Source organism: Takifugu rubripes, chromosome 1, assembly GCF_901000725.2.
Source record: "Takifugu rubripes chromosome 1, fTakRub1.2, whole genome shotgun sequence".
Classification (NCBI taxonomy): domain Eukaryota; kingdom Metazoa; phylum Chordata; class Actinopteri; order Tetraodontiformes; family Tetraodontidae; genus Takifugu; species Takifugu rubripes.
Window position 1 is genome coordinate 15260863 of NC_042285.1, and position 70110 is coordinate 15330972.

Sequence of the window (70110 nt, forward strand, 5' to 3'; positions counted from 1 at the left end):
TGTTTAACCCAGAAAGTGTAAATGAAGAACGGCGCTCATTAACGGCAGCAGATATCCAGGCCAAATCTACAGCGCCTCCATTACGGCATTAAGGAAGACACGCGTGAGCATCAAATCAGGCGGCCGTTCTTATCCAGGTGGAACGTGTGCAGGGTTGCTATTAAGCCTTTGACCTCATACACCCTGCAGACATAATGCAGCCTCAGCACAAAAACAGAGTTTCCAGGAGGCTGCTGTTAAAGCTAAATGTTAAATGTTGCGTTACGTACGACATCCATAAGCATCCGTCCCTCTGTTGAGGTAAAGGAGGAGGACGGCACCTGTAATCCAGATGAGTCTTGAAGCTTCTCGCATCAGTAACAGGACGATGACACGTGTACGATTTTGCCTCCGGTCGACATAATAAAAATAAAACTTCTGTTTTCTGAGGAACCTTTTTTCAAACCCTAACCAAATATTTCCGTGTTGAAGATCAAACAAGCGCGATGCTGTTGCAAGGGGAAATTGACTTTTTCAAATATTAAAGTTTCGTCTTTTCTTTGGAATCTATTGTGGCGTTTATGATTTTGTTTTTGTTAACGACCTTTGGCTATTATTTCCTAAGACGTGGACAGACAGAGGGAGACACAGACAAAACAAGACATGCTGCCACATCAAAAGCAGATGGGAGAGAAGACAGAATTAATTTGACAGTGAATTACTGACAGCCCAACCTGTCTGTTAATGCTCTGCTTTCTTCTCCTCTCTTGCACCATCCCGGCTCACGCTTCGCTCTAATTGCACGGTGGACATCTCTGAGCACTTTGGGGAATTTTACCCGTGATCTGGCACAGATTAACAGTCCCACTCTGCTTTGTTGCTGCTTATTTGCATGATAATTAGTTGGTGGCGGGGTGTGTTCTAATTAATTTATTATTTCACAAATATAGGTACACAGGGAGAGGGAACCAAAGCGAGGGAAAGGAAAATAGAACAACGTGCATTCATTAAAGTGATTAAAGGATTGACTGAACTTTGCCTTGATGTGTTTATTCAATTAATGAGCAAAATGGCAGATGACTGTTTGACTTTTATAACCATTAATTGTTCCATTTTAACTAATTTACACTCATTCATCTCACACTCGGCCTCCTAAGCCATCACATCAATCTTTACCCGTGTTGTAGAGAATCTTCTAATCATTCATTATTATCAATAAACCAACATTTTTATTTGATATCACTGTGTGCCACTCAAGGATCTGAAACAGCAGTTGTTGTTTTTTATTTTTTTAAGATAATTGAGAGTCTTGGAAGAGGATGCATTCGACACCATGGGTCCCCCATTAAACCGCCTATCCTGGGGTTTATCAGCACCACACGGCCCTGCTCCGTCCCCCTGTCTCCTCTTCACCGCTCTTATAGGGACCTCTGAGGACGTCTGGCAACATGCAGTGATGAGTGATAGGAAAACCAACCGTCCTTTCATGCGTAGTCTTTGTTGCTAAAACATCCTCGCTGTATTGTGCAGGAGAACAACTGAAAATATCATTTTCTTCTGAGAAGAGCCAACAGTTGGCAAAAAATAAGTTTCATTTTCATGTTGATGGTGCTATGTTTGCCTAGAGAAAGCCTCAGGATGAGTGCTGATCACACTGGCAATAGAATTGGGCTGTCAGCTGGCATCTAGCGATAATTGCTTCCCATGGCAGGACCCTGTTGGCTGAGAGGAGAGGAGAGCAATGCAGGGAATCAACACAGGGATCCATTTTCTCCACAGCCCAGTCATAATTGTTCCGCGTGCATGTAGGTACTTGTTGCCAATCGGCATGAGGGCCAAGCTCTGATTGACACCCATTGACTGGTGAGGCCAGGGGGTGCAGTGGGGAAGGGGTGGGGGGGGGGGGGGGGGGGGGGGATTGGAAGGCCTTGAGTATCACTGTGATTGTCACTCAAAGTGGAAGAGTGAAACAGGCTGATCGGAAAATGACAGGGTGTACGAGGACAGACGGAGATGAAGGAAAAGCCCAAAATAATGGTAAAGTGCCGTTAGTGTTTAACTCTCCTGTTATGGCGAGTTTCCACATTCATCATTTATCCTCTTAAATGATGAAAAGCCCAACCCTCTCCCTGGTGAATGATTATTTACACGAGTCAATAGACCACTAACCCTGAAAACAAGCTCCACACTCGAATGTAATGATTTTTCTCATCGCTGCAGCAAATGTATATTTCATCCCCTCTAAGCTGCGGGAAACCTATTGATTGATAATTGATAGGATTATCTTTTTAAATCGCATGTCTTTCGGCTTCACCGTGAAGAGCTTTAATGATGATAGCTATTACCACGTAACTCAATTTGGTTTTCGCTTTGTTTCAGTAACCTTGGCCAGCTGCACGGGGCGACTCGGGTGTGTTTGCCGAAAACACCCAGGGAACTTATCACTCACCTGTCCGGAGCTAATCCTGCCTGGTGTCAGGCATGAAATTGGATTTAGGGAGAGGGGAGGTCTACCCGCTGTCAGCCGCTCTTGAATGTCACTTCAATGCTGCATGAACACGCTAGGTTCAGGCTGAAGCCTCATCGGAGTCTATCTGAGAGCAGATCCCTGAATCCATCTGGTCCCAGTACAGAACATCGGTCCAGATCATTAAAATCTCAAAAAAAACAACCCAGAAATGTATAAAATAATAAAGCCAATAGAGACGTCCCCAAAGTGATCTTTTGTCAGTGTTTAAAATGTTAAAACATCCACCGTCATTTAAAGCACGTGATAGACCTTTAAAACTGCTCACTTGGAGAAAAGCAATGACATCTACCACAATCTGTCCCTCATTTAACCAGCTTCTGAAAGACACCCCCATGTGAAGAACTTTTGATGCAGGTATTTGCAAAAGGCTCTTGTCACATCTAGACTTGCAATATCCAAAACTTTGTGTTAATCGTGTGTATATTAGGGATGCAGCTTATAGCGGAAGGAAACTTTGTTTTCAACAGTTTGAACACATTTAGTGGTAGTGGTTTGACAATTTGCCACATGTATTAGTTAAGCAGATGCATTTGAGCAAACCTTTTTTACACAAATGTGGTTATTTAACTCTTGTATTGCACACTCTTATCAGTGAGAGGTTCCTTGTTTATAATGGCCATTTAAAGAAGACGCATTTACGTTGCTCGTATTTGAAGAGACGCTCGTGCATGCTCACAGCAACACCAGCCTGGTGTTTGTCGAGCCTTACGAAACCAGTGATTACATCTGCATAATGAGCAATTCCTTTGACAACAGTGTTGTTTAGAGACGGGTCAGGGTCAAGGGTAAGAAATTACCCTGAAATCTTTTCTCTGAGATGAAATGGCCGCCTCAGTTGTCAGCTGTGATAGTGTTGCTGCTTAGCCTTGAGGCATTCAAATTGGCAGGCCTCATTATGAGTGAACTCCCGATATTCCCTGCTGGATTCCATAACCTGTCAGTCTCCACCTGCCTGTCCATCTCGCCGCTGTAATACCTCCGCACCCATTCAGTGACACCCGCTATTGTCTCTTAGACTGGATGAGAGAGAGAGAGAGAGTGTGAGAGTTCTGTTGGATGGTGTGTGGGTGTAGATGACGGCAGGCTGTGTTTGCCTGGCAATCTGCTGACAATCTGACAGGAGTCCTCTTGTAAACAAACTGCACCAACCAGCGTGATCTGACCTATAGCATTGTACTGCAAATTACAAGAGGGCTCCCAACTTGCATGCACAGGAGATCCTCCAGCACGCCTAGGTGTACACACATTGACACACACAGCTATACATGCACACGTGTAACACACAAGCATGATCATACCTAAGTGGAATCTTAAGTACCTTATGCAAACTGTATGTTTGTTGTGGAGGCACAGGCAGCGCACTGATGAGTGGCTCATTATGGCAACACCAGCGCTACACACTGGGTATCGCATAATCAAAGCCTGGGGGTACGTATTAATTATCCTTTTGAATAGTGATGAAATTTTAAAAAGCTTCTCCTTAAGGCTCCCATCACGGATAGATGAAACAAAGCACAGCACAGCTTGCGCGGCCAGGCTCACATGTGTTTTTACATCTGTTCAGGATATTTCAATTTGATGCTCAACAAGCGGAGACCGAGATTAAAGGATAATAATGTGTCATCCTCCGCACAAGCGTCTCCTCCAGAGTGAGTAATAGCACATCAGCAGGCAGGCAGGCGGGTGTGCGGGTGTGCGGGCGGCTCCGCTTCTGCAGGAAAAGCCTGAGCAGCCGTCACAGGCAACGTCGATCCAGTCAGTCTGGCATTCGTCTCCAGTCAGGCTCCCTGATGCTCCATCACTCTGCTTCCCCTCACCAGTACCAGCTGACTGGGAAAAGAGAATCTAGGTGTCAAACACAGAGGGGAGGGGGAGTTGTGTTGGAGATTTGTTTAGAAGAAATATTTATGAGCTTTTATGTGTTGTCTTTAATGAATGTGTTTAAAGATCGTTTCACCATCTATAATTTATATGACGGGTCTTCATGAGGGAATAGGGCTAGTTTCAGCATGTAGCCTACATACAGTACCGATCCCTGATTGTGTGGGTAAAGAGCCTGATGAACATCTGCTCCGCTGGAGAGGGAGAGTGTTTGACACCACCGTGGCTTGTGGGGAGGGGGGTCTCGCGAGAAAAAGAGACAATGAGGATGGGGCGTTGGAAATATGGAAACACAAAATTGTGGTAGGTGTCACATTGTTTGAGCAGCGGCAGGCTGGCCTGTTTTTAGGAGAGCTTGGAATGCCAGTGGAAGGAACACGGACTCTGCTGTGATGGGAAGACGTGTTCCCTGGATCATGTTTGAACGCAGGATGGTTGTGATGGATGGATTGGTCCCGTTTTAACCTTGGTGGCCCAGATGAAATGAACAAGAACTCGCAGTTTTGTGCTGAAGGTGAACCTGAATGGAACCCACCCGTCTTATTCAGCATAGCAGGACAGTTATCCCACTCTGTGCGTGCGTGCGTGTGTGTGTGTGTGTGTGTGTGTGTGTGTGAGTGTGTGTGTGTGTGTGTGTGTGTTTGTGTATGATTAGTTGTTGACAGCAGGAGAGGGTGTGCGAGTCCTCAAGTCCATGTTTTGGGCCTTGGACGATAGAAAACTGGAAAATAGCTCCTAAATCCTGAATGAATCCCAAACATCATTTATTCAGATCATGCAGAGACATCATGCCACATTGATTCAGTGTTTATGAAGTTGGAAGTGCAAAAAAATATACATAAGGGAGAAACCCCCCAAAAACACGCTTACATTCTATCACTGAAGAATTGAATGGCAGAAAAAGGTCAATAAAGACAGTAATTAAGGAACAATTAGAGCTCAAACTCAGTCTGTGGTTTAGAGACTCTGAATGGTGAAGCTGAAGGTTCTGCAGCGAATATAATGAAGAGATGCAATAAAACAGAGCTAATGTGTAATTAAGCGAGCCATAAAATGCAAGTCATCACCCGCTGCTGAGGTTACGCCCTCAGTGGGGGAGCGAGCGAGGGCGTCCCAGACCGGACGGGGATGAGCCGGGGCACCAGCAACAGCATACAAACACGAGAAACAAACAAACCCTAACCTTATTATTTCTAAAGGTGATGCGTGTCATTCTCTAATGGAGGTTTGCCTTCAGATTGTAGACAGGAGGGAAGATTATCACCGTCAGAATAAAGAAAAGAGAAGAAACATACCAAATGATACTGCAGCTGTCAAAATTTCATCCCGTCTTGAGATTCTTACTTACATGTGCATCAGTATATGTAAACACAAACCGCCCACACACACACACATACACACACACACACACACAGCCGTAAATACACCACTGGAAAAAGTACGCATCTGCGCTCACACACAGCACAATCCCTCCAATCAAAGATGTCAGAAAAGCTGTCAGGCTTCCACAAAGCGAAACAAGTTTATTTATTTATTTACGGGAGTTCAGAGTAATTACAGGCATTACTGCGGCGCTCGGCTGTGACGTCTCTTTAGAAAGTCAGGTTCACGGTGCGCCAAGCGGAGACATGCCAGGGAGGAAATGTGACTCTTTTCCTCCTCTAATCTCTAATCAAATTAAATAGGTGAACACTTTTTTCCCTGGCTCTACACCCCCACTCCACTCCACCCACCCCCCCATCATCCAGGAAGAAAGGGAGGATGAGCTTTGCCTGAAACTGCCAAGCATACACAGATACCATGAAAAATCCTGCTTGTCAGCACTATCATTTTTGGTCCTGGGGATTTTTTTTTCTTCTCTTTTTCGGTTGAGCTGCATAAGTAGAGTCAGTTCAGGCAAAACACCAGAGCCAAGAATCCAATTGAAGGTATTTGTTTCCATTTCCGGCTATTTGGCAAAGATGAGACTAGATAAATATGTTATTCATTCATGCGTTGGCTTCTGTGGAAAGATGTTACTCTCGCCTCTTTTCTTTGACTCTAAATAATTGAACAGAGAGTGAGGAAGGCCTCTGCAGGGTTCATATTGAGCTTTTGCTGACTTTTCCCACATCTGTTTTTACTGGTTGTCTTCTTTTAAGCAGGCAGATACACACACATACACACATACACACACCCTGTACAATCCACGCTCACAGCTGCATGAATATCACGGCTTTGAGCTTTTGACAAAATACGCAAGATGAAGAAAAGTGCAGGTACAATATGGTCAGACTCTATTGGCTTTGCCAATTCTTTACGCTCCCCTTCCAGCACGAGCAACACCAAGCGCCTCGGGGCCCTGACAAAAATGATATGACACATTTAAAAAAAAAAAAAAAAACACCAAAAGGAGGAAGGAGAGGAGGGGGCGGAAATTTCCCCCCATGAAGGGGAGAATGTCTGGTGTTTTACATCTCTCTCACACACACAGCGACAGCTTCAGGGACAGTTTATGTGTCGGAGACAAAGATTCTTTAACACTGTCAACTTCTGTCACAGCACTTGCTGGCGAGGAGCTGGTGCAGCGGAACGGCCTGCTCCTCCGTGAGTGTGTGTGTGTGTGTGTGTGTGTGTGTGCACGCGTGTATGTGTGTATGTGCTCCTGAACATGCTATATACCGAGTACCACTAGTTAACTGAGGACGTTTTTGGGAAGTAGGGACATTTTTCCAGGTTATTGTTTGAGGGGATACTTCATTTCAAAGTTGAGATTAGAACTGGGTTTAGGTTTAGGTCGGGGTCGGGGTCATCGGTTTGAGCAAGAGGCTGTGGTATTCATTCTATCAATGAAGTCCTCACAAAGATATAACTACAAATGTGTGTGTGTGTGTGTGTGTGTGTGTGTGATAGTCAGAGAGTGAGAGAGAGTGTTCTGGTTCTTTTGTGTGACTTGATGTCTAGAGGCCTTTATGATAATGAATTCTAGGTCTTCCCCCACTAAAACATATCAATAAATAAAACATAGGAGCTTCTCCATTGTGGTTGATTCACACACACACACACACACACACACACACACACACACACACACACACACACACACACACACACACACACACACAGATGAGGTACAGGCCCCATTTAGCTCACTGCCATTTTAAAGAAGCGTGGCTGAGCTGTGGTACAAATACACCATCATAAACACTTAAGATGAACAATTCACCTGAGACTAGAAAAGCAGCCCTTTTATCTGTGGCAGTGGCAAACCATACATAATTAAGAGAGGAAAAGTGTAAAGATATAATTAGTACGTTGTTGATAATCTTGATTACCATTATTAAATAGTTTTTAAAGATACATGACTCTGAGCCATATTTAGAGGGCTTAACTTATTCATCAGCCAGCTGTTTGCTGGAGCTCTTCAGAGAAATCCAGAGGAAGAGGTACAGTAATAATTCCATGCATGTGTGCGTGCGCACGCCCAGATGCAGCAAATAGTTATTTTACATGAAATGTATAACAATTATGTTAGCGATTGTTTTAAAACCAATTTGCATGTAATTAGCCATAAGACATAATATTTCCTTAAGATAAACAGAGTTGATAAACAGTCGACCCCTCCCAATCCAAAGAGACTAAATGAGTGTAGACAATAAGGACCAGACAGGTCCCCCTTTGTGTTGCAGTAATCGCCCCAAAAACATCTTTGTTTCTTTATGTTTCCGAGGCCGGGTTATGGGTCGTACCCCTGCAGGTTTGTGGTTTGCTGTGCACCATCCAGGCTGAACTCGACTCATGTCCCCGGGCTCCAGCGGTGCTCTTCAAACACTGTCTGAGGGAAACGTGTTTTTCAAAAAATGTAATAAATGCTCTTAAATTCAACAATAGAGGTCAAATTATCCAACAGCGGTTGGCAGTGGTGTGTGGAACTTAAACCAATGTAACAAAAGACAATCAAGAATGATAAATGAGCACCGAAATGTATTTTACTGTAATAATACCAACATGTTTGGCTTTTCTCTCCATCTCTTCAGTTATTATTTTAGAGCAGCACAATCAGTGCTCACACTGAATGGCAGAAATAAAATGCAAATGAGACAGTTTACATACTTTGTACATCATTTACCTAAAGCGCGTTTAAAGCTACTCACACGCTTCTCTCCTCGCTGATACATAGTCATACTGCCCCCCGCTGGTCAAAACGTGCATCACAGCTAGAGGGAATCACCTCCTGGTGAGCCAGGTGACAGGTGGAATCATGGGGTGGCTGACAATGAGCAGAATATCAAGTAAATGATGCAGAGGATGTTCTGAAAGCTCAGATGTTCCGACCGGCCTGGTTGGTCATGGCTGGTCAGGAGGTCTGTGCCAGTTTCTGTCTGATTCCTGCTCTCTTTGCACAATTAATAAGAAATGTAACAGAATGTAAATCACACTGTAAAAAAAAAAGGTGGGGGGAAAATTAAAAAGCCAGGGACCTATGAATGGACACTTCATAACTGTGCAGCCTATTCTTTTTTTTGTAAATAATTATTTATTGTAACTTTTACCTACCACATAGCAGCGACCTACAGAGTGTGATCAGTGAAAATGTGGACACTTTCTGTTTGATTATCTGTTATTAATATGATGGAATCAAGCAATTTTGGCACTTCCTGTCAAATCATTTCTTTTCACCTTTATCATTGTCCTGAATATGGACCAAAGGGCTATTTATTGTTGTTCAAACTGCTTTATTCTGCCTGTCTGACCACTCACTGAATAGAATACATCCCAGATTAAAAAAGAAACTGCAATGCTTTCTGGCTGTGCTTAAGACTGCTGCATTTTCCCATTTTTGCTTCCAATCAGTGTCTCAGAGGTTGCTCGGATTCAGGACGCCCTGGCGGCAGAGGAGCAGCTGCCTGGCGACATCACTCGCAGGATCCTGCTGAGGCATCTTTGATACACATGGTCGAACGTCCTCAGAGAGCGACCGTACACACTCCCCTTAGCTTTGAGGCACCAGTCCGGACCACTGGTACCCTGGTACCCTTCCACGGTTTGGACTGCGACAGGTTGAGTGAGTTGAGATCATTGTGGCGTGCTGGTGCCCCACACCCTCCTGAGCGGAGGCCTCATTAGTGAGCATAATTGAAAACACCTTCCCAAGGTTGAACCGATCCTCGCCACAGAATAACAAGCGTCTAACAAGCAGAGGCATTTTTATTGATTGTCAATGGTGGTAAATATGTGGCTCTGCATGAATGCATGTGTTTCAATAGCATTAAAGTGGACTCCATACAGTAAAGCCGTGTGGAGCGTCTGGGTTCTAATTGCCAGAATTAACCCCCGGGGCTCCTTACAGCCCTTAAAGATGTTTAGAAATGTGGTGCTGATTTCATAGAGCATCTGGCACCGAGCACAGAGGGGAAGTCTGACAGACTGGGGCTGCACAGTTTCATCACAAAAAACCCCAAACAAACAAAGAAATTGGGATCAGTGTGACATTTATTGGGATTATGATATGATCTGTGATGCCTGGATATTATCGCCGGGGCATCCCGATTCCTATATTCACCCTTGGCAAGAGCTGATTTATCCCCTCCATCAGCCAAACGCACACGTCCGCAGCTCAGCAGGAGATATCACAACGCCGACGGTTCATCTCGGCTTCACGGCCTGAACCCTGCAAACTAAAAGCAGAAAACGAGCCTTTTCTAATTGACTGAGACATCCAGCACCATTAGCTGGCCGACATTGTGCTCTGGCATTGCTGAAATTCTCACAGGTTTTCTGCAGGACGATGGTACCAGCACACCAAAGTATTCATCCCAGCTGTGACAAGCTTTGTCCTGACGGCAATAAATGGCCTTGAATCCATTATGAAGCACATGATCACAGGAAACAGCCATTGGGAGGCACCGATGCACCGAATACCCGAGGAATACTCGACTTGTGTCCAGGCTCCACTGGTAGGAACGGCTCAACCTCATGTAGCTGTTGGAGAGACCTGACCAGAATAATGAGGGCCTAATGTCTGGGAGGCAAGCTGGGGGAAACCGATTCAAGAAACTAGTCATGTTTAGGATATTGCCGTGATGGAAACCAGATGCCAGTGAGAAAACACACACACTTTTCATCTTGCATTACAGTGAAAGTCCTTTAGATATTATGTCCCACCCATTTGAAGACAGCCTGTGATGAATTTCAAAATGGAATCTTGAAGAAAACCTGGCAACTCGTTTGCAGCTCCGTCAACAAATTAAGCCGTGATGAAAAATGCAGCACGAGTCAGGCCAAAGTTTGTTCTTCTCAGTCATTGAATCAAAGGCTTGGACGTGCAGAACGACCTACTGGTGGAACTTGTCTGGAATAATAAAGGCAAGTAGCCCTCCGTGCACCTAGGAAACGTGCACGCTTGTGCACAGCTGCAGTCCCCCAGGGCCAGGAAGATGGTTTGGTAGGGGATCACGGGGTCAACGCGGGGAGGCTGGAGAGTTGGAGTCGGCGGAAGAGTCATAAGGAATCCAGAGAAGCCTTTGAATCCAGCGGAATTCCTCTCCTCCTCCGCGGCTCCTCTGGGAGGCGTCAGGAGCCTGTGGAGAGAGCGAGGTAAGACGGGGACTGTCAGGAACAAAGCTCCAAATTCACATGATATGTTTAGCTAAAAGGGTGAAAGAGAAATGAATCAAAGCTTGGCAGGATCAAAGAAACAACAATAAAGTCAAGGCGGTTGCCATGGGACCAGCAGGAGATGCATATCATTTATAAGTTCTTCCTCGGCTCTGTCAGATGTGGAGGGAATTGATTGTTATTGTTTGGAGGAAGCGCTGCTGCTGGAGGGGGTTAAGAGCAAAGGTTAGCATCGCACAGTAAGAGGAATATGTCTCCTCCCTTGTTTTAAAGAGCAGCCGCTGTGATGTGTGTCGGAGGCCACGGCAGCAGCACCTTCCACTCGTGATGACAGACGACGAGACAGACACAAAGACAACTTTGTCGACCCCATAAATATCTTACCGGCACCAACCAGCGATAGGCTAAACATCCCTGTCGCATCTTAAAGCGACACAGGTTACAGTCTTCGTCGCCAATCAAATAGACTAAAACTGTTACCTGCAGACGTTCACTTTCATTCCCACTGTGTCACTTTCAAACACACCAATGCAGCAGACACATTTTCATGACTCATTTTTATAAGGAACAGATCACTTGAGAAAGCAAAATACATCCGTCCGTGAAGAGTTGAATAGTTAATGACACTATTGTCACCTCCATCAAATATCTATTTACAATTAACAATAAATATTAAAAATAAATATGAACTTTTTTCTCATGTTTCTTCTCTCTTTTTTTAAATTTCTCTGTGTGTGTTCTTGTACTTGCTCAACATTAGTATCAAAATATGCATTCTACTCGAAAAGCGAGGACATTTTGGGGATTTTGGGGTCCTCACAACTTCAAAGGAACTCATATCTGTGAAAAGAAATAGTTTTAAGGTTTGGGTTGGAATTCTGTGTGTGTGTGTGTGTGTTTGTGTGTGTGTGTGTGTGTGTGTGTGTGTGTGTGTGTGTGTGTGTGTGTGTGTGTGTGTGTGTGACAGAGATTCAACAATGTTATAATTGCTGCAGTCCTTTCATCCCAAGAGATGTAATTTGTTTCAAAGACAAACGTTATAAAACAATTCCTCCATATGAAATATTCCACCTGCCTTAATTACTGAGAGTTAATTGATTTGCTCGTTGCTCCGGGACCTCCAAAGAGCCAGTTTGACTGACATGGCAGTTGTAACGTTACATTTTACATTTTTTAACAGAGTTTGCAAGTACTCACGTACTTTTGCGCACCCATGTGTGTGTGTGTGTGTGTGTGTGTGTGTGTGTGTGTGTGTGTGTGTGTGTGTGTGTGTGTGTGTGTGCCATGCAGAGATGAGACCCGTCTGTCTGCTGCTCTCTCAGATTGCACCCATGAGAGATCCCAAAATAACAACAAAGAGCCCTGGTTGGGTCGGATGAAAGTCCTGTCAGCAGCCATTTCTGCAGAGTCTCCTCCCCTACTGTATCTCTGAGTGACGACTCACACATCACAGAGACACGGGGAGGAGAGACACACTCTCATATTTGACCACAACAAATTTCCTGCATGTTAATGAGACTCCTACTAGATAAGAGCCTGCTGATTGTGAGCCTAATCATCATTTGCCATTCCACCATTTGTGCTCACAGAGTTTGGATTTTATAAAAGTATTAAAGAGGGATAATGTTTCATTTTGTTATCTTTAGGTCTGCTGGAGCCAAAACAGGGAGGCCAGAGGTTTGTGTTTATCTGAAACCCTGCAGAGAGTCGGGTGAACTGTTGTTTCCAGGCTTTATTCTCAGCAAGCAGACCGTTTTCTACCAGCCATGAAAGTGAGCATTGCCCCAACTTAAAAGGAAAAACGAAATAAAAGCCAACAAGCAGATTCAGAGGGGAAAAAAAAGAATTTCCATAAATCCAAAAGGCTCTGTGAGACTGAGCAGTACAAATAAAACATGCTCTTTTTGAACAGTTGGAGAAACATTGCTTGGATTTTTCTCACGACCGCACAAACGTTTTTGCCTTGACACGTCCTGCAACTCACCTGATTCCTCCCAATCAACAAGAGCCATAAATGAATCTGTAGATGAGTGGATTATCTCCTGATAACCAACCGATAGAAGGCACCATCTCTATCGAAAGGCCGCCCACTCTTTCCACACAGCTGTGGTAAAAATCTTTACCACTGAAGTCTGGCCAAGAAAGTACAAACAGCAGAAGAGGACTCTATTGTTATTTCTAACTGGTAAAAGCCCCGAGGTTATTTTTCCTCTGCCATGAAACAAATCAATGAAGCAGAGCTCACTTTGAACAATTGCACATTTGCTGAAATCAGATGCAGGTCGTGGAGGCAGCCATCACCGTGCTGATTCTGTTTGTTGACAGAGGATGCCTTTGATTAAAAAAAAAGAAAAAAGGTTGTTCTTTGAAACAGGTGTCCATGTACAAGTTCAGTTTGGAGATGTAATTCACAAAACTGACTCATGTGAGAGGCTGTTTGTTTGTTCGAGCAGTCTCTTGGATGCTAAACACGTCCCAAAGTCAAAGGGATGCATGAGGCCATAAACAACGAGGCCATTTATGCAAGAATAAGTTTGATATTTGATTTACAAATGTGTGACTGTCTCCGTTTTGAACTCGGATCCTCTCTTCTAACATTTGTGAACAATGAAACGGCGCGCAGCTGCATTTGTCCAATGTTGCCCCCTAGTGGTGACACCCGGGGACAGAAACCTGAAGGAACTATCATTCCATTCAGTTATTTGGTTGCTAAACACACTCGAACATGCCATTCTTTTTAAATGTGCACTTTGATTTCCCAGCTTAAACTATGAAGTCACCACCGAAACAGCATCATGTTTCCAGAGCGTGCACCACTGAACACAGCGCACAGTCCGCCCAGTTCCCAAGCACAGCTTATCCTCACTATCAACATATGGAAGTGCTTTTGAATCCCTATCTACGGGCAGCAAAATGCTCTTAAATCAGTCGTTTTAATATCAAAGCACTTAACACTAGAATGATGATTACTTGCAGGTGAATATGCTGCTTGTCAAGGCTGCATTTGAAGAAAATGACTGAGTTCTTATCCAACACGTACAGTATGGCCTGTGTTCCACGGGCAAGATCACATTACACAAGATTACTTTGGAGCTTCAGCAATTTTCCCAAATTACGCTGGCCTTTGCTTTCTGGTAAGCTTGATTGACTTGAATGGTTTTCATTATGAAAGCTTTGTTGTTGATGCTCACACACAAAAGCCGAAGGGTACGAGGGGCTGCACACGAACCCAAAGCAGCACAGTGGACATGCAAATCTTTTCAAATCCCTTCACAAGGGTTCGGATTTGTGACACTCATCATCAGTCATGTTTTCCCCACTCTGATTCTCAGCTATTACACCTTAAATAGGATCACTGTTGCGAGTAAAGTTTTGAATTTATTGAATGGGTGTAGCTTTTGACAGTCTCCAGCTGTAAAGTGTGGCCATATAGGGGATGTTGATGCCTTCAGCATGTTCGCAGAAGAAGACAGTCTGTGTGATTTACACTCACTGTCAGGCTTGAACCCGGGGCCACCTTCTCCCTGTCTCCCCCTGTCCAAAATACAAAATCTGGGTTGTGAAAATCACTTAGTTGTCAGAGGAAACCCGAGCCTGGACTGACAGGAAAATGGCCTTGAATAACACGACCACCCTCATTACTCCTGGAGGAAAATACTTAAGTGTGGAATCCAAAAAGAAGAGTAATCCAAATGTGCTTAAAGTGTCACGGACAATAAGAGAATCACCCGGGGCAGATACATTTACGTTGGAACTTGGACAAAAGTTACCCAAGCGCCCTTCATTTCTGACCCAAACATCAAAATAACGGTTTTCCAAAAGGTTCGAACTGCTTTTGTTCCCTAATTTCAGATTTTATTTTCTATGTTTAGTGGACCTTCATTTTTAGATTTTTTTAGCAATAGGATATTGAAGTACATTTTACTTTCTACTTATATAATTATGTTACGGCTCCAATTTTACTTTAAGTGCTATTCATATAAAAATGAGATCTCAACAGTATAACGAGGCATATTTGGTTTTTTTTCCCTCCCCCCCTCATATTAGACACAAAATCCCACTTGTAAGATGATATATAAATTAAAATGATCTGATTTTGATTTTTTTTTTGGGTGTTTTTGAAATGTCTAAATTAATGGAACCTTCGCTTCCATTTAATAAAGTGATCGAGTTATTCTAATCGCTTTGGTCACATTTATGAACACATGTTTTCCCTTCATATTAGGGCATCCTTTTTATTTCAAAATTGAAATGTAAGAGTGGTCAGGAAGTTTTATTGTTGCAACAGTCAGCCCTTTGGATAGAAAGCATAAATCATTTCAAGAAATTCAGAAAATTCAAATCATAAGTCTGAAGCATGAGCTAAACTCGTTCCCCGGAGCAGAGTTGCACATAAAGTTGCCAGAGATAAATGAAATCCACCAGCCAGAAACTGCCTCCCTGGTGCAACATAGAAATCTGATGGTCAGTGGCGCCATCTTTAGGCCATTTACCGTAACGACAAATGAAATTAGCCTGCGCCGACTGAATGTTCACTTTGCTTAAGAACTAAAACAGTTTTAGTACATAAGATTTATATAGACAGGGGAAATGTTCAGGAGTAGGTGGAAAACGTGTGAGACCAGCTAGTTCAGTTGGAAATAGACTAAACCGAGTATCTACACGGCCTGTGAACAGTGGTACTGACATTACATTTTTAACCATTTGGCATAGAGATTATTTATTTAAGTCAATTGGAAATATTAATATCTATATCTAAATAGCAAGTTTTATTATCTACAGTAGACATCAGGTATGACTTATCCCTGTCATAAATGACCATACAAATTTCATCATTTCAGCAGTATGTCATAATATACAATTATCTTTCAATCAATATTTTTACAAATCAAATAAAAAAATGTAAAAAAAAATAATTGTGCTACATTTTAAAAGCAATTAAGGCATCCAAGAAGTTCCTAGTATGAACAACCTGCACGTCCCCAAATCCATGTTGACACAATAAGTCCGCAAACTGTCTCTCCCTCCTCTCCATCCCCTCCGTCTGGACAAGCATGTTCAGAGACTGCAGGGCAGAGTGGGGCTTCCATCCATCCAGCATGGTCTCAGCGATGAGCACAGCACTTCCTGGAGGTGATACATCAAACACGTCATTGGTGCCTATAGAAGGGAATCCTCTGGACACTGGTCATGGTCACAGGACTTGATCTTGAAAGCAATTTGCAAATCTCAAACAGTTAAGACTTTCCATGTTATGCTGCTGATCTCCATCAGGCTTTAAAGCAGAGCATAGCATCCAGCAGGTTGTCTGTATGATTAACATGCGCTGGTACGAAGCCGTGGCTCTCCAGTAGTCGGCTGTATTCTGCGGCACTCCTCTGTTGCCCCGCGCTCATGCTAAGGGCCTGGAGCAGCCCACGAGTTGGACCTCTCAGGTCTTCATCAAGGAAGATCTCGCTGAGGAGGAGTCCACAGCCTGGGACAACAGTGTAAGCACACTGCGTACATATATTGCATGTGTGCACATTTTACCTGATGTCAAAAATAGTAATGTAGTGTTCTCATTAGAGCATCGTACTCAAATATATAGCTGTGGGGTAATGTTTGAGTGCAGTCAAACAGTACTAACAGAAACCAGGCGGAAATCTATAGATATATTTATGACCCTTTTAGATTAACAGTGACTAAAGTGCTGAGTCCAGAAACCACGACACAATGTTCATATGCAATACAGAATTTAAAAAAAAAACTCAAATCAGTGAAAATGTATTTAATTAGAGATGCCAAAATTTGTGAGGGTATTTACCTGAAGTACAGCTATCTGCAATTCTCCTCAACAGAACATGGACTTTCTCATCAGGCCAGTCGTGAAGGATTCTTGCAAGGATGTACAAGTCCGCTTTGGGTAATTCATCTTCAAAGAAGTCACCTGTGACAGGGGCAGGATGAAAACTCCTGTACATCTACATGCATCAGGTTTAACATCTACAGGGATTGAGGTCGAGTTTCCCAAACTTGCCTGCCAGAAACGACACCCTGTTCTCCGAGTGCTGAGGACTGAATCGTCCGCTCATCTCGACCACAGTTGGCAGGTCGAACACTGTGACGCGCATCTCTGGGTGGGCTTTAGTGAGCTCGTGGGCCAAGGCGCCAGTACACCCTGTTGAGACAAACAGTATGGAAAAGAACTGTTCAGTACACGAGAACATTAGTCGATACTAAGGCAAAGTCGCTCCTCACCTCCAAGGTCGCAGGCTGTTTTGAAGCGAGAGAGATCGAAGGCTGTTGCCACAGCCCTTCCTGTGACCTTTGCAATACTATGCATGGCACTCATGAATCTAAGCTTGATGTCTTGATTGTTGTAGAGAGTGTCCTTAGAAACACCCCAAACTGCATTAAAAGACTTGCAAAAGCACTTTTCTTTCATTCTCTCTGGCAATTTGTGTTACCTGAAACAGGTCGTTGGCTTTCTTGCCAAAAGCCTTCTCGTGCTGGTGGGTTCCGTCCCTCACGGCACACTCCAGGTGTGTGAAGAGAGGCCACACGGTTTGGTCACAGTGCTGGATGTAACCCCCCAGAGAGTGAGGAGCATCAGACAGCAGGAAGCCTTGGGCTAAAGCTGCGTTCATGTAAACCCGTTTTTGGCACGCTAGGAGAGGACAATAAAAAAGCCACATCTGTCAGGCACATCCAGTGGCAGTCGCACAAAGATCATCAGAGACGAGGGCTGACTGACAACTCTCTCTGCTCCTCAACAGTCCCAGGGACACACAGGCGTCCAGCAGGCACTGGGTTCCCTTCACAGAAGCTTTTATCTCCTGAGCCACCTGTGCAGCATCCAACTCTGGTCTGCTTTGTAGCAGGTCAAACACACCCAACCTGGAGGCAGTAAAGAGTGCCTGGAACATTTTTGGAAAGAAGAATAAGGTATGAATATGTAGTTGCTATTTGTTTAGGTTACAGCCTATTTTTCTCTCCTGTACACACATTTCTTTCTGGTTTTAATAGACACTATGGGTGAATGATAATCTACTGACTGAATTTTTAGCAAGAAAGTAACATTTTGTAATCATTTTGATTAAATATATACAAGCTTATAGCTTCTTCCAGTTTCCAGCCTGATAAGCTGGTGGCAAATACGCAGTCAGCCATCAAAGAGAAGAACAGACGCATGTATCTGTATCTGAGGAGAGAGGTTTACACCAGGAGAGAGATGAGAAGCTCATTAAAACTGTGCTGAAGCGGGAAAAGTTGCTGGCTGCTGTTTTTATGATGCATGCAATTTGGAGTACAAAGAAAATGAAAGAGACACATTTTAACATTACACAAATGTCATGAATGTTTCTGATTCACCTTTGAAGCTTTAAATCCGTCCATCAGTTCAATGATGCGCTGCAAATCATCCTTTTGTGGCCCATTATCCTCACGTTCTGTCCCTATGACCTCTGTCAGCTGCTCTCTGCTGCTCAGTGAGGGTGCAGCTGTATTCTCTGCAGCTGGATTTGTAGAGCAGCTGTTGCCCAGCGGCCAAGTGTGTTCATCTTCTTTACTATTATCGCCATTCTTTTTCACCTGCCAAGAGTCCAGCACTTACAACAATGGCAGAGTTTTACAGCACTCAAAGGGATAAAGAACCAACCTTATGGACGGGACTAGCAGATGGGCTGGTCTGGCTGCCATGTGTTTGATGGAAACATGAGGCCTTTGACAGATCGCTTTTGGCTGAAGTGTCTGGACTTGTCATAGCTGCCGGGTTTGGCTGTTGGATTCTCGAGGAGGTGTGAGTGCTGACGTTTGTCTCAGAGTGAGCTAAAATTTCCTGGCTCAACAATAAACCAGAAGTGTTGAATACTACGTCTAGTTGTTTGCAGAAGTGGTTAAGAGGGAAACCCACAACATTGAGAAAGTCACCATGGACACGTTCCACAAGCATGCCACCAAGAGCCTGGATGCCGTAGCCACCAGCCTTGTCCCTGACAAACACACACACACACACACACACCAGGCTTTTGACTTAATATAAACATTGTTAAAACAAGAAGACATCAGATATCATCAAATCAATATCCATACAACTCTCAAAGGCTCATACTCACATGGGTTCACCACTATCGATGTACTCCCACAGCATACTTTCTGAAAGGTCAGCAAACTTCACCTTTGTTTCTTCATAGAAGTCTATCAATCTGTAATCCACCGATTTATCTGGCAGGGCGAAAAGCATTTGGGGAACTGGTATAAAGGAGCATGTTTACTTTTTCGGTTTCAGATGGACTGTGGAAACTATGGAAAGGAATTGATTTACTTCATCTTACTTTCATTTTCATGGCAGAGGACTATCACTACACCAGTGTAGACACTGTGCTCTTTACCACTCAAGCTGAAGGGGAACAATCCAGAAGACAGCGCAACTGTAAGCAGGAGCTAGTCCTATTTTATTCTCATAACAATTCATTGGCTTTGAAACTTAGACTGACCGTGACAGCATTCTGTATGCATCATTTTTATCCACCGGCTTCTCCAGAATGGTGCCATCAACAGCCTGTCAATTGAACAATAACCAATTAAAAACACCTCACCTTATATAATACTAGACATTACATGCATAGACACCATGAATTATTCTCCTTACCACAATGGTGTCTGCTCCAATGACAACGTCTGGAGTCTTCAGGTGGTTCTATAGCAGATGGAAGCACAATAATAAGGAAAATATACGTTCTTTGAAAGGGTCTGGACGTACTGCATCATGGCGCGGTACAATGGGCACCACAACAAGGAGCAGAAGACACTGCAGAGGGTCATCAAGGCAGGCCAGAGGATCATCAGTTCTAACCCACCAGCCCTCAGCCACATCTTTGAGACCCGATGTCAGAGCAGGACCAGAACCATCACTTAATACCCAACCCACCCTGCCCCCACGGCCATAACAAAAGACTCAGAGTGAAGTTTCCATCCGAGTTTCTGAATCTGCGTTTCCATCTCAGAAGTGTTAAACAGATAAAAGTTCACTAACACCCACATAACCCCATCATAAAACTGTAACTGGGAAATTGAGCATCTAGAGTGCTTCTTTGATTGCTGTACGTTGGTATTTTTAAAAAATATTTATAGTATTGTATTTTTTGGTACTTAACTGTGGTGAATTATTTTTTTTTTTTAACACTCGGATCCAGGAGTGAATCTAATTTTGCTGTAGGGCTGGCAACAGTTGAACAATAAAATTTGATCTGTTTAATCATACAGAATCAAGTTTAACTCACTAATGGCATCCTCTTGGCCACCTCCAAGGCCTTGTGCTTTGCTGTCTCGACAGCATATTCATAAGGTGCTTTGAATTTTTCCTTATCAAGAGTTTCTTTGAACCAGGATGGTACCACTTCAAATCGCAAGCCCTGTTAGAAGAGAGGGGAAAAAGAAAATACAGATATGATTATCTGTTACATTTGTAAATTCCACAAAACACACATAAGCATACATAAAAGATGATGTTTTATGACCAACTATGACCAAGCAAATCCACATAGTAGATTATATTACTTAAGTGGCTGAAAATATTTAGAAAAAAATCTATAGTGAAAAAAGGTGACAATTAAAAGTATTTCTCATCACACAAGGACAGATTTTTTCATAAATGTGTTTATTTAGGCCAAAGGTTAACTGCTACAACTTTTGGTGAGTTTGTTTATTCAGTTTATCATGAAAGCTATGCAGGAGTCAGTAGTTTTGGGAAAAGCACAATGATGCAGAAGTGGCATGTAGGTTTAGAATGTGACATGTAAATTGATTGATTGATCAAAATATAAAATCAGAAAATAGATAAACCACAGTAAGAAAAATGCTGGTTTTACTAATGTGGTCCAAATATATAGTTGCATACTGTATTGCGGAGAATCTCCATTCGCCTGGGAGAAGCACTTGCCAGCACAACCAGTTTCCCGGCCAGTTTGGAGATGACAGGGTTCAGCACCATGTTGACCTTAACTGGGCCTAGTGTGAAGAACAGCTTTATATATGACACCTGCAGCCTACTTTTATATAAATATGTAATAAGAACTGCCTTTAAACGTATGAATAAATGAATAAATAACTAAATAATGGTCTGGGGGAATATTCATTTATTTCCTTACGGACACATTGCTAAGAGGAATGTTTAAATTGTGCACAATTATTAAGGATAGATGATGATAAAACAAATTAATAACCAAATATGTTTCTACATTTGTTTTATTATAAATATGTTGGCCAAACTGCAGGCCACAAGAGTTACTATTACGTAATTTGTTCTCATTTGAATAATTGATTACACAAAATCTTTATTTCAAACGTAACACTGTCTATATCATACATGCGTTATATTTGCAAAATTTTACGTCACTGATGCTGTCTCATAAAGCAATTTGATATATTTATACGAACATTCATTATATAACAATTATTGTATTAGAAATAGCTTTAGGACTTTTGTACTTGGATCGTGTTAAAAGTAAGGTTTATTGTTAAATCAGTTGTTTAATTAGTTGTGTACAAAATCTTCATAAACATTCGAACTTACCCGACAGATCAGCAGAATCCACTGTCGCGTAGAGCTACTCTGCACATGCGCAAAGATGGACCCATCCGTGAGATTTCCCTAAATATGCCCGCTCAAAATTCCTGATTTTTAAAATAATCTATCCAGGCATCCATTTTTACCACTTTATCCCTGGGATAACGGGGTCCGGGGATCTATAGAATACCGGCTTACATATACTGTAGTGGAAAAAACAAAAACTACAAATGTTCACATTCATTATAACAACAACAACAATAATAATACTAATATTAATATTATTATTATTGTTGTTGGTGACGAGTTGCCTATTTTGATTTCAAATGTAGTAATATGCAACATATGTTTACAGAATTGGTCAAAAAACCAGAGACGTTGAAAACTGTCAATATAAGAGTTAAGGAAAAATATGCTGATATGTACTGCTGCCATTCCTAGCAGAATAAAAAAGAAAAAAACAATAAATATTTATCAGGAAAAAAAATATGTCTATATTATCAATATTGTTTTGCAGTCTATACAAAAGATACAAAAATATTCAAATGCATAATGTGAAATCCCATTGTGGACGCTACATAATTCTTCCAGTTAACAGATATAATAATAATAAAACAGACAAAAGATTACTTAAAATAAATACAAGGAAATGCAGGAAAATGAAAATCTGCTATGCCCGTTCTCTGCTAATGTGACAAACATTACAAAATATCTCTTTGGAAGGCAAACAGTACAGGCCATCAAACATGAACTCTTCTTCTACCTTTTTTCATATTCCATCAAGATACCTCGCTTTGTTCTCTGTCTTGAGCCTCAGCACAATGAGTAGAGAACATGCTCTCCTTATGCTCCATCTTCATTGAGTCCCCACTAACCACACTCTGCAGATTCATTAGTTGCCTTAACTTTTGTCTGAAATCCCTGGAGGCAAGGTAATAAATGAATGGATCGAGGCAGCTATTGAGGCAGCTGAAACAGAGAGACAGTTTGTAGGCTGTGTAAAGAGACCGGTTGTAGAAAAGCCTGAGCACACTATGAGCAAGCAGCAGGATATTGTTGGGAGCAAAACACAGGGTGAAGACCAGGAGAACCACAGAGGCCAGTCGTATGGCTCTCCTTTTTTGCTGCGTCTTGGAGTCTCGGGCTAATTTGCGTATGACACTGATGTAGCAGAAGGCTGTGATGCAGAAAGGGAAGAGGAATAGGATGAACACCATGCTGAAAAGAAAGGCTGCCCAGGCTGATGTGGAAGGGAGCATGTTCTTCTTCAGCACATCAAAACATGTAGTTATCCCATATTCAGGAATTATATAGGTCAGGTCTGTGGTCATCAGTGGGTAGAGAACTCCCAGGACCAATCCCCACATAAAGAGGCAACTGATGACTGCGGTGGACTTCCTCTTCCTGGTGTGCCTGAACTGCATGGGCTTGATTATCCCAAAGTAGCGGTCGATGCTGATAGCCATCATGGTCAAAATGGAGCAATACATGTTGGTGTAGAAGACCAGGGTTAGGAAACTATTTGGAGATACAATAAAGAAAAGTGGGAAAACATTTAGGAGAAGTTAAGGAAAAAAGACAAATTGCTATTTGTTTGAGCGTCATACTTGGGCCATCAGTTAAAATCTGGTTGTGCTGAACATCACATTCTTGACCCAAACAGGCCTGATGGCAGTTTGTACAAATCCATTATGACAATTGTGTGCTTTTGAATCAGCTCCAAACAGAAAGTAATTTTTATAGATTAGACTCAGACTCTGCTATGTCTACCTAAGTAAAGGTTTGCTGACTGAAAATGTAATTTATGTATCTTACATAGCATGCAGTCTTTGCTTTAATGACCACACCTACGTTCAACAGTCACAACAGGACAGGGTGGGTAATCTCACCTATAACAACTTAGTTGCATATTTGTATTTGTAATATTTTTGACAAACATCAGAATTCTAGCACCATAAGTCAAGAAAATAATAACGTTATATACTATCAGCTTTCCAATTTTAAGCCTTATTTTAAAAGAATGGTTCTGTAAAAATAAAAATACCTGCACATTCTGGGCCCAAGTGTCCAGTGGTACCCTTGTAGCTGATAAGCTATCTGAAAGGGCAAAGCAACACCAAGGGCCAGGTCAGTGAGGGTCAGGTGAATCATGAATATGATGGAGACCGTCTTGGGGGAGGTACGGAAGAGCAGGATCCATAGGGAAAGGGTGTTTCCGATCAGGTTGATTGCAGTGACCACAATGTATATGACAGAGATTGTAATGCTGGTGTTGACATCTGTAAACAAGACAAGGGTGGCGTTGTCCAGGTGTGCGTGGCTGGAGTTTCCTGTCATGATTAGTTGGAAATGGCCTGCTGTTCCCTGCGTGGATGACACAACGCGGTTTAAGGCAGAGGATAAAAATGCTGACATCGGCATCTAATGGCTTTTGATAGTTTCATTTAAACATAAGGGCTCAGAGCACAAAGGGTAAAATCAAATAGATTATCTATGAAGTTCAATTCAACTGTATCTAGTTTTCCATGTTTTTAAGCACATACTGTTCTTTCAGGCCTTTGCTTTGTGACTAAATAGCAGTTTCAGCTTTGCACAGGAAAAAGACTTGATTGATTTGCGGTAACAGAAGCAAACTGTCGTCTGGGGAACTCCTAAACCACAAACGGATGAAAAAACAAAAAAAGGATGAGGGAGAGACAGAGAGAGGAGCATGGAGATTTCAGTGTATCAAAGACATTCATTTAAAAGTTCACTCAAACTGAGAGCTAAGAGGAATTTCTCTCTTTTGCCGTGTGAGGGAATGATTTATTCTTCAAACTGACTATTCTGTTGTCACACCTGGAGCAAATGGTGCAAGAGGAAGTGGTGGTTAACGAAATTCTGTGGCAGCAAAGCAACAGCCGTCTGACTTAAAAATTATGTATATCAGTTACAAGCAAAACACATAGTCCAGACGGTTATACACAACTATTACTGTTTCATAACCAGATGGTTTTGGTTTTTCCAAATCTTTCGTCATCTTTCATTTTAAATCAGCAATATTTAAGAAATCAGTATCTTGATGTTAATAAGTATTTAGTTGTTAATAAGTGACCTAAAGGTATTAACATTTTAACACTTGCACTTTTACAGTATCGCTGTTCATGCACAATATTCACTTTAAAAAAGATGTGGGTTATTCTTCAGCCAAGTATTAAAGAACAAACTCTAGCTAGTTCTATTAATTGTTTTAGTACCAGAAGAAATAGCAGGTTGAGAAGGAAGGGAAATGACTAGTGCCCCCAAACATGAATAATATTTAATATTTAAAAAAGTTTCCTCACAAAAGAATAATTTAGAACAGCTTTATAACAGAATGGATAGAGAAGCAGTAAGGTTAGCATCCTGATAAATCTAATAAGTCACGTTGATACTCACCTGTAAACAAATGCAGATGGGCTGTAGCTTGAGGAAGAAAGATAATACAAGGTGTGAGAGAAAGATCTGCACTGTTACAAGGCTGACTTGTCATCAGAATATAAGAGAAAGCAGAGGACAGGAAATAGATCATGTGACAAGGTCTGTCAAAATCTAGACACTCATCTTACTCAGTCTCAGATTTACAACTACTCAGGGCCGTTAAATACACATCTCCAAAGTAGGACACAGGTAGTCAATAAAAACCTTTCAGAAATGAAAAGTAAACAAATATACAGGGAGTTCGATTTTATGCATGAAATGCATCTGAATCTATATCGTAGAGCTGATTAAAAATGCTGATTTTTGCTGTTTCCAAGAAACTCTTGAACTCTCTGTGTATGCTTTGTAAAGTGAAGTGAGAGCACTGCAATTTCAACCTATTGCCCAAAAGATTCACGAGTTACAGATGTGCTTGTGATACGGTTACGCTTCTGACTTCCTGTTGATTAACTGTTCTGCTTTATCTGGGTGGCACACCCAGCACTTTGGGGGTGGGGGACTAAATCTCAGACACAATGGGCACGATGTTTATGGAGAGATTATTTTATTCATAATTTGAAAGTCATATATGATATTTCCATTGTGTTTTTCCTGGTTCATGTTTTTAATGTAGAAAGTTTCTTTTTTGTTTGTTCAAGAACTCATACAAAAGACGGAGACAAAGCCAAGAGAAGTGTTAATGTTGAGCTCTTCACACTGGACTTCTTCTGTAGTGCTCATCAATGGGGAGTCCAAATTGACCCTAATTTATTACAGCTTTAATAAAAAATTATTACCTCTGTACAAACATTCTGGACTATCTACCAACACTTAAATGACAGTCTGACAAGTGAACATGTCACAGTGGCCAAAATGATGTCCAGTACTGTAAAGTGCATCTAATAGGAACAGCCTGCAAACCCAAGGATGAATAAACAACAATGAATGAAAGCTCAAAACATCCAGTGCATTTGCAGCAACCTTAAAAGGATCTGCGGTTACCAGGATCACAATGACCTTTTGTTCTTGTATTTACACCTTAATAACAATTTAAAAGATCTTGAATCTTAAACTATATAATAAACTGAGCAAAAACAGTCCAAACAATTTCACATTCAATGAAAAAAAAGGTCTAGCAAAACAAAAACATTAAAAGATTCGAACTTGCAGTCGGGCAGAGAGTAACAGAGAGTCATCGTAACTTGTTCCGCTCAGTGGAACAATATTATCTATGACACTGAACAATCAGCAAACAGTAAACAAGGGATATTATCTGTATATACCAGCACTTCTCTCACCACTCAGTACCCTCACTGCACATCTTTGTTCTTCTCCAGTCCTGTTTCCAGCGTGGCCACCTCATAGCAATAGTCTGTCACTGCTGGCGGGTTCACAGGGATGCAGTCGAAGCCTTTGCCTGCAGAACTAATGCGCTTCCTGTTACGTGCACCTGGCTGATAAAGCTGCATGGCAGGGCGATCCTACAGGTAAAGCAAATCACAGTTTAATAAACGGAAGTAATCATGAACTCAATTAAAAGCAGAGTGACACTGAAAACCTGATGATTAACTAACAAGTGAACAGTTAAATGGTTCAAATTCTTTAGTATATTCTTTTGTGGTGAGAAGAAATTACATCTAAATGAAGCTGCTGCAAATAAATTTAGTATATTTTAGCATTACGTGAAAAATAAAGATCATGATTCAAAGACACAGGACAACAGAAATGTGCAAATAATTATAAAGCATCTAGATATTAAACAATATCTCACAGGTAAACATATTAACCGTCACCTTTACCCATCTCATGCTCACCTTCTCGCTCACCTTGTTTCGGAGGCGCTCTTTCCTGTTACCCAAATCCTCCCTGTCATCCTTTCCCAGTTTGTCTCCACCGTCGGGACAGTAAGAAAAAGCGTGATGATGTCCGTCCTTCTTGGCGCGGTCGTGACAGTAACCCTTCCCCCATCTGGTCTCCTCTTTGTGCCGCATGAACTTGTCAAAGTCGTAGTGGTGGCGCTGCCGCTTCCTCTCATCATCTTTGCCTCGATGGTCCTTCTCTCGCTGCCTGCGACTATGCTGCTCTCGTTGCTCCTTGTCGCTGTCGGCCTGACCTCTAGTGGTGAGAAGGCAGGTTTAATATGTCTATGTCTAATATGTCTGCTACAAAAAGGTTGCAACAACTAGTTTTCTTTTTTATTTAAGACAAAGTCTGTGCCTCATGTGCATAAATAGGTTACAGTTACTAATCTTCCAGATGACGCAGCCTCTGTAACTTGTCTCTGTTTCAGGTGAAAGCTAGCTAAATGGAAATTTAAATTACTTTTCTTTGGAGTCCTTTGACTTCATTTGTCCTCCCGTTTTGTCCCATTTGCCTCTGTCTGTCTCCCCATTGTCACTTTTATCCTTCACGCGGTCTGAATCCACATCTTCCTCCCTGTCACTCTTTTTAAGGAGCTGTAGAATTACAGATAAAGTGAGATACAGCTAAGAAAATCAACAATGACTAGAATGAATAACATTAGATGACTTTTGAGTGTTTGATGAAAAATGACCTTGATTTTAATATCTTTCTCAGACAATTTCTTTTGCTTCTCTGCCTCCTTTCTCTTGCGTCTCTCTTCCTCTCTTCGCTTCCTCTTTTCCTCCTCCCTTTGTCGTTTCTTTTCAAGCTCCCGTCTTCTTCTCTCTTCTCGCTTCTCTTCCCTCAGTCTCTGGAAATAAGGATGTGTTGCCTCAGCAGACTTCTCATTTCATACATCTTTGCTCATATTTTCTGTTTCAGTGCCACTTTCATCTTACTTGTTTCTCAATCTTCTTATTTTTAATGTATTCCAACAGCGGTGTTGTTCGTCTGGCTGCAGGTAAAGCAGCAGTGAGGTTAGCATATGTTCTTACTTCTTGATATTAAAACTCATCATTATTATTTCCTGCTTGTACCTATGAGCTCTCTGGTCTTGGCCTCTATCTCTCCGAGCAGAGTCTCAGGGTTGGCCATCGACTTCTCCTCATCACAGGAGATATTCTCCAGGAACCGCTTGTATTCTGGGTCTGAAGGAGTTTCAAAGGTGAATCTAAAGTTCAGTATCAGTGTGGTATGGCACTCATTTTCGCACTGCATTTAAAGTAAATATTAATACCTTCTTCGATGCTCCCGGCTTTGGCATCTTTCTTTTTAAGCTTCTTCTTGGAAATTTTCTGGAAGGGGGCAAACTCCACTACAGCAGGATACTCCTGACCTGAGCAAATATTAAAAAGGGCAGCTCATATAATACGAAAGGAACCTGATAGTAGCAATGGCAACAAGTGTTATAAATACAGCTGTCGTGATAAACGAAGCACGCTGTTGTTTGCGTTTAATATGGCAGACTAAAATCTGACGCGTCTACATTTATTGTCAACATACTGGGAAAAGTCAGACTGAACAAACTGAAATTTACCCTTGTTGTCAATGAAGACGTAACCATCAAACCGGTCTCTGAACAACAAGATATCCTCAGGGTTTTTAAAGTTGATGTACGCTCTGGAGAACAAGTGTGGGTAAAGACTGTGGACCGAGAGGAAAAGGTCACGGACACTTTCAGGAACAAGAGAAAAGCAGCAGGATGCGTCACCCATCATTAAAGTTTACCTCTGGTCTGCTGGAAAAAACTCAAAATAGTCAAAAGGAGGGAGCGGACTTAGATGTTCTTCCAGCTGGTCTTTCGACAGATTTGGTGGAAGTCTTCGAAGCACCACCTGTAATTAGTTTCGATTGAGCTTTGTCATCAAATGTAATCAGAAAGTCTAAACAGAAAGAATGAGCAGTTTGAAATATGGCTAAATTTAGCATCACCACTAGCGCCTGGACACGACATCAAATAAACATGATGGATTAATCTGCAGCATCAATCTGCAGCATCATTTGCATTCCCTCAAAACTGATCTCTATCACGCCAGTCAGAAAAGCATGTCGACTATTTCAGAAGGACACACAACATTTTAGAGATTTCTCTCCAGAGGGCTTAAGATTGCCCTTTTCTAGAGGCAGGGTTTATCCCACAGTGCAGACTAGCAGCAGGGCTCATTCCGATGCATTTCAGGTGTAACTCCATTCGATGGTAGTTGCCGGGTTGTTGACACTGTTGTTGTTGGGAATGTGTGTGTCGCTGTCCGCGGTGCTGAAGCGAGCCCACCGCCGTCCATGTCTGTTTCACCCACTGCGACACCGCTAACGCTCGACACCTACCTTCGTAAAAACCTCTTTTTTCTCTTCTTTTTGCTTCGTGTTATTAGAGGTGTTTTCCTGCTCTCCGGGAATGTCTCTGAACTGTATCTCCACGACGCTTTTTTCCTTCCCCACAGTCATCGGTTCCTTTTCAGACCTCATTTCGCTCCATCTCACTGTGGCCCTGTTGTCAATATAATCTCGCGAGACCCTCGATATAATCTCGCGAGAGTATCGCGAGTGTGCGGAGAACGGTGCTAATGATGCGTTCATATTACCGGTAACAGACGATCTGTGCCCACTATGTTAATGATAAGAACATCAATATTAACTACTGAATTAGTAACAACAACATATAATGGTATTTGTGTACACAGTGTTTATTTTTTTATTAAAACATCTATTGAAATGTCAGAGGTTATCTAGAAACAGGTTAAGCAGCTTTTAAAAGACGCTTGTGTTTCAAATCATCGACATGACCAACCGGATTATTATCCTGTACAAATTGCAAAATGGATATGCTTTAAAGGTTGCGTTGGTGTTCATTTTAATGGCACTTCTAACATCATCTTGAGTTGATATGTGTTGCTCCTCATCGCCATGTCCAGATGATGCATTTTTAGCTGTATTTAAGCAAGAAGGTTTTAAATTCAAATTACAGTAATTGAACTGAAGATGGATGGATGCTTTCCAGTTGCTTTCATCAGCCAAGATGACGCTTCACTAGACCATTATTGATAAAATTACAAGAACGAGAAATATATCGCCGAAATTTTCACCTTCACAAAAGTAAAAGCAACTGCTTTGTCACCAAAGTCGTCTGATATTGAATGTCAGTGGTTCGAATTCGTGCTGAGCTGATCCGGAAGAACATCTGGAGCCACACGGTCCCCGGAGCTCCTGCAGCCAGGGCTCACCGCCGGCCCCTGAACTGGAGTGGAAAGGTTCGACGGTAACAATGTTAAAACGGCTCAATTGAATGCATTAATTAAAGGGAACAACTTAACTTGGGTATTTGTAAGAAAAGCTCACCGTTGCTGAAAGTTTGTCCCCCGCTGCTGGACTCATCACTCCGCTGAGGTTTGTCCGGTGGGGACACAAAGCTCGGGAGGTTTGGAACAAAAGTAGAGCAGGTGTCCCAGTCACGACACATCTTGTCTTCACTGTAAACGACTGCGGACTTGGACGGAGCACAGCCCATCTCAGTCATCAGCTGTTCCTATTCCCTGAATGATTTCTGATCGCATCTTTCCGGAGTCAGACGCAGAAATTGATTTAGGCTCGTCCTGGACGTGTTTCCTCCTCCTCTAGACCGGCAAATACATTTGACACGACTGTGTGAGCTCCAGCTCATATTCTGCAAACCCAAACGACGAAATGATACTAAAATGAACCCCAGCTTTCAAACTATAAACCTTCTCCACAACCATAAATAATAAACAACTTAACTCAAATACTTTCATTTATCCTTTGACAGAAATGCATCACACAAACGCACTTTACCTTTAACCAGGTCATGCTTTGTGAATAAAAGTCATAAAATGTTTAATTTGGATTTTTTAAAAACTGTTCCCCTGTAGGATAAACACATAAATTGTGTATCTCATGTCCTACATTGATCAGTAACCAGGACAACAGTCTGTCAGACCTGTCGTGTTTGCCCTGTCTAATCAAGCCATAGAGGGGCCACAGCCCAATCTTCAGATTAAACCCAGTACTGGTACTTAACCTTTAACCCTTGCACGTCAATTCAACTTCCTAGAGGTGCATTCTGGGGGGAAAGGGCTTCAGGGGGAGGGGTTTAGATAATTATTGAGGTTTACTTTAGCGCATATCGTCAAAAATGAAGATTTATGTGTTGCCACTCTCAGAAAGAGCCACATTCATGTGCATCTAAAAAAGAATACCATTAAAATTTCAATATTTTTTGTCAATCATTTCAGGAAGTGAAGCCCCTCCAGTCATCACTGATGAGTGTTTTCAGTCAGACAGGTCAAAGTCGTCTGTGTAACAAAGGAGCATCTTTAGTCAACTGGGAAAACCATCGCTGAACGCAGGAGGACGCTTATGAAACCAGCTGGTGGCCACTTACAAAGTTGTCCCGGGATCCCAGAAAGCTTCATATCTGTTCACACCCACACGCCTTTAATAATTGAAATGACCACTAACAACCACTAACGACGGCGTTCAGTAAACCAGCACAGTGCATAAAACGCAGAGATTTCCACCAGACCTGAAATAGCTTCTTGGATAAGAGGTGAAACACTGGAAGATTGAAGCGAGTCCAGCAAAAGCTTTCAAAGCCAAATAGATTCAGTCATGTCAATTCATGTTCTGTCATCAGGTCAAAGACTTTTCTTCAACAGTTACATAAAGTAAAACACAGAATTTAATAGATTATGGCTCACATATAATGAAAACCCAAAATTCAGTTTCCCAGAAACAGAAACGTGAGGCTTGTGAAAGGGATGTTCATTGCAATGCTAATGGATTCTCTATGGGGTTCAGATCAGACGAGTGTTGCTGGCCAATCAAACAGTAACGCTACGGTCATTAAACCAGCTTTTGGTCTCTTTGGCAGTGCTGGAATATGAAATCAGCATCTCCATAAAGCTTATCAGCAAGAGAAAGCATGAAGTGTTCTAGCCTTTCCTGGTAGGTAACTGTGGACTTGAGAGAACACCGTGGACCAACACCAGCACCGACTGTGGAGCCTTCACACAAGCAGCGTGGATTCAGTGCCCCTCCACTCTTCCCCCAGAAGTCTGGGACCTTGATTTCAAAATGAAACACAAAGTTTCCTTTCATATGAACAGTGCAGTTCTTTTTTCTCCACAGCCCAGCTAAGACTCTTCTGATGCCTCTGGTTCTGGAGTGGCTCGACAGCAGTAACACCACGTCTAGGAGTTAATTAGGGTGTGACATCATGACCTCCCAATATTATATTAGAATAGTTTACACAACATTCTAATTTTCTAAGGTCTCCTCATCAGTATGTCACTCGTAAAAAATTGAGAAATAAAGGCTTGAAAGATTTCACTCTATGGATCTATGTAATTCATGGATTTCACTTTCTGACTGACAAAAATGCATTTTTAATTTTTTTTGAGCTCCACCTGTATAATGCACAAGACTGCGTACACAGGGCAGCCTTTGGACGAGATCAGGTACCAGACGCGCGGTGGCGGCAACGATGTCCGTGGGCTTGTTAATGTTTATTTCAGAAAACCTTTTGCTATGACAGTTCTGCCTCGTAGCAGGATGAGATCACGTGCTGGTGTCTGACAAAGTGTCTAACATCACATCACTCTCATACATGTCACACTCCAGGGTCAAAGAGGTTCGCAGGGGGGTCTCCAGCATCATCTTGTCCTGATCAGACAGTGGCGTTTCCAGGGACATGACGCTTGTGTCCTCCATTCGAGGTGTGGCCAGGTCTCCTGCTTCTGATGTGTTGAGCATTTTCATCAATGCTGGAGTGTTTAAGCTGCCACGTAACTTGTCATTGATGTCTGTGCCTACACGGAGACAAGTGACAGCAATAAGAATACAACAGACATGCACAACCATCCAGACCAATTTGATGGATAAATTGTCAAAGTGGAAACGATAAAATCTACACACTTTGTTCTCTCCTCTACGAAAAGGTCATCCTAATAAAATAATTTAATCAATCCAAAAACCCTGATAGACTACAGGATATGCTAAATGTATCCTACCTATATAAGCGTCAGTGTCACCAATGTACATCTCAATACAATGGCCCAGCATTGTAACGGAAAAAGTGTCGTCCCTTTTGAGCCCAAGAGCCTGTACAAAAAAGAAAATTAGACATCAATGAGTTCTTTAAGAAAAGAAAATTCAAACATGCAGGAGCTTTCACAATTCTGGTTGTTTTACACAGGTAAAACGTTGATGTGGATTCATGAACAGTATTTATTGGATAAATAAAGAAAAAGGGCAGAATACCGTATGAAAGTAGTCAATAGCACTCTCAAAGTCACCCATTAGGCTGTGCACATATCCGATGGCTGAGTAGGTGGAGGCATGCTGAGGGATTAACACCAGCGCCTGACGGTGATACTCCAGAGCCTGCTCGTATTTTCTACAGAAACACAGAACTACCAGGATCAGAGCTCATCATGTGTAAAGATTAAAAGTGACAGTGATTTCAAATCATGGCCGTTTACAAATAAATGCAAATAATTGGCCCTTCTCCAAAATAAACAGGATGCACTATGCGTCAAATTTACCTAATTTAATTGAACTAAATTTTACTTAAACGCACCTCTTACATAATCTCAACAAAATAAACCCGTCCTGAAAAAAACAGCTACAACTGATCAACTGGCACAAATGTAGAACAATAAATTTAGAATCAAAGCAGCATCATTAATAGAATATTGCATAAAATTATAAATAGAATACAAGTGATATACAGCTGCACCAACAACCTGTGAGGGGCATTCAGTTTAGGAGTCATACTTTCCACCACCTTAAATGTGATCAAGCTGGATATGTACGGTGAGATGTCCCACGGGAACACCAACATTCTTCCTTAGCGTGGACAAGTCAACACGATTATTTTACCGTTGTCGACGGTCACCATATCAGATATGGTGTCACAAAGTTGTGTGGTGAATACTTCCAGTGAGTGGCCATACTACATGTACGACACTGATCACACCCTGACTGATCATGGCGTGCTGTTGCCAAGACTCTTGTTGTACAATCTGACAGCTTCTAAACAGACTTGAGAGCAAATGTTTGTTTGTGACCTGTCCTTTGGGTCAAAATCAGGCTACATTTGTGTGTTCCAATCGTGACATTGACATCTAGTTGTCAATGCAAACTAAAAGCAAACTTCCACGGCATCTGGATGAAATTATTGTGTTCATACATTATGATATCACGTTCGTACAATATAGTGGACTTATCATGCTTTAAACTGATAGTGATCCAAAACTTATGTTCCCCCTCGACAGCAATACACCTCGCTTCTACTGATACCATACACAACCAAAAAAAGGATTAAAATAAACACAAATATAGCAAACTCACACTTTGGGCACAGAGAACCAAAGAGCATTTGAACCACACTTACTTCAATTTTCGACACACATGGCCCAAGTTGTTTAGCAAAGGTTCCCACTTGTCCACAGTGACCTTCATTTTGACAGAAAGAGAGAAAAAAGTTACATTTTGCTAAGAAATATGTTCTAAACATGCCGTATACATAAGAAACACATTAGTGATTACCTCATTCCCAATGGCTTTGATTTTCTCCATTGCCTCAAGAAAATACCTCTCTGCTGCCTTCCAGCTAAAATATAGTTACGAGAAAAGAGTTGACTTTTTCTAAAGATTCTTGTCATCTTGATTTGCAATCAAATATAGCCTACATCTCCACATTTAAGAAGACTGATGGATAAACAAAAATCTTGGAAATACTGATGATTTTATGTGGCAGGTTGTATTTGGAAGAGGACTCTACAATTTATTGTCAGAATGGAAACAGGGAGTATTAGCACCACGACAGACAACCTCAGCTTTTCCCAGGGAATTTATCAGAATTTCACAGGTTTCTATAAACACTCACTCTATTTGAATGGGTCAAAGAGCTCAAGACCAGTCGGATTGAGTCCAAAGTGAAATTATGTTACTATTAACATTAGTACTTCTATCAAACTGTCTGGCTTCGTTGGTATTTAACGTGTGTGCATGTGTGCGTGACTCACTCTCCATTTTGAAAAGCAACCACCCCCACCTCGTGGATGACAAATGGATCCTCTGGAGCAATACTGAGAGCTTGGCTGAAGAAACGTTCAGCCAGCTTGGAATTGTTAGTGAGGCCATATTCCAAGCCAATGTAAAGCATGGGCAGATGACATCTAGGTGACGAGATCGAGATGTAAAACAAGAGAAAGAAAGGATTGCAATTAAAAGTAATACTTGGAGAAACATACTGACCCTTTCATCAGCTGGGCAGCAGTGAAGTAGGCAGCCATAGCTTGATCGTGTTCACTCTCCACTGCAAATGAATGGCCGTAAGCAATCCACGCAGGACCATATGTCCTCTCGAGTGTGGTGGCTTTACTACAGGAGATATACAATCCACAAATAAGCAACTACACCTGGAAGGGAAACACTCACATTGTGCAATTTGCTGTGAATGTCTGACCACATGGTGTACCTCAAGTATCGTCGAGCATGTTCATTTTTATGGCCGACCATGAGATAGTAGCAGCCAACAGCAAACCAAGAGACCTGGCAATAAATGTTTTCCTTCTATTTATCCAATATTTCAAATTATGTAAACAAGGTCTGCAGAGACACATGATCAATACTTACAGGGTTGTTTGGATACAAGTCTACTAGTTTGTGAGAAAGATAAAATAACTCTGCAGAGAGAAAAAATACAGAAATCTTAAAAAAAGTAAACACTGAACCAAAAATATGATGGAATTAAAAGAATTATTAAGTATACATGAATTAATTTATGTTTTACCATTTGCTTTTCCAAGCTCCACCAGTGTTCCTATGTGAACTGGTAAACAGGTGGCATGTAAGGGGTCTTTAACCATCACCCTAAAATCCACAAGAAGCTGTTTTAGATAGTCATAAATTCATATGAGTTGCATAAAAAACACATTTACTGACCACAATTATTGTTTCTTAGAGTTTTTCTATACAATCAAGTAAATGCAAGGAGTTTAAATGTTAAAAAATCTGAAGCTTTGGTGTAAACTACAATTCCAACAGACTCAGCACTACAAACAAACAATATCTAATCAATAATACCTACTAAAGGCCTTTTATCACAAAACAGTCCTCATATCTTTATAGCAGAACCTTATGAAACAGCAGCAATTCTCTGATGTAATTCAACTACTTCCACACAAACATGTAAATCTAAACACCTACATTGATGTGAGCTTGTAGCACATCTTAAAATCACAGTTATAATAATGTCTCTCAGCAAGAGACACCACAACATCCAAGTTGTCCTGAAGACCATTGACCATCTCCGGTACCACCAAGTCACTGGGCTTGTTGTACTGCATGGGAAAAAGAAAGAGCATGTGTCAAATTAAATGTTTCAATATAACGAGTAAGGAAAATGTAAATTCAACAGGAAAATATGACAAATGTGAAGAATGGATCAATTGATTTAGCAGCAAAACACAAACTAAATTCAAGCCACTCCAACCTTCTTTAATTTATTTTCAAACAGGAAGTGTAACAGCTCCTCCTCTTCCCCTGTACATTGTTGACTCAAAGGAAGTGAGTCAAGGAATTCTTTTTCTGTTAAAAAGAAACAGGTTTTAGCTATCATGGCTTTTAAAGTGATAACAAATAAGAAACGCCGCATTAATAGAAAGTAGTGGACACAATCTCTTTACCTTCTTGTGCTGTCAACATGTGGTGGGATGTCAAAAGGTCAAAGGCTTCGAAGCAGTACACATCAAGTTTCAAGGCCTCTTTGTAGCTGGACGTGGCCAGTGGTCGGTTGCCCATGGCATCATAGATCTTACCTCGCAGGAGGCAGATGGAGCTGCTCACCTGAAAAACAGTGAAGCAATTGAGAAAAATAAATGACTATAAATGAATAAAAATAAATGATTACATATCCACAATAACATCAGAATCCCATTTTCTTTTGCAGGGTAATCTGTTTCTATAGCAGTTCTCTCACACTTACAATTCATAAATATTATTGGACAATATTAAAAGGCCACAAAAACTTACAGATGCAGGTGACATGTCCCAATCCTTGGTCACGTCTGGGGCAACGTTGTCATCTTTTCCTGTTCTATCTAACAGCTTTTTACTAACTGGTTCCTGTGCATCCAGGATATCCAAAGCCTGCTGAAATTCTTTTGCAGCATACTACACAAAAGAGAGTAATGCAAATTTAAACAATAGTACATTAATGGAAGAGGGTTTTAACATTCAATATGGATTTGAGTGACTTACGTGGCATCTAGCAGCGAGATACTGACAAGCTCCATACGACTATTTGAGAGATTAAAGAATAAAATGAGCACAAAAAAGCTAACAGATCCCACACTTATGGTTAGTGTCAGGGACACACATATGAAAGAGAACACTAATATAGCTTCAAATATAGGTTATTACCTTGTCAAGTCTTCTTGAACGGAGGGCATGAGAGGCTCTGTGGTATTGAGATGTTAAATAAAGGCACTGAGCAAGCCAGTAGATATCCTGCGGTTCCTCTGTTTACAAAATGAAAAGAAAATGTCATCATTTACGATCATATCGAAACATTAACAGGAAGTTTGCAGCACTGCAAGCGTGTCCACAACCCGCCATCCCCAATGGAGAGAAAAAGTACGATGCCACAATGATAAATAGCTAATTACACTAAAAAAAGAGTACATTTTCTCCCTAAACACGTGTACTGCTAACTAACCTTTGGGTGTAGGAGAGAAATCTGTAATGCAACGTTATTTAGGCTGGAACCCCAGAACACAATAGGACTCACCGTGAGAAAGAGACGCTGTCTTGTCAGCCCAAAACAGTGCACTTTGATACTGTTGCTGTAAAGAAGGCACACATAATTCAAACGTTTATTTCAGTTGTGATTGGGGGAAATAAGACAAGTATGAAGATTTTTACCCTTTATCGCTCTCAAGATATGGTTAGCTAGCGACACATACTGAAAAGATAAACAATTCTTACCTGATCGATGTACTGCCGCACTCGCTTACGTAGTCTGTCAAGATTCATTTTACCTAGTGAGAATGCAAACTATAAAAGGTGTGTCATTCTTAAAGTAAAATTCGTATCAAAACGGGCAGTAAACAGTGGTGGTTAGCCTGCTAGCGTTGTAAAAATCAAACCCGCGGCTTCTGGCTGCGCTGAGTGTTCTGCAAAATGTCGCCGTGTGGAAACTCAGAGTGCTTAGATAGTTCCAGGTTTGCAATAGTCTTTTACGAAACCACACCATAGATTTTTAAATTAATACTTTGTATTTGCAAGTTAATTGGTCAGGCGGCTATCAAACAAGCAAAAGGCTGTATTCATGGTCAATTTGCATACATTTATTTATGTGATTAGGCCTATGCACCGTTAAACATAGTGAAAGAAACAGAGGTCTTATGTTTAAAAGAAAAGTTTCTCCACATAATACCAAAATTTGGTTCATTAAATTTCTTTAGGGTTTTTCCAAAATTTACTTGATATCAAAACGGATGATTGAGAATCTACACGCATTTGCGTGAACTGTCATTTAAAGGCAAGGTAACATCATGAAAGTAAGACATTAATTAAAATGTAATTGGCTAATTTATGACTAGAATGTAACTAGCGGCTGTTACTTATTTCCAAGCATCAGCTTCCTCGGGTTTTATATGAGAGCACTCTTCATCTATTACTAAATATCTACGCGTTCCTTCTCTGAACCGTCAAGATTGATTTCTCGGAGCTCAGAGGGTCTTTATCTATTTATTTATTTATTTATCTTTTTAAAGTTGCCATACGAAGGTGGGATAAATGGTTTCTAATTGTGTTTTCCTTTAACCCAATTCTACACTTTGACAGACATACAGGCACAGTTGGTGTTGTGTTAGTAAAATTATGAATGAATCCCACTGAGCTTTGATAACGTCATGAATGAACAAGAGCGTTACAACACTGCCCCCTGCTGCCTGTGCTTGGCTACAACGTTTTGATTTTGCAGCCCTCTTTATTTTACACCACCCAGCAGATAGAAAAACACTGACACCCCAAATTCATGTAAGAGCTCACGTGGCGTGATGTCACAGAAATGCAACTATGCAAATTTAATTGTGATATGAATTAGTGCATACATTTATTGCAGTTCAACGAAAATAACAGCAAATATGAATGTGTTCGAAACTGCTCTGTGTACAGATCTTTTATTTATTTAATGTGAGTGGAATGGTCAAATGGCAAGCGGTAAATATATACATTATATGGAGTTTAGAAGTGTATCACAATCCCTCCCAACTTTTTTCTTAAGTTATTTTGTTGTCACAAAATAATGGAACATAAATGCTAATAAATGTACAGTTGTTATAAGGGTCATAGTAATGAATAAATTAGCAAAATGAGTGAAAGTTGCGTAAATGTAATCGTTTACATATATGAATCATTTTATAAATTATGAGGAAAATAGGAGGAATCATAAAGCATTTATGAGCATTATTTTTATTACCTTTCTTTTTTGCTGTTGATGCTGCAGAAACGTTTCATGGGTGGATCTTACTTTGCACTGGAAATGAGTGTGTGTGTGTGTGTGCGTGTGTGTGTGTGAACCTGTGTGTGGTTGTCGTTACTATGCCTGATATTGCTAAGATGTTTCACCATCTGTCGTGCATATTACAGAAACCATTACATTCCCATTTGTAATGGTTTGCTTTGATGAGAATACAATAAACCAGTAACACATAAAATGGTTTTCACCCCGAAGGACGAAGCATCTTCCTGTGTGGCAACCTTGTCCCTGCTCACTCATAGCCCCTCAGATCTGTGAGAGGGAAATTGACTGTTACTGCACACATGCCAACAAGCACGCAGTGAAACTAAGACTATGGGTATTTTACCTGTAGGCGTAATGGGTGTTGTTTGGTACCCTTTAATGACATCGGTGATAGAAATAAATGCATCACGTCACATAAATTATATGTATATATATGTAAAAGTGAAGAAAGTCAGTAGGGAGGTAAAAATAAACAGTGACATGAACAGCTAATTATGGTGAAATGCTGTTTATGTGATAAATGTCAGGAAACATTTTTTGTAGCGAAGAAGTGTGCATAAACATAACGTGCACTGAGTTACCCTGGTGTGCAGTAGTTAAGTCTAACAAAGTCTGAAACCCTTCTCACTGTATTTACAGAAACTAGTTTAAAAGTCAACACAATTTCCAGCTAATGCATGGTAGAATAAGTAACAACTCTAAAGCACTCCGCTCTCAGCTCAGCTGCTCCATTAATGGTGCTGAGCTACAGAGGAACGGATGCTTTCACTCGGAAATAGGCTCTATCCTGCTAAAAGTGACTCTTTTGATGACAATTTGGTGCATGTGTGCTGCACTTCCTCTGGTATGCAGGAAGTTTAACCCATTTCATGCTCAGACCATACAAGCGCTTACGCCAAATAGATCTGCACTATGAAAGAGCATGAATAATGAAAGATGCAATCTTTACAAGTCTGCAAGGTTCCACACCGCTGTTACACAACCGTGGAATGACTTATGAGGATAACAAATTAGTCAGTGTGTGGTGGAATATACAGTGTGCTGTTCTGTGCAGGATTAAGTGAGTGCAGGCAGCCGATGCAAAGAGAGAATGATGCTCATTTTAAATATAATCTGTTCTTGTTTTGACGTACTAATGTTTCCTTTTCATGGCTTTTACTCTCCTGATTATCTCAGCAGGTGAGATCTCCCTTCATCCGTTTAACTCTGTCAAAAGGCAACGGCAGGCCGTCAACTGGTGACAGGACACCCTCACAAGTGCAAGGCATCAACATTTGATGTTCATATGTTCTGTGATATTCAACATCTTCTTTATCTATTGCACTTTATTGAGAGGTTCTAATCTTAAAATACAATCTGTGTGTACATGCAGTAATGTCATGTCAATGTACATATGTTATATGGTTTAAGGGATGCTTCAGGGATGCCACTGACCATCCATCCCAACGCCCTTTGCTTTTGGTTCTGAATCCACACCTGAGACTGGAGTTTAGAATTTAGACTGTATGTACAGTGTTCAAAAGAAACAGGCCTTGTACTTTTACATACATTATTTCAAAACAACTGAAATGAATTTGCTACCACAAATGTCAAATTGTCAGGAGTTGAAATACTGCAAAACTGGTAGCATTAGCACTTTTACGGCCCAAATATTCCTGTTTGGGCTGAACTCTGAGCCCAAAGTGGCCTCTACTGGCTGAGCAGGCTGTGCAGGAGTGCAGGAGAGTGTCACCGCTTCACTCCTAGATCAGCGGCAGAAAACAGCTTTTGGAATCTGAATTATCGATCCACGGATCGACTGTGTGGGAACCCGTCAATGATGGGGCGGCACATGGGTGCACATCTGGGTAAAGTCAGCTTTGACGAGCTCCACTGTCTAACTGTACTATGACAAGTTGTGCAACATGTCCTCTGCTATTAAAAGTCTTGCAAGGACGGTTGGAAAGACACTTGACAAATAAAACTTTATAAAAAAAACTCCCCCCAAAACATGAAATATCAAGATAATTAAGGAACTCCCGGTGAAACCAGTTTACCTGCCACCTGGTTTAGGATTATTAAATAGTACCGTTGTGGGTTAAAGATGAAGGAAAGGTAACGTACACTCAAACAATATTTGGCATGAGTGATCAGTGTAACATTTATTATTAATATCAACTCACTTGTTCACTGCTCCATTTCATCTACAGGCCTCTTCTGTGTACGCTGAGTCACTTAACAGTGGAGGCACTTCTGCCCTAAAGTCAAACTGAGAACAAGCTTCATGTATCTTTTAATATCTCCAAATATAGACTGTTGGTACAAAGATCCTTAGTTAGTGCCAAAAAAAATCAAGGAAAAAAAACTGACAGCAATATATTTTGTAAAATTTAATGATTCGGTGTCATATTTAATTAGGTAACTGGATATCATCAAATCGAGGACGTCTTTGATCCAATTCAAGACTTTGAGGATTACCAATGGGAGCAACAGAAGCTTGTTATATTGTAAGAAAATGGAATTGAGGTTTTTTCCAGGTAGGAAATGCTGGGAAGTCAAGGTTTGCATGACATTTGATGCGAACCAGTGGGTCTGATATTACATTAGCTTGATTCCCCTTACCGTGGACAACATTGAAATCTTTTCTCCAAAGCTTTCAAAGGCCCTTTCCCCATCAGCCTTATGATCCTTCGAGGCCTGCACCTGCTTTTACGTAACTCGATTTCAACGCTGGAGGATGCCCGTTTTTCATTTCAGGCCTACTCTAAATTTCATGTGGGAGACAGATGAAGAGTGCGTGATGTCAGGAACGCAAGACTGCAGATCATGTGACCGCGCGCTACCTCCGAGTGGGGAGAAGGAGAATGGAAACTGCCGGCTCTCTGCAGTCAGTGTGGGCTCGATGGCAGTGGAGTGGCCTTTGCGTGAGTCCTCACTTGGCCGGCATCATTGCCCCGACCTCTGCGGTAATGAATAATGGCGGCCGCGGCGCTTCGTATGGAGGAGCTGCTTGTTGCGTGTGTGGGACTTCTCAACCACCTGTTTTGTTTGAATGTTCTGTTGGTCACCGTGTGGGTGCTGAGAGGTTTCGGAGCCACGTCTGAACATTTTGTGTGACCTCGTGTTTAAGCCAACTCCCGGTGAGGAGGACCTGACGCTAACCAGGAGCTGAGTTTTAATGTGTTCTATCATCTTTCCAAAAGAACCATCCTCTTTATTTCTTATGCAGCGTGCAAATGAAACCACTGACAAGTGTTATTTATAAACGATGAAGTGATAACTAGGAAAATGGGAGCACACACAGAGGGGCACAACAGATTACAATAGCTTAGCTCTCTCTCTCTCTTTCTCTCTCTCTCTGTTTGAGGCAGCTAATAGGAAATTGCAGCCACCTTCTGATTTTGTCGAAAGTTAAACGATTAGTTCACCAGGCAGAAAATTGGAGGTCCAAAGTGCTTTGCTACGGTGCCCTAAAGATGGGTGGGATGGCTGGAGATCACAGGCTGATGCCACAGAGGCCTGTGGAAACTGCCCATTTTGGTCCACCGATTCTTCAGTTCCCAGCTCGTCCATAACGGGAGTAAACCGTCGCAGCCGTCTTTGTCCAAGTAAATTGAGGTGGGTTACATCTGCCTGCTACAAGGTGAAGTGTTTTAGATGCAGGGAGGAGATCTGGTCCCCCCCGGGCACACAAGCCGATCGGTGCTTTTATCTTTGTAGTTCTTGGTGCGCGATGGAGGTGCATGTTGCAACCGTTTTCTCCGGTTACAAGTGATTTGGTAATGTCTTTCTTTAGTCACATACTGGTGCCTGCTGGCCTGTAATTATCCCAGGTATTTGGCCAGTGGTGAGTATCATGTTGATTCAGCGGCAACTGCTGTTGGGGATCAAAGCCTTGTTGACAAACCTCTTTGAACTTTGAGAACGTCCTGCTGGGCACCGAACATTCGAGACAGTTTCAGAGCCACTGACAACATCCGGGAGAGTTTGTTAGCACACCAGCCCATCAGGACTCCCAGCTTCTTTCACCTCAAACAGTACCAATTTGGGGCTACCTACTCTATATGTGCGCTTAAATGCAGTAAAACCATATTAACCAGCTCAAGTTGCCATTCTCTGAGGTGATAGGCCAGCATATGAGCATAAGCTTGAATGGAGGGGCAGGCATTGGGCACAGATTCCCAAAAAAAAGTCCATCTTTACATCACTGTGTATTTTAAATAACAAGTTTTATCTACATTCGGGAAAAAAAAAACCAAGACCTTAAGTGCTCACGAGGGAGCCACCTCCTGCGAGGCACAGCCTGGGCATTCAGAAAGAACTGTTCTAATGATCCCTGACAAAATTGTCAGACATAATCTCCCCCAGGGTGCAATGATACTTTACATTAGACTGTGGACGGATCAATAGAGGCAATGAAATGGGAAGCCTCTGCAGCGTCGGGAGAAGCGGTTTTACTACCCCACAGCCTTGTCTGGCATCAAAGTCCACCGGGGAGTTAGTGCCATTAGGGTATGTCACAGTTTAAATCTGGAACAGTTGAATTCACCTCAGAGTTTTGTGTTTTTTTGAGCAAACCTGAGTTGCGTCACAATGTTCCTTGTTTGTTTTGTCAGCCTTCTGGAGCTAACCACCACCTGTGAGCGTGATCGACACCATATCGAGCAACTAATGGGTCCACTTCCAAACACCAGCAGACGCGTCGACGTCTGCCACTTGTGCACGTTAAGGAAAGAAGCAACTGCTCCTGTGCATTCGAAAACATAGGTGGTTTTATTCATTTTGTTTCTTGGCAACACAATTCCATAGTTCAGTTCCCCTCCTGCAAATTCTAGACTCAGTTCTTTCTGCCCCAAGGGTGAGCATTGTCACGGGGACAGAGCTCCACCTCAGCTCAGTCTGTGATGGAAAACCTTTAATTCCTCAGAGGAAGGTCACTGTGAAAACAGTCGTTAGGAGCAACCAGCCAAACGGAATTATAAGACAATGTGAAAGTTGTGCTTCTGACGTCTACGGGCCACACACACACACACACACACACACACACACACACACACACACACACACACACACACACACACACACACACACATTTTATATTCCGGCGCAGAAACCGCTGTGCGGAAAAATCTACTTTATTTCTAAGAATTTGGGGAGTCGCCGCCGATAACTCGGATCTTTTAGAAATAAATAAATAAACGAATCCCCAAGCATCGCTAAAAGACGGCGCTGGGACCACGTGTTTACGTAATGGAAAGCCAATCTTCCCGTTATACCCCTCCTCCCTGTCTATTTCCAACAGAGGTCCGACGCTAAAGGAAATACATGTGTTTTCATAGGCGCAGCGCACTTTTGGAGAGGCCAGTGGCGCTGAGAGGGCTGGAAGAAGATACGTACAAAGGGAAGAAACGCTCACTTCTGGGAGCAGACTGCGAGCCTGACAACGCTGCGCTGCGGGACCGCATGAGGGAGGAAAACTGAGGTTGGTGTGTGACCTCCCGAACCGGGCTGGCTGCGCGAGGAACCGAACCGGACTTGATCCACCGGCAATGTGGTGTTTCGCCGGGGCTCTCTGTCACTGCAGCAGTCTGTGCATAGGATGCATCGTCCCCAGGCTTTTGATGCTGTGCAGATCCACCCTGCTCTCCACAGAGTGATGAACTAAAAGGCAATGATTTTCCGTGTTCTACAGTTTTCGCGTTAGTTGTGTTTGTTTACTGGCGGCCCGTCTCCTCCCGGTGCGGCACATGCAATTTCTCTTTTCCATCATCGACTTCTTGAGGAGGGATCCTCTACACGGCAGAAGAAGAAGAAGAAACACCGCTGTGACCAAGTCCGACTAAGACTGAATCTTTTTTTTTCTTTCTTTTTGCGCCACGTGAATGACAGCGCACAGGACTTGGATCTACCTATTTTTCTATGGTGCATTTGGTAGCCTTGTCCTGCAGATCTGATCCAATTGTGTTATTATGCAACCGCGAGGATCTCATCTATATCTGGGTGTTTAAGCCACTGGATTGCTCTTCGCCCAAATCAATGTGGTTTCTTTGGAACATTTTCAGCAAAGGAACGCATATGCTGCAGTGTCTTTGTGGCAAGAGTCTTAAGAAAAACAAGAATCCAAGTGGTAAGCTCATGACCATTATGCGCGTTTACTCCGTTCCGCTGAGCCGGTCGCTGTGCGTGCGTGAGAGTGTGACACGGCGGCGTGCGCGGCGCTGCGTTATTGGTTTGTTTGTGGTAACGGTGATAGATCTGCAATCACATTTATGCAGCAAGTGGATCATGCAGAGCTGCGGGGGGAGGGAGAGGGGGACAACTTATTCGGCGCTGCCACTGTGCCAGCAGCGAGCTCGACTCGGGTTTGAGGACACGAACACACGAGCCCCGGCCCCCGGCCAACCCCACCCCCCCCCCCGCCCCGCATCATCACGGCACCGCGATCTCCAACTTTTGAGATTGCGCTGCACACGCAACATGTCTCTGCCTGTCTGCAGGTGTTTGAACCTGTGTGAGCAGCTGATTCTCTCACCGAGTATACTGCAGCAGCACCCCCCCCCCCCCCCCCCTCCCCCCAATACACACACACCACTTCCCGATGAAAAGAGGTTGCTGTTTTCAGCAACACCGTCGGAGGTGACAGAGTATTCTTGCAATGCATCTCTCTAGCTGTTGGCCCCAAATTGGATATAATGAGATCATTTCAGGTGATAGAGCCAGGGCCTCCTGTTTACTGCATCCTGCACCTCAGCATCCAGCATCGTCTCGATATTAGATTGAGTGAACCCATGATGACACATATATTAGCCCAAAAGGGGAAAATATCAAGTATCATGGTGAGCTGTGTAATCCACTGAGGGAAGATTGTGTATTTCAACAGGCTGGAGGGGAAAAGAAAGCCCGGTGATGTGGACAGTAGTGCGGGACATACTTGTTACCTTGAGTGGCCCAGTGGGTTGGAAGATGATGTAGTCCGCAGCAGTGCACTTCCTGAACTGCAGCTGTGGCAGGTCACACACTGGACTGTCGGGCTTCTGCACTGACTCTGGGGTAGCTAAAACAGACTAGCATTTAGAGGCTGCAACATTTTAGCTTCTGCACCTTTTAATGTCCTAGATTAGCCAGCCCAGTGCAGGCTGAGACTTTCAAGGAGAGCCATGTAGTTAAAACAGGAATCACATGATGTGATTTAAACACTGCTGAAGACCTACAGACCTCCACCAGCAGAGGTCTATAATAATACTGTTAAGTGCATTAAAAAACAAAGAAAAACATTCGTTGGGATTAAAATTCAACAGCAACATTTTCAAAACCATGATGTTAATCAGTCAGTCAGGTAATCACCACAAGGATGGAAGCCGAGATTAAAACAGAAAAGCAGCTCATGGTTTGTTTATCAGGGCTCCAGGTGAGCTGGGATACAAAGTTATTGGTGAGGGCAGCTGGGAACAACTTAACGCTAAACACTGCTAACTCAGTGACATTGGATGTAATCAAAACAAACGTTTTAGCAGCAGGGTTGCATCAAAGTTTTCAGCATACTTCATTGTAGCAGGCAGAGAGCGTCCCTGGTTTAAATGTGCACTGGGCCCGAGCTGCAAAGGCCTAGATAATGTTCTCAGCTCTACACTGTATTTTTAGCAACATGTGATAACACAGAGGGTTTATTCCACTTGAGCTGTATCAGTAAAACTGTCAACACGAAATCTTCTGTCTACATTATGACCTGTTTTGCTTTCACAGCGTCAAAATTAAATGGAACTACAATCGGGAAATACCATACGTGCACCTGAAAAAGATCACAGTGCCTGTTGCCAAATTAGCTCGGTAACAGTAAAAAAAAAAAGGTTTGAATTAAAATGTTCCACTTTAAAATGTCAGAGTCACTCAGCCATAGGCTGATGGCCTGATGTGACTGGTACTGCTTCCACTTTAACATTCACCCCTGTGTGCCGGCCCTGGTGCACGTGTCCCAACGAAAGTACTTCATTAAGTCAATTAAGCGGCCAACTAGCAGAGTGGCAGGGATGGGGCCGTACCCCGAAGCTTATGGAGAACTGATGATTGTGCAGATGAGCACAGCTGTCATCTTAAAACCTTTAACCGGGTGTATGATAAAGCTGAGACCACTGGCAGCGGCCTAATGAGGCCGTTTGGTAGTGAACTCAGCCCAGTTGATGGGCTCCCGCAGCATTTTGTGGTCCTTGTAGCGACGGTAGGTGGAGGGTCACTGACAGCAGGATGACAGTGCAGGTCACACAACACCCAGTTGTCCACGTGAGGATAGTTCACAGCATATCATGAGAAATTCAGCTGGCTCTGTCACACTCTGAAGCTGTGACAGAGCCACAGCCGCAGCTCCGTGTCTCTCATGTTATTGCCCTCATTTGCCCCTTTGGCATTTTCTGCATCGTGTTATTTTGCCCTCTGAACTGTGTGTTAGGGTGGTCATATTAAAACGAATTTAAAAAAAAATCACGTGACAACGTGGGCTTTGATTTTTGAACAACGGCTTTTGTTACAATTAAAAGATGCTGGATCCATTTGTGTAATACTAGTTTAGAATGTGGTAACAAAGGAGCAGCACTGTAATTAAAGGGGCCTGGGCAAGATTCAAACAAGAACTCCTACAATTAGAATAACAGCAGTGTGAGCCAAAAATATCCTCCTCCAACCACCGTGGCATGTTGCTAGGATGCATACAAAAACATTTGCTGTGAATTTGGAAATGGCTGAAAAGTGTTTGTGATCACAGGTAGAGATGCTTTCACGCCTTTGGCTCTTCGGGCTTGTGTAAGAAACCTGGTTTGACAGTTGACAAGCTTAGAAATTCCATGAAATTAAACGTCACATTCCAAGGTAGTTTTCTCTGTCAACTGGACTGGGTTTCTTTTCTTGAAGACGTTTCGCCTTCTATCCAGAAGGCTTCTTCAGTTCTGAAATCGCTGGGGAGAGAGCTTGAGAATATAGCCCCTGTGGACCATTAGCATGCTAATGATCTGGGTGGTCACCTGAGAGTCGTTAGCAGGGTCGTTGGTCGGGTCGTTGACCTAGTTTCTGTTGAGATGTCTCCCCTTTGTCTGCTGGGTCACATGGTGATGAGTCACTGGGTCTCTTGGAATGGTGTGAATGTTTGTTTTGCTGTTGGAAGGAGTGGAGGACTGCATTGTATGTGGGTGATAGGAAGTGCCTCAGGCCACCACCCCTGTTTAAGGATGGTTTCTCCAATTTAACATGGATAGCTTCCTTGACCCCCCTTTCGAACCAGCGGTCTTCTCTGGCCAGTATCCGTACTTGGCTGTCCTCGAAGGAGTGCCCACTCTCCTTTAAGTGTAAGTGGACTGCTGAATCCTGACCCGAAGAGGTGGCACGTCTGTGTTGTGCCATTCTTCTGTGTAGAGGTTGTTTGGTTTCCCCAATGTACAGTTCCTTGCATTTCTCCTGGCACTGTACAGCATAAACAACATTACTTTGTTTGGGTCTTGGTGTCTTGTCCTTTGGGTGTACTAACCTCTGTCTGAGAGTGTTGCTGGGTTTGAAATGAACCGGTATGTCGTGTTTCTGGAGGATCCTCCTAAACTTCTCCGAGACTCCAGACAGGTAGGGGATGGAAACGCTGCGGCGTTTGTTTCTCTCCTCCTCTCCTTTGCTGAGGTCTTGCTTTCTTGAGGTTTTGGTGAAGGCCCAGTCTGGGTAGCCACATGTTTTGAGAGCTGTCTTAATGTGGTTCTGTTCCTTCTTTCTGCCTTGGGATGTGGTGGGTATTTCCCTGGCCCGGTGTTGGAGAGTTCTGATCACTCCCAACTTGTGTTCCAGTGGGTGGTGAGAGTCAAACTGGAGGTACTGGTCGGTATGTGTAGGTTTTCTGTAGACTTCGATGGTGAGATTTCTGTCCTCAGTGATCTTGACTGCGCAGTCCAGAAAGGCCAGACTGTTTCCTTTTACCTCTTCCCGGGTGAATTTTACATGCTCGTCTGTTTTGTTGAGGTGATCGGAGAACGCTTCCAATTCTTGTATTTGAATTTTTGACCCAGGTGTCATCCACATACCTGAACCAGTGGCTTGGCGCAGTTCCTGTGAAGGATGTCAGGGCCTGGGATTCCACCTTCTCCATGTATAGATTGGCAACTATAGGGGATACTGGTGAGCCCATGGCACAGCCATGTTTCTGCCTGTAGAAGCCTTCTCTGTACTGGAAATAGGTGGTGTTCAAACACAGGTCCAGCATGGTGCAGATTTGGGCCGGTGTTAAGGTTGTTCTTTCTGTAAGATTCTTGTCCAATAGAAGGTGCTTGTGGATGGTGTCTATGGCGCTGGCGGTGGGGATGCACGTGAAGAGTGACGTGACATCATAAGATACCATAGTCTCTTCTGGAAGTAGTGTGAGTCCAACGACTTTTTGGGCAAAGTCTTGGGAGTTTTTGATGTGGTGTGGGGTGTTGCCAACCATGGGCGACAAGATGGAGGCCAAGTATTTGGAAATGTTGTAGGTTACCGAATTGATGCTGCTTACTATGGGTCTGAGAGGGGTCCCTGGTTTGTGGATCTTGGGCAATCCATAAATGCAAGGGATGGTTTCTCCTGGATATAGACGGTAGTATTGTGGTCTGTCAATGGCTTTATCCTTTTCCAGTTTCTGTAGTAAGTCTACCACCTTCTTCTTGTATGAGCTGGTGGGGTCCCGTTTGAGTTTCTCATACGTGGCGGTATCTGTCAGAAGACTGAGTATTTTGGTGTCATAGTCAGTGGTATTGAGTACGACCGTGCACCTACCTTTGTCAGCTGGTAAGATGGTGATGTTCTTGTCCTTGGCTAAGGATGCAATGGCTCTTTTTTCCTCATTCGTGATATTGGAGGTGGGAGGTTTTGCACTAGCAAGAGCGGCTGTTACCTTGAGTCTAATCTGTTCTGCTTCTGCTTCCGGGAGTTTGTTGTTTCTAATGGCAGTCTCAGTGGCTGTGATGAGTTCGACAGTCGGTACCTCTTCAGGGGTGACTGAAAAATTCAAACCTTTGGACAGCACTTCCTCCTCGGCTTGTGTGAGCTCCCTGTCTGATAGGTTTTTCACCCATTTCTCCCGTTGTGAGTCAGACAGGGATGTGACATGGTTGGAGAAGGGGTTGGTTCCGCTGGGGTTGTGTTTTGCCAGTAGGGTGGTGAATTTTCGGATCTGACGTTCCTTGGTCCTGGTGTGTTGGGTGTGCTGAGTCCTGGAAACGAGTTTGGCTATTTCTTCCATTACTTCAGAGGGGAGCAGTAGGTGTAGTTCCTCCCTTCTTTCATCTAACTTAGCTTCCAGGGTGTTTATGGTAAAGTGGATTTGTCTGATCCTTTCATTGAGTAAGCGTTTTTCCGTCATGTGAAGAATTACCTGGGCTCTGTGTCCTTTTACTGTTGATCTGATGCGTAGACAGGTGGGAGTCATCTTCTGCTGTCGACATCTGAGGTTGTAGCGGAGGTGGTTCTTAAAGTCCGCTAACTTCTTGGCTGTTTTCTCAAGCTCTCGCACCAACCGAAGGGTATCTCTCCCAAAATGTGAAAACGTCACATTGTTAAAAAGCTGACTGTAGAAAAAAAGAGAATGAATCCTTTGGTCATAGTAACTATTGATAATAATCCACACCGATTATTTCAACTGTTCATCGAGGTAGACGCAACTTAGATTTGGATGTACCGTCATTGCAAAGCTTGTCCTTAACTCTATGAATGTAGAACTCAGTTTCATGTCTTCGCCATGGCAACGCAGCTGGGAGTGATCACTTTCAGGGGTTGGGTGACCCCTGATACCATCTTTTGGGGATCATTTTAGAGGACACATGAAAGTTGTGCATAGCTTCTACTCAAAATGTCACAGTTTAACAACAATTTAATGTTTGTTTTTCATTATAGTCACTATATCCAGTGAATTTGTACCTTGTGAAAAAAAAGACTTTCAGAAGAGAAAATAAAGCCCTTCTGTTTCCCCTGAGACAGAAATGATGGAATACCTGGTCTCCACTGGGTACCTTTGTGGTTCCTGGATGTGCAAGTGAATGGCTTCACTGGTGCCTGCTCCCTAGAGGTTCTGCCTGAGGGGAATTGGGCTGAAAGCCACGTCTGATGTCTAAAGATGTTGCACCTAATTGGAGTGATGAGATACTCAGTGGATACTGGCAGGGCTTTTATCACACATAGAGCTCATGTCCACGAAGCAGAAGAACATAATTCAGAACTTCCTGTGTAGGATACTAAATAGTGACATAACAGTAATTTCAAAGGGATTTGAAAATGAAAGCATCGAGTACCTGATTTAATGTTATTTTTGCTGTCACCACACAGTTGCTTTCACTACATAGTTATTCTTTTGCTTCACTCTCTCTCATCCCAGCAGTGGCCACAGCGCAGCCAGTGAGCCTGAATGTAGCGCCATCAGATATTCTCCCAACATCTTTGGACGCTACATCAGCTATCAAACACACTTAAATCAAACGTCAATTTGGATCTGCACAAAAAGAAGCAGCCAGTGGTCTCCGAGTGATTTACATGTTCTTGAAAGACAGCTTTACTGCCGTCGTCGACGTCCTGCCATTGATGGGCGCAGTAATCCAGGGATGTGCAGATAGATTTGTTCGAAGGAAACATGAAGGAATCACGTGTGCTTCTAGCCAAGGCTGCGTTCATTGTAACACAGCGGATTCAAAACAGATGATATTGTCATTGTGAGTAAAGTGGGCGACAAGGTTGCACCATTCAGCGCTCGAGCCACGTCCTTCCATCCCAGGAGAAAGGGAAGAAATACTCTAACCTGAAGCCACGTTGCTCATACTCGAAAGCTAAGACGCTGAAGATGATAAATATTTTCTGCAGCCCCATTAAAGGCTAAATCAAATATCCTCAACAGGAACCACAAGTAGAGGGTGCGCGGGTGAGCGGGGATTAGCTGATTGCTCTGTGATGTAAATCACCTTTGCTTCTTGCTACCTGTAGTGCAAGAAACTGCCTTGAGGATCATCGTGCGGCTGAATGACAATTAGAATCTGATTCTGTCATTTTGGAAAATTAGACATTCACAGAAGCGGTTTAGATGGAGTTTTTTGTTGTTTTTTAAGGAATCTGCACACAGTTTTACATTAGCAGTGAATGATGATGGTTGCTTTATTTGTCTGGCTCATAAATGCAGCACCGTCCAATCCACTTTATTTGTAGAGAAGATTTTCCAAAACCTAAACATTTACCAAAGTGCTGCTCGGTGATTTAGGTATTAGTACAAGGTTAAGGAAACTGTGATAAAAGTTAAGACTAAAGATTGAAAAACAATTTAAAACAAAAAGAACTAGCTAAAAAAGGTAAGAAACAGCCATAAAAAAGCGGATGCCTTAATTATGAAAAGGATCATCTCGTGTTATTTGCTTTCTTTTGAGGATGACGAGCAAGAGCTGTTGACATGTAGACATGAAGGAGATCAGAAATGGATTGCGAAGCTGCTCCGTTTAATGCTTTAAAACAAACAATACGATTTTAAAATCAGCCAACTGTAAGGGTACACCGGAATGAAGCGGTTTGAGTATATATTTTTAAATTTCCCAATTAATATCTGGTCCTGGTTAACCAGCTACTCCAGGAAATAAAATGCTGCTGTACATTAGTGGGTGTTCAGGCTGGCAGCAGTGTAGGAAGACTGTTTTGTTGCTTCGGAAATCACTGAGAAAGTGAAATACGACCCAAAAAGTGCAGTTTAAATTAAAATTCAAGAATTAGCAAGTGCTGAAACTTCACTGTAAATAATGTAAATATTGAGTTCTCCTCACAAACGAAGCAGAAATACGTGCTTCCTCTCATTTAATTGGCTAATGCAACCTGACATCAGCTGTGTGTTTTGCTTACTCAGCTGTACAGTAATGGGAAAATCACTACTTGTGGGAGGAGTGTGAGACCAGAGATTGTCAGAGGCCCAGGGGATATTGAGCTAGACACATCTGGATTGTTCTTGTCTCTTAATTTAAAAAAATAAATAAATTATGCAGTTTACACAGTAAATATGGTGACGTTACCCGCGGATCAGTTCCCTGTCCAACCCAGCTAACTTTCATATTAATGTCAAGCGCTTCATGATTTTTGACCTTGATATTTTCCACCTGACCTCACGGAACATTAGATAGGCAACTGGAAGCAGAGATGTCTTGAAATAGGGATCACAGCAGGATGTAATTTGTGCCTTTTTGTGCTTATTTTACTGCCCTGGGTCTTATGAAGGCTTCATACAGTAAATCACCCTGTAATTTGGCTCAGTCTCTGACCGTAATAATTAGAGCAGCGTGTCATGAATGTGTGTGTGTGAAGGCGGAGGCAGTGTGACACAACTCGAGGCAAGTTCTCCCAAAGACATTATGACTGATACCGAGGACCTTTCAAGGGGTGCTGAGCTCCACTGCTGGGCTGATGGAGTATGATCAGATTCCCAATTAAGCTTCATCTCTTCCTGATATGCGACATGAAGAGATCAGGTCAAGATGAAATGCACTTAGTCTGTGTCATCATTGATTTGGGGGAGCAGACAAAGCTGCACGGTGTTGAACAGTCGCGTCGACACAAGCGTCTGCTCCTTTAGCAGCACCCCAGCAGCCTTTTTCACAAGAATACAGCCCGATTTTTAACAACTGAGAATTTCTGTTATTCTTTTCCGTTCGTGTTTTTGCCTCAAAGGAGACAATCAGATCGCACCCGTCCTCTTCACTGAATCGGTGGAGAGAAAAGCTCTTTTGGGAAGGTTAATAGCACGTGATTGTTGTAAGCAGGCAGAGGTGGCAGGATGATATAATGATACGGTTTGGTCATTTTTCATCAGTAACAGTCTGTCACACAGGAGAAATGAGGCATGCTTGTTTAGATGAAGTGCTCATAACGGAATGGATGGAATCACTGTCTGCAAAAAAAGATGTTGAATTGAATGTATTATACAAAAGTGGAGGATTCGATGGTGCCGGGGTGTGTTTCTAGGAGTAGAAAGACTGATTTCACCTGTTAGAGATGGCTGCTCCACTGTAACAGTGTGTCCTTTACTCCTGGCGTTAACAGTCAAAATCCAGGTTTCCACCCTTAATGTGTGTGACAGGTGTGGTGTGACGTGATGGGGCTGACCTGGATGTGAGCGCAGCATTTTTATGTTGACAAACTGTCAACACATTCTCGTGTTAATGTGGACGGCTGACGCTGCGTTGTCAGGGAATATTACAATCTTTTCTTTTCACCGCCAAAAAAAGACAAATATACCGGTTCTTTGGTGAAAGGGTTACATTAGGTCGCGTTTGTCCAATAATCCAGCAAACCAAACTAAAGAAAATGACCATGGATTCAAGTGAAACGTCAGTAACATGTTTAAGCTGTGACACATCTGTAAGAATGAACGTGGTGCCGCCGGTTGTGTCACGCTTGGCCACATAATGTGTGACTGTACAGTTGATCTGAGAGCAAGAGGCACAAGGCCAAGTATAACGGCTCACTGCTGAGTCTGTTTTACGGCAGAGAGGGAAGCAGCAGGCCGGGTCAGCCGGGCTTGCTGCTCTCCTGTGCTGGAAGTACATTTTAGTGATTTGATTATGATTGATTGCTGATATGATTTCATGACTCACTATTGGCCTGCAGCTCATTTATTACTGCTGTCCATCATCTGATTGCGCTCCCTCCTGGCAGCAGAGGCTGAGTGATGCAGCTTCTCTCTGTGCTCGCAGACTGGCCGATTTTACCGGTTGAATGTTCCGGGAATGACGAGAACTGTACGGGAGGTAAATAAAAACAGGAGTCAGGTGTTTAGGGAGCTTTGCTGTTGTTCTGCTGGTTTCCCCTCAGGCTGTGACCTGCTCTCAAATGCTGCATGTTGCTGCTACGGCAACTTTTCCCCAAGTAAATACGGGATTGAGATTTTCTGCTGTCTGATGTTGTGTTTGTTTGTGACCCTGTCTGGAGACCTTGTTTTTAATTTACAAATGCACGTTCTGGGGTTTGTTTTATACATTTGTGGCATCCTTTTCAGTCAGAACCATTACTTTGAAACACCATAATCTGAATAAGGGCTTTGATCCCAACAGGTTGCTAAGAGTCAACTATTATTGACCTTTTAAAACACACGTTTACACAAACTCACAAATAGGGTGATAAAGCAGTTGAATTATTCATTAAGAGTTGATGGAAAGATTGACTTCCCCGTCTGTTGTCTAGTGTCACACACCCACACACACACACACACACACACACACACACACAGACTGTCCCTGTATGTGACTGAACTGGGGTCTGCTGTGTGCGGTGTTGGAGCCTGTGCGGTGTCTGAGGTTTGCTGTGTAGATTTTTGCTGCAGTGCAGCAGCCAGCATTGTGCTGCTGCTGCTGCTGCCGCTGCTGCCTCGGTCTTCCCTCTGCGCTCTCACTCTCTCCCTCAGTTTGTCTGTTGCTGGGACTGCTCTGATATGTTTTCATTTTGTGGACATTGCTTTGTAGTTGAACAGCTTCAAATGATTTTTCTGTGCAAACATAGAATAGAAAATAGGATTAGCCTCCAGGCTTCTCTCATTCATCAAACACTGCTGCCTTCCCATTTCATTTTTGTTTTTGGTACTCACATAGTAATGGCATCACTTTTTTAATGGATTCTTACTTGTTTTTCTTCCGTTCCATATCCCTGACTTGAAGTTGGCTCACTTTTTCCATTCCAGCTTTTGGTCCTGACAAACACACACATCCACCTGTTGTCCTTTATTTGTGCACATAGGGAGCTAGAGGAAGGAAGATAATGGGTATTCTGTGACTAATTAACCTGTTTATGGCAGTAGTTACACACACCAGGGAGCAGACTCAAAAACACTTGGGCACACAGAGAGCAGATAGTCTCCACCAAGAGAGTTGAAATCAGAAAACAGATGTAGCCGCTTTTTTTTTTTTTTTTTTTTTTTTTTACAGTTGGAGAGCCTAATAAAGACATCTTGCAAGAGGCCATTTCACCAGCACTATTTAGCCACGACACGTCAGTACTTGACATTTCTGGTAGGTTACCGTTAAGCCAGTTAAGAAAGTGCCAACTCTATCTCTGGGACACGGTTATTGGAATGCTGGGTGGGTTGAGAGATGGCTGGCAGGTTGTCACGAATAAGGTGACGGGCAAGATTAGCGGCACACATGAGGTTTAAACGGTCGGGTCAGACCCCAGTTGAACATTCGGCACGGGAAAACCCAAGTGTGAGCGAAAAAAAATACGTTGATTGGATTGATTTTCAGTGTATTGTGTGAGATCAGCAAGAGGATTTCGAGAGTAGAAAGAAACAGCCTGATATGGAGGCAAAATCTTTTGCTAGGATTGTGGAACGGCAGGTTCGCAAGGCATTAAAGACAGAAAGAGAAGAAGGTGAGTGTCAGCAAAAAGCAGAGATATCCATTTGATACCGAAGGGGTTCAGCCTTACATAATCACACTGAACTGGCGTCTTTTAAGCTGTTTGGTTGAATCACGTGTTGAGTTTGACTGATGACGCACACAAAGAGAAAAGTTTTATCAATCCACTAAGTTCCTACATCGTTAAGACTAATCACTGCATTGCAGAAGATCAAACCTGAAGGTCACATTTGTGAGTGTCAGTGTGTGTGTGTGTGTGTGTGTGTGTGGTGGTGTGGGGGGCTAATGTCTGTTTCATGCAGTATTTGAACTGCTGGAGCATGCAAAAAAAAAGGAATAATTTTTTATGCATTATTCTAAAATAAACATGAGCCTGCTGTGACTAATGGAGGACAGTGAATCTAAGGGGCCAACATTTGGTCTGGTTTGATGTCCTGCTGGTCTGTTAACACAATGCGATAGACCCAGATTGAAAAGTGAGCATCCACGTAAGAGATCCGGGGTCTTAAATCCCTGACGGACGTGCTGCTTACATTGTCAGCCTGCAGTCAGTCCTCAGCAGGAAGAGCTATTTGATCATGCCTCATTAATTCGTCCCTTTGACAAACCGATTTCGTCTAGATTCACAATTCATGGAGTTAGGGGCCAACCAGTGCAACCTAAGGTTTCTACTGAGCTCAACACAGGCTTTCCCTCATGATACTGGAAAGGAAACTGGTTCAGTTTAGAATAAAAGCTCTCAAGTTGTTCCAGAGCATTCCAGAAATAGCTCTGTGCTACTTCTTATTTCTATCAAATCTTTTACATCGTCATGGTTTTTGTGGGGAGGCTGATAAAGGTTTTTTCAGTGCTCCATCACAAAGGTTTTAATGCTGGACGCGCAGCCTGTAGCAACATCCCTCTGCATTTTGCATGATTGTTAGACTGAAGTATGCAGCAGAGAGACAAAGACATGAACGCACTCATGTTAGAAAAGAGGACGATATTTTAGGTTTCTAAAAATATTGCAGAGTCTCGGAGACCACGCGCATCCAGATGTGCCATGTTATATATTTACACATCAATAAGCATCACAACTGGGCAAACAAATGAACTAAAACGGTAAAAATTACCATATTTGTATGTGATTAAAGCTGACCAGAACAGGGGAGAAGAAGGTGAAGTGTGACGGACTCTTTGACTGATGAGCATCATGTGACAGCGAGAGTTGTTGCTGCTGATAAGTGAGGAAAGTGTTTGTCACCATCAGGCAGCCTGTTGATCCGGTAAAGTGGTAACTCAAACACAGCCTCTCACAATAAAGTGGCTCATTCTTATTCCACAACATATAAACCGTTGGAGATAAATAACAGAGTGACATGATTGATCGGCATATTACTGGTTGGATCTTGGACTTTTCTGATGAAACTTGTGTGAAACACGTGTTTAATGGTCTGTCTGCATCTCTTTCTCTCTTTTCTGTTTCATTTGCGTATCTATGTTCTGATACAGTTATTATAGACAACAATGATAATAAAATGGGAGAACAGCATCATGGTCAGCATGGTCCCTGAGTCCCTGTCAATGTGCAGACAAGATGTTGGTTTGTTGTTAATTAATTACATTATTTAACCCAGACAGGCCAACTGTTGAGTTTTGATCCCGATCATGCCTTTTCCTCTTCCCAAGTCAGTCTGATAAAGTTTCTTTTTACTTTAAAATGAAACACAACATAAACTTTGTCATTCACATGAACGAATATAAACCTGTTTCCACTCTCTTCAGCAATGCTAAAATTCTGTATTTGATATTTGCGTGTTACCCTGGAAGCTGTGGATTATTGGCCTGAGTTGAACGTGGTGGCTTTAATGTGCGGTGCTATTGGTCCGTCCCTCGAGTGTCATCTGTGAGCACATTGCTTGTTTGATTGGCAGTTTGATTCTTTGATTTTTGATCTTTGTGATTGAGTATCAACAGAAATCTCACATTGCTGGGAAGCTGAAGTCAGACATCAGAAGTGCTTCACAGCCTGCGAGCCAAGATACCGTATTCACATTTGAGTGCAGCGACTTGGGGTTTTCTTTTGTAAATAAGGGTAATCCTCTGCATCCTCTGCTCTGGGATTTTCTTTTTTTTTTATCGCTTATCTGCTTGCAGTGCACTTTATTTCTCTCTGTCGTATCACTTTTCCTCACAAGGGCATCGCTGGCTCCCGTAGAACTGCTCCAATCTGAACTGTCAGTAAAATCTGATCCTTTTAGGCTGAGAAGCACTGATCTTCTTAATGACAAAGTATTGTAGATGTTGGCCAAGTGACCTCCTCGTGTCCTCCAACCTACCACAGCAGCCAGATCCAGGGCTCCTAATATGTCTGCTGTAACCTTAGATTCTGTTGACACCAACTAAGAAGACTGCAGCAGCAGGAGGTTGCAGACGTTTCATCAGTGGCCTTTTTGAGCTGTGCTTGGATCAATGCGAGGGAAATCTGTTTGATGATAAATGGCCGGGTATGTAATTAGAGTCCATTAGTCATCTCCAGGGTCATACAGCATCATAATCGCACAATCTGAGCTTTCCTGTCTTAGCTTGACTGCGTGTTCGAGGCTGACCTGGAAGGTGCGGTCACATCACAGTCGATCCCTTTAAGCAGCCATTTCACGATATCTCTCATTTTCAAATTTGTAAACTCAAACAATGGCAGCGTTTAAGTTACGATGTTATTCTAGTCGAATCCTTTGGATTCTCTGATTCACGGCGGCCGTTATTTGATTACCCCATCGATGTAAGCCTTGGCAGCAATGATGATGGTGAGAAAAGTAAGAGTAACTGACAAGGACGTGCAGTGAAGGTCTTTGTGTCACACAGACGCTGCGTCGCACCGCTCAGTGTTGCTGAGCTCTTCAGAAAAACACCATCTCAGACTATCTCCATCAATATATTTTGACCTGATCTCATTAGAAGTGCTGAGATAAAAATAGTTTGAAGAGCAGACCAGTGGACGGTGTATTTGTAAAGGAGATCATGGGTGACAGGGCACCTGAGGGTTAACGGCACTGTAGTAAAATTACAACATAAGCAAAAAGACGCCGATGCACTGATACGTGTCAGCATAGGGGCTCCTTGCAGCCTCCGATGGAGAGTCCGTTTTGATGAAGCCTATTTGCTCAGAAACGTGATGTATGAATGAATAATGACACCATTGTTGTCGTCTGAGGAGGCTGTTGTGTATCATAGCAGCGCTCTGTGATAAATATGCCCGCTGCAGACAATTCACGAACGTTGACTGTTCGCTGACACGCCGAGGCTGATTTACCGTTTGACTGTGTAACTCCATGAGGTATTTGCTGCCCGGCAAATGTGAACATGAGCGATGCAGCATGGAGTGTTAGTCATGTCACTTTCTACACATGAGGTCATGATGGCAGGAGCATCACAGCCCTCTAATGGTTGGTATATCACACATGAAATGGAGACTCAGGCAGTGTGTCCTGGACCTTTGTGATGACCCCATTACACAATATGATGTATGATGTTGGACAGTAAATAACATAAAGCACAACACACTACTATACAATACGGGTCTTGTTTCAGTCTTTTTTAGCAGATGTTGCATTTATGATGAGTTGCTGTTTTTCATCCTGCGATGGATTTCTAGTGCAGGGCTTTACTGTTTTCTATGTTTTATTTTTAACCATTCTCAAGACAGTTGCCTGACTTGTCCACCCACCACACACTGGCTGACCTTAAACCTTGATTGTATCTGAGACAATGTGGTAAATCCACTGGGAACCATATACAGACAATTCATGTAATTCATCACGCGGGCTGACGTCATAAATAATGTGACAGAGGTTTTGTTGACAAACCTCATATTTTCATTTAACTGACCATATACAATTGTGAAGCTGTAAGCTTGTAAGTGAGATCCATGCCTGAGTTCTTGAGCACATCGGCACAGATGGCCCATAGGTAGTTCCTCATTATCGTCAGTTTGCTATGCTAATGAAAGCAATAGCTTCATTTTGGCACGACGCCTCCGCCACACATCTTCTGTTTTCCCTCATTTTGCAACCTTTCATGGCATGGTTGATGTTGATGTTATTTTGACACTTACTGGTCACCATAAAATGACTGCTAGCCAAGTACACCCACTCATGGCAACACCATTCCCGGCAGGAACATCCCTCCCCAGCAGGATAATGTATCCATCCAAACCACAAATACCACTCAAGCAACGTGAGACCAGGAACTGGCATCCAAAATCTCCAGATCTCAGTCCACTGGTGCATTCATGGGATACAGCAGAACCATGAACGGAAGCGGCCTCAGCTCACACCCCATGAGACACAAAGGATCTGCTGCAAATGATACCCTAATGCCGAGCACCAAATGGCTGCCCTCTGAAATCACCTCTACCATGAGGAGGGGCGATCTCCTGACCGGACATTATTGTTTTCCGGAGCAACAGAATATCAGACAGCTGGTTTTTATGAAGTGACTGACTTTAGAGCAAATGAATGTAAAAGTTATGCCCCCTGGTAGAAGGCCTTAGCTCTCGAATTCAACACCCAAACAGAACTGGCGTAGAGGACCCAGAAAATAGTTGATTTGTCATGATCCCTGAATAACTCAAACACAAACGACAGAGAGGTGATGAGCCGTGATTCTCAGAGATTTCAGGCTTTTAAACAAAGTCTGCAGAGCTATCCTTCAGTCTTGTTTGACCCTATTTGGACTTTTGCTTCGCTTTGTTTTGTTTTTGTGCGCCAACCTAGGTAAAATGCTGGTAAACTATTGACGAGTTATAACTGTGTATTTAAAAGAACAAAACAACAACATAGCAGAATATTTATAATGGGCTGTTATAGCATAAAAAAATGTTTGAGCTGAGACAAATTCTTGTGTGGATGAATGCTACTCCTGAACCCAGTGTGCCCTTTAGCTTTTCCGAGCATGTGCCTCGCTGTCCTACTTTGTTCTTCTGACGTCTGGGCCGCCACCCCTTTTTAAACGCCAGCATGACGGCCTGCCAAGACTGGCTTCAATGTTGCATTTGTTCAAAGCAGTTTGAAGCAGGCATCAAGGGGAGACACGAGTTCTGTCATGATTGATCTGCTTGGCCAGACTTGGAAGTCCCACCTGCTCTCCCACAGAGACACAAGCGGTGAGGTTGTGTCTGGATTACGTGATCTCTCTCCATCTTCCTCACCCCCCTGTAACATTATGTAAATAGGAATTCACTACTGGAAGGGCTGAAAAGGGATCATAAATAAGGTTTTTGCAGGATATGAGATTTGTACTTGTGGTCATATTCACGTGTAACCTGTCAGTTATTGTAGTGTCTTTTATTTTCTCTCTTTCAACTCTGTACTGTTTCTTGATCCTTCTGTTTATTGTGATATTATTATTATTTAAAAGACATCTGTGTACAACAAGCACATCTAAATTTCCTATTTAAAATGAAACATCAAATATGAAGCGGACTATGTGTTTGTGGTCTCTGCTGGCCCCAGACAGTTAAGTACAGTACAGCAGCTGTTGTTTGCACTGTTAAATTTATGATCGCTGTAACATGGAACAGGAAGTGTTTCTGCTGCCTGTTTTAGGAAGGAGCGTGATATGACTGGCTGCCAACAGTAAGGGGGGGGGGGGGGGGCACATTTTTCTGAGTCAAAGGGAGTGAGGAGAAGCTGGTTGCTGTTTGAGCGGTCAGGAAAGTAAGTCTGATGAAAAAACAGCTTACAGGCAGTTTCTCCAATCGACCTAATAAGGACCAATGATGATTTGAAAAACATACTTGAACTTGAGGTGCTGCCGTGCTCATTCAAAATTAGTTTTGCCTGCACCAAGGAGATTATGTGATAGCCGGCATTTGGTTGTTTAACTCTTGAAAAATTTAACTTGAAAAATTTAAATGAAACTTTCAGAAATGTTGATAATGGGCCAAGGATCTCCATTAAAGGGAGGTTGGTGGACCTCTGTGCTCTGTTGACGGGCTTTTCTAGTTTCAACATCTCAAGAGCTGCCTTCCTTTGAAGGAATTGGATGGATGGATGGATGGATGGATGGATGGATGGATGGATGGATGGATGGATGGATGGATGGATGGATGGATGGAGGGATGGGTGGGTGGGTGGGTGGGTGGATGGATGGACGGACAGATGGATGGATGGAGGGATGGATGGCTGGCTGGCTGGCTGGATGGATGGATGGAGGGATGGAGGGATGGATGGATGGAGGGATGGATGGATGGATGGATGGAGGGAGGGAGGGAGGGAGGGGTGGGTGGGTGGGCGGGCGGACGGACAGACGGACGGACGGATGGAGGGATGGATGGATGTTCCACATCTCTAAGCTAGATAAAGAGAGACTTTAAAAACACGGAGCTTTGGGCTGGAACTCAATCCGTACGTCACTGGGCTGGTTTCTGGTTCGAGTCTCAGTTGTGTCCCACAAATTGAAACTGGGCTGGTTGCAGGAGAGGTGAGAGGTCATTTCAGGAGCTCTACCGAGGTGCACTTGAGCAAGGCCTCAACCACCCAAAAGCTCAGAGCATCCGTCGAGTGCAGCTCACCCCCCCCCCCCCCCAATAGCTGCATGTGCACGTGTTGCTGTGTTTGTACTAAGATGTGTAATAGCAGTGTGATAAAACAGTCACTTCCCTCTGGGATTAATAAGCACTCTGCTATAGTCTATTAAAACCATAAATTCTATTTAACCTGCCAATGCACTTGTATACCTGAATGAATGCAATTTGTGTGGTTTTTACCTCTCACTCTCATCAATCCCACCATGCTGGCATCAGTCACAGAAGATGTCCGTGTTTGTCTCTGACGTGATTTATCTCCACTGACTGTTCGTAGCAAAATGCTGAGCGTTCATTAGTCTTGGCGAAGGTCGTCCATATTATCATCCAGGAGTGACTGAGAGTTGAGGAGAAGATTCTGAATACAGTTGGGATACAGAGAGCTTCCATCGATGTGTATTGATGTTTGAGGTATTTTCCTGTGTGGTTTTGGAATGGAAAGCTTTTTCTCCTGATGTTACGTTGAACACTGAGATTTTAGCCCGGCTGAAAGTTGCCGAGATGTTCGGTGGAGTTACGACTACCTCGTTAGGATGTGGCGCACCGGCATCGTGTAATCTGAGCATGTTTCAGCGAGCAGGAGAAGGCAGGCAAGGGAAAAGGGGGGAAAGTGTTTTTCCATGAAATTTTTTTGTGTGTACCCTGTGCATGGTTGACAGCGTAGGAGTGCATGTGTACATATTTTATGTGGCTTGGGTACGTGCGTATTGTTGTGTAAGGTCGACATTTTGTTCGTTCGTGTCTGAAAACACTTCATGTCTGTATTTTTGTGAGTCGTTGGTGTTTCTGCCATTAGACTCATTACATTTCTCTGGGGATTCAAGCAACACCACTTTACTCCATACAGGCGGAGCAATTCACCACTTGGATATCCTTCGTAGATTTTCTGGATTCAGAGTACAGTATGTGTTATAAAATAGTGTACAAATTCTTTATTCCAGTAGGCTGACTAGATCTTAACCAGCGTATTTATGTGTGGGATACAGTAGGGAAATGACTGAGATGATGAAAGTCTTCAGTTTATTGTAATTAAAATGAACTGTTTCTCAGATTAGGACGAGTTAGCTTTTGATATGCGTCATGCTACAACAGCCCAATGAAAGGCTGAATGCTGGCCGTTAGTTTATTTGGCAATCTCTTCGATTGAATGATAAAGGGGAAATTTCTCTGGCAGACAGTTGTGTGTAATGTGGCAATGGCTGAGACTTGTTGGGCGCATCCACCTACTGGCATTGGAGATGATGATGCGTCATTCTGCTGCAGGCGGCTGACAGAAGCGTCAGTGCTGCACCCTGATGACAGTCATTACTGCTCTCTTACTATTAGGTGAAAGTCGGATTTTAAATATGCAGCTGGTCGGACTTGACAACTGTAACCAACTGGATCATTTTGTCTGAAGTGGGATTTCAGTTGAAAAGAGAGCGCACAAAAAAGGACATCTGGTCAAATCAGTTTGCCGGATAGAAAAACTATTTTTCACTTGCTTGTCATGCGTGTTTTCATTAAAAGCCATCCTAAAATATGACATTTGGCTGGCTTGATACTCAAATTAATGTCATTTAAAGTGTATCGTTCGAAGAATGTCATTCAGCACATTTAAAGGTTCAATGTGATCCCGTGACTGACATATTGGGGAATGTTAATCATGGCAAGTGTTGTTTGGAGCGTGTTTTCTAGGTTTGTGCTGTCCCACGGGACTCCCTCCCTCATAAGCCAGAGTTAGAGCTTTCATACCCGAGACCACATATTACGCACACACTCTTCAGGGTTGGATTATTTTCACGACATTTTGTCAGGGTTTCTGAGGTCTCCAACCAGTTGTCAGTGCAGCAGCTCCTCTGTGCTCCTGTCTACTAGTCTGTCCACATCCCAACACTCCAGCCCAGATGTCACTCATTATTCCAGTTATTATTATCTGATTTAAAAAAAATACATCTAGTTGTAATACAGGTATAGCTACATTAATTGCAGATATTGATAACTAATCATTTTTTAACTTCTAGAACCATTGTTACCATAAATAATTACAATAATAATGATAGTGACAGTATTTCTCTGTGGTGTTGTGCTTATGGCACGTTAAGGAGGTGAATCCAGTGCAGTTCCCCCTGATGTTCGCTCTCCTCTCTCTCCTGTTCCCTAATTTCCACACAGCTTCTCTGACACTCAGTCTTTACACATCAGCTATCTCTCTATGACAAAACCACTCGTCCTCTCTTTGGTGCATATGGAAACTCTAAGAATAGCCCCGTCACCTGATGGACCTGATAATACTGTATTGATGCCAGCCTGACACTAGCCTGTCCTACCCTCTGTGTGGGTGTGGGTGCATGTGTGTGTGTTCATGCTGCAAAATGAGCATGTGACTGACAGCTCAAGAGCGTGTGCAGTTCTGGCTCTGAAGCAGGAGATCACTGCAGGGCTGCTGACATCCAGACTCATGTTTTGCAGGAGCTCAGTCACCCAGTTAGGCACAAGGGAGACGAGGACACCCGGCTGTATTTTGTGGGTCTGTCTGCGTCTGTGCATCAAGGTTTTTACTGTCTTTTTTGGCTCAGCCGCCGCTGCCAGGACGTCTTTTCTTGTTCAGTTCTGCATCGCTATACAACTTTCAACTCCTCTCTTTTCTCTCTGAGTCACGCATCGATATCTTTGTGTACACTTAACCTTTCCACGTGTTTTATCCTGTTCCGCTCACCTTCCTCTACGGATCACACATGGGAACCTCTGTGATGACAAATGGTGGTTTATTCAGTGGAAAACACTGTGTACTCTGCCTCTGCCTGCGTGCTATTCACTCGGGGAGATATGGAGAGAATTGAGGCAAAAGAGACATTGTCTCATTCTCTGAGCTGGACCTTTGATGCAGAGAAGAATTGGACAAATATCATAGTTTCATTACCTTTTCGTGAATAGGAATAGGCTTTAGTCAGCCATAAACATCACGTGAACTTCAGCCTTTAATCAGACATCTATTGATGAGGATGCAGGTGGAGGTGACCATATTATTTTCCATCTGTCTTAAATGTCTGTATTCCTCCATCAGGAAACGGACAACAAAGGCGATATTGAGGATTACGCAACACTTACGCACCCCTCTCCTGGCGCGCTGGTTAGCATCAACGGGAGTTTAACCACTGTTCTTTCACTCTACCATCCTTTAAACCAATGGTGTCATGTCCAACCAGAGGAGAAAGGACCATTGACCAGTTTTACACAAATGTTAAGGAGGGCTTTGTGGCCACAGCTCTCCATCTGCTGGGCAGCTTGGACCATAACATGCTATCATTAATGTCCAGATCATTTCGGGTGATTGGCAAACTGCCGATCACATTCAAATTGTGTGCTTCTTGTCAGAAGATGCATGTGAAACTCTGCGAGGATGCTTTGAAGGCACAAATTCTGTCTGGTCTGTGTGGTTTGACAGTGACAATGAATAATAAATCGTGGGTGACCAATAAGGTAAAAGCTGCTATTAACAGGGAAGAAAAGCTGCATTTTATAGAGGGAACAAGGACAGGAATAAAGATGCTCAACGGGAATTAAGAGCAATTATTGCACAGGGCAAGTGAAAATGTAAAGAAACGTTCACACGGTCAGCAGCACGACTACAGGGCTCTGGAGGAGTATCAGCTCTATCACTGTATAGTCGACCAGTAAAGGCAGGTTTGTGGTTCTGGGATTAAAGCGGCTGATTCCTGTTTTTTTCCAGATTTGATGATTTGGATTTTTCTTCCTCACATGATAATATCCTGTCCTTTCTTCAGCAGGATGTTCTGAAGATGGTAGCCAAGCCATCATTTTTGACACTGAAGAGTTCCACAAGCAGTTAAGGCCTAAAGCTAAAATTCCAGCCTGTGTGATGCTCCTATTCCAAAGGAAGCCAGAGTTTCTTTTGATGTTGCCAATCTGAGACCTATTACCCTGACATTGCACATTAAGAAGTGCGTGGAGAGAGTGGTCTTGGATCATCGGACCAGGCAGTTCTTAGCCTTTCAGGATCCTTTCCAAACTTGCCTACAGCGAGGGGGTGGGCGTAGACGATGCTTTACTATTATATTATATTTATACTATTATATCTTGAAAACCACTGTCAGCCCTGTTGGGATCATGTTTTTTCTATTTTTTTTTTGGTGCGTTTAATGCAATCCAGACACATATTTTACCTAATGAATGAATTGATTTTAAATTGGACAAAATTACAGTTGCTGAGACAAGTTGAGGCGAGACGAGACAATTGCATGTTAGACCAGGCAAGTGTTATGTCACATCAGGACACAACTGTCTCGACCTCTGTGGGACAATAAAATGGCTGACTCCATCCTAGCAAACACTGGAGCGCCACAGGCCACAGTCTTGGCTGATTATCGACTTTAGAAAGAGAAAAGATTAAGTCTTGATAAAAGGACGGCAGATTGAAATTGTTGAGTCCTATAAATACTTTGGTGTCCATCTGGACAATAAATTAAACTGAAAATACCCAGGCGTCACTGAAGAAGACTCAGTCTAGACTTCTTCTTCTTAATGTCAGCACGAGGCCTTGGGCTAGTTTTATGCTGTACTTTGCTGGTAGGCAGAAGCTCAACTGATGACAAAATAGGGTCAACTAGAAGATCAAGAGGGACAGAATGTCTCTCCAGGCCACTGTTGAGAAGAGAACCAGCTCTAAATTAAAACTGATTCTGGGCTACGGAATGTTTGAAAGGGTCTCAGAAGCTCGTCCAGTGAGTGACTGCTGATGTCTCCGTGCTCCACTGAATGACTGAAAGTCCTTCCTCCCAGCAGCAGTCGGATATTTCAACAAGCACCGTGAGGGTCAGGCTTGGCACTGCAGCATAGTGGTATTCATTTAGCACCAGGGCTGTAAAATTAACCCGAGGAATTTATCATCATGATTAATCGCATTCAAAATTTTGACATAATTATCCCATTTGCATGAGAATGACTCTGGCCTTCTCTGATGCTGATCCGGTATTGACGGGCAGCAGAATCAACCGATAAAGACGGAAGACGCCAAACAGCACGTTGGTCCTCTCGAATGTAGAGAGAAGTCCAAAGACAGAGCACTCGACCGGCATAACTCATAACGTCCACTCTGCAGGAAGCATTTTTTATTTTCAGTCTTAAAATACCACATTAATGGGAAGCACTTCGACTAATGCGTCACCCAACTTGCGTCAAAGCATTCTCGATTTTCTCTCGAGTCCGTTTGCTCAAAATGAAACATAATTATTATAGATTAAACATTAATGATACTTGATTGCGATTAATTGAAATGAAGGCACAGAAGCCTTGAGATTCATCCGATTCGAATTTTTAACCCGTTGACAGCACTAATTAATATTTATTCATTATTATTAGGTTTTTGTGATATTTAATCATGTCTCTTCTCTTCTTCATTATGTCCTCCTTTTAGATCACGTTTCATTCAGCTTTAATGTGTTTGTTGTGTCTCTGGTGTGTTAAACTTGCCTGATGTCTCTTCGCTGTTTGTCATCCGTATGATTTTTTTACATTAACATTATCCTGACCTTGCTCATGATGACAAAATCAAAGCGGTTTGAAGGTGTCTTTCTTGTGCGTGCGTCCTCCCGCTCTCCAAAACACAGAGAGAACAGCAGCTGTGAACGCACGTTCTCTAAAAACTAGATGTAAATAATGCAGCTTCGCGTCTAAATGTATTGACAGGAGTGAAACACAAAGGTGGCGCCAGAAGCAGTGTGGGGGGGATATTGTGCTGTGATAGGTTTTTTCTTGTTTGTGTTTGTTTGAACAGAAGCTCCCTTTTTGTTCTGCTGTGTCGGCTTTGACTCTGTCAATCAAATAAAGCGTCCAAACTTCAGCGACTCCTTCGCTGCTGTTGTTCTGATAACAAGAGAATTTTGTCTACAGTTTTGTGTCTTATGGGAGCATGCCAGTTGAGTTACCCCCCCCCCCCCCCCACACACACACACACACACACTCCCCCCACCTCTGTGGCATTCCAGGACAATATTTTATATTTACGTTAATTAGGAATTCAGTTAAGGTCCAAATTGGTGCCGTTCCAGCCTGTTGATTTCAGATTAATACATCTTCTACAAGCAGTCATTTTGTTAGTTCCCATCATCCATTAACTATTAAACCAAACTTTATAAAGTGCTGTGGAAGCATGCGGGACTGACACTGTCGTAGTTAAGTGTCCTCTCAGCGAGGCAGCGGCAGGCAGCCGAGCATGAGCCCCTGCCTGTGTTTCACTCTGGGCTAGAAACTTGTCACATGTCTTATTCTTCCAGATTCCAAGTGATGTGGCTGTTGTCTAATTGTGACACGGTGCAGTGAGTGTGTGCCACTCTCTCTGATGATTAGTGACCAGACACTGATGACCGGCCGTCACACCCCAGCTCTATTCATGCTGATGGAACTTGGAAACTGGATTGGGTCAGAAATTCTGTTTCAACTTCTAGTTTATAAGAGCAGCATTTTAGACTATTTAAAAAGATATTTTAAACCCAATGAAGTATGTTGTTGTGACACTTTAATTTTTGTTTTAGGGTTGAGTGAAGTCCCCTTTGCATTATACGCAAACAAGGTTTTTTAAGCTAGCATGAGTTGGTTTTTGGGAATATTCGAGGTAAGGTATACTTCACAAAGCTTGAATTGAAACTGCTGTTGCGCTTTACCCGTTCACATGATGTATCAGAGGCTCTGCACTTCTGCTATCCCATCATTCTCCGGAAGAGTTCTCGCAAGAAGCAATAACACAGATTTAAGTGTAACATGATCAGCAGAAATGCACAT

At 42.7% G+C, this 70110-nt stretch overlaps 4 protein-coding genes across 8 annotated transcripts; all 4 read right to left on the reverse strand.

Moving 5' to 3' along the window:
* Positions 1 to 15202: 15202 nt before the first annotated feature.
* On the reverse strand, positions 15203 to 21680 carry asmtl (acetylserotonin O-methyltransferase-like). 3 transcript variants are annotated; one of them, XM_011606999.2, is made up of 16 exons: positions 21543 to 21680; positions 20868 to 20977; positions 20251 to 20382; positions 19620 to 19667; positions 19465 to 19529; positions 19303 to 19367; positions 19084 to 19192; positions 18627 to 18960; positions 18341 to 18559; positions 17724 to 17886; positions 17437 to 17636; positions 17228 to 17360; positions 17007 to 17147; positions 16794 to 16916; positions 16232 to 16463; positions 15973 to 16110 (listed from the first exon to the last, which is right to left on the reverse strand). In XM_011606999.2, the coding sequence occupies exons 2-15, from the start codon at positions 20958 to 20960 to the stop codon at positions 16258 to 16260; spliced, it is 2031 nt and encodes a 676-aa protein (XP_011605301.1). In that variant the 5' UTR covers positions 20961 to 20977; positions 21543 to 21680; the 3' UTR covers positions 15973 to 16110; positions 16232 to 16257. The 3 variants fall into 3 exon arrangements, with proteins under 3 accessions (XP_029696824.1, XP_011605301.1, XP_029696821.1); XM_029840961.1 differs by having other exon boundaries at positions 19084 to 19219; XM_029840964.1 differs by lacking the exon at positions 16232 to 16463 and having other exon boundaries at positions 15203 to 16114; positions 19084 to 19219.
* p2ry8 (P2Y receptor family member 8) lies at positions 21197 to 25376 on the reverse strand. Of its 2 annotated transcripts, XM_029840987.1 has the most exons (4): positions 24954 to 25376; positions 24080 to 24187; positions 23581 to 23900; positions 21197 to 23054 (listed from the first exon to the last, which is right to left on the reverse strand). In XM_029840987.1, the coding sequence occupies exons 3-4, from the start codon at positions 23871 to 23873 to the stop codon at positions 22316 to 22318; spliced, it is 1032 nt and encodes a 343-aa protein (XP_029696847.1). In that variant the 5' UTR covers positions 23874 to 23900; positions 24080 to 24187; positions 24954 to 25376; the 3' UTR covers positions 21197 to 22315. The 2 variants fall into 2 exon arrangements, with proteins under 2 accessions (XP_029696847.1, XP_003961716.2); XM_003961667.3 differs by lacking the exon at positions 24080 to 24187.
* Positions 25377 to 25517: 141 nt separating this feature from the next.
* Positions 25518 to 29382, reverse strand: upf3a (UPF3A regulator of nonsense mediated mRNA decay). Of its 2 annotated transcripts, none has more exons than XM_029840976.1 (10): positions 29202 to 29382; positions 28605 to 28711; positions 28414 to 28520; positions 28114 to 28212; positions 27914 to 28024; positions 27776 to 27831; positions 27529 to 27687; positions 27297 to 27430; positions 26801 to 27089; positions 25518 to 26455 (listed from the first exon to the last, which is right to left on the reverse strand). In XM_029840976.1, exons 1-10 carry the CDS (start codon positions 29340 to 29342, stop codon positions 26285 to 26287), a joined length of 1374 nt encoding a protein of 457 aa, XP_029696836.1. In that variant the 5' UTR covers positions 29343 to 29382; the 3' UTR covers positions 25518 to 26284. The 2 variants fall into 2 exon arrangements, with proteins under 2 accessions (XP_029696836.1, XP_011605288.1); XM_011606986.2 differs by having other exon boundaries at positions 26789 to 27089.
* A 2173-nt stretch (positions 29383 to 31555) lies between these two features.
* cdc16 (cell division cycle 16 homolog (S. cerevisiae)) lies at positions 31556 to 38086 on the reverse strand. The gene is made up of 18 exons (XM_003961618.3): positions 37884 to 38086; positions 37687 to 37741; positions 37320 to 37417; positions 37158 to 37196; positions 36930 to 37070; positions 36584 to 36743; positions 36391 to 36485; positions 36105 to 36238; positions 35689 to 35768; positions 35532 to 35581; positions 35374 to 35447; positions 35151 to 35276; positions 34919 to 35071; positions 34440 to 34503; positions 34285 to 34346; positions 33150 to 33285; positions 32900 to 32990; positions 31556 to 32698 (listed from the first exon to the last, which is right to left on the reverse strand). The coding sequence occupies exons 1-18, from the start codon at positions 37929 to 37931 to the stop codon at positions 32448 to 32450; spliced, it is 1857 nt and encodes a 618-aa protein (XP_003961667.1). The 5' UTR covers positions 37932 to 38086; the 3' UTR covers positions 31556 to 32447.
* Between the last annotated feature and the right edge of the window lie 32024 nt (positions 38087 to 70110).

Excerpts from the sequence above, each read along its gene's own strand:
- cdc16 (XM_003961618.3), bottom strand. The coding sequence starts at position 37,931 with ATGAATCTTGACAGACTACGTAAGCGAGTGCGGCAGTACATCGATCAG. Across the intron at positions 37,742-37,883 it reads TGCGGCAGTACATCGATCAG|CAACAGTATCAAAGTGCACT; the intron begins GTAAGAATTGTT and ends CCTTCTTTACAG. Across the intron at positions 36,486-36,583 it reads CATGTTGACAGCACAAGAAG|AAAAAGAATTCCTTGACTCA; the intron begins GTAAAGAGATTG and ends TCTTTTTAACAG.
- p2ry8 (XM_003961667.3), bottom strand. The coding sequence starts at position 23,873 with ATGACAGGAAACTCCAGCCACGCACACCTGGACAACGCCACCCTTGTC. Across the intron at positions 23,055-23,580 it reads CTTGGGCCCAGAATGTGCAG|TTTCCTAACCCTGGTCTTCT; the intron begins GTATTTTTATTT and ends ATCTCCAAATAG.
- asmtl (XM_029840964.1), bottom strand. The coding sequence starts at position 20,960 with ATGGTGCTGAACCCTGTCATCTCCAAACTGGCCGGGAAACTGGTTGTG. Across the intron at positions 17,361-17,436 it reads AAGCCAACGACCTGTTTCAG|GACACTCTCTACAACAATCA; the intron begins GTAACACAAATT and ends GGTGTTTCTAAG. Across the intron at positions 16,917-17,006 it reads CAGGGTGTCGTTTCTGGCAG|GTGACTTCTTTGAAGATGAA; the intron begins GCAAGTTTGGGA and ends CCCCTGTCACAG.
- upf3a (XM_011606986.2), bottom strand. The coding sequence starts at position 29,342 with ATGAGGTCTGAAAAGGAACCGATGACTGTGGGGAAGGAAAAAAGCGTC. Across the intron at positions 28,521-28,604 it reads TTTTTTCCAGCAGACCAGAG|TCTTTACCCACACTTGTTCT; the intron begins GTAAACTTTAAT and ends CTCGGTCCACAG. Across the intron at positions 27,832-27,913 it reads CAAGACCAGAGAGCTCATAG|CCAGACGAACAACACCGCTG; the intron begins GTACAAGCAGGA and ends CTTTACCTGCAG.